The following is a 72,089-nucleotide window of genomic DNA, read 5'->3' on the forward strand; positions in this document are numbered from 1 at the left end:
AATGTGCCATTTTTAGATACTATATATCAGTGATGGCGACCCTTTTAGAGATCGAGTGCCCAAAACCGCAACCCCAAAACCCCTTATTTATCGCAAAGTGCCAACGTGGCAAGTTAACCTAAATCCTACAGTCCAATAAAGTATATATTTCATGTACTTTATCATGTAGTAGCTATAATAGCCTGCCTACATTCAGTGCACTGCTTGTGCTGTTCATGGTGCGTCCTGCGCTGATGAATGGCAGGAAAGGTCTAAAAGGCATATTGGTACACTCATACTTTTTCCAGGGTGTGGGTGCCCACAGAGAGGGCTCCGAGTGCCGCCTCTGGCACCCGTGCAATAGGTTCGCCACCACTGCTATATATTCAATATAAATATATTATAATGAAAGTTAGAACTTATTTTTCTTTCCTTTTTTGTATTTTTCAGATTCCTTGCTACTGGAAATTCATTCGCTTCGTTGCATTTTAAGTTTCTACTAGGAATCTCTTCAATCTCTGGGATTGTCTGTCATACCTGTAAAGTTACATGGCAGCGTCTCAGAGAAGCGGTGATGCCCACCCCCGAGGCGGAAGATTGGCTACGTATCGCCGAGGGATTTTACCAATCGGCGCAGTTTCCTAACTGCATTGGGGCACTGGACGGTAAGCGTATCCGTGTGAAGAAGCCGCCTCACTCAGGGTCCCAGACTTCAATTACAAGCAATATTTTTCTGTAGTTCTGATGGCCTTTGTTGACAGTAACTACAGGTTTGTAATTGTGGATATCGGGGCCTATGGGAGCACTTCAGACAGCCGCATCTTTAGTGCTTCCAGAATGGGTGAACGGCTTCACACAAACCAGCTTGCCCTGCCAGAGCCCAGTAGACTTCCCGGATCTGCAGGTCCGCCGGCTCCATTTGTGATTGTGGCAGACAAAGGATTTGCATTGTCACCCCACCTGATGCGGCCCTTCCCTAGACACGATCTGGATGACAGGAAGAGCATCTTCAACTATCGATTGACTCGCGCCCGTCGGTATGTGGAGTGCGCTTTTGGAATACTCTCCACTAAGTGGAGAGTATTCATGTCATCTATACAGATGAATCCGGACAATGCCACCCTGGTGATACAGGCTTGTGTACTGCTACACAACTTCACCAGGATCCACGATGCCTCATCAGATGCGGATTTAGGCCTAAATATGACATCTTCAGTCAGTTTAGACCTAAGCCGGCCTGGACGCCCTGGAACAGCTGGACTAGCTGTTCGGGAACTCTATGCCGACTACTTCTGCAGTCCTGAGGGGGCATTGTCGTGGCAGTTGGATGCTATCTGTGGAAGACGCTGATTTCAGCTGGAATCTGGTTTAAATTTTTGAAAAATTGAAATTCCTTAGTTTAGTTAGATCCCCTGTTGTTAGTTTAGATTAGATTAGATAATGAGGACCCTTGACGTGGGCTTGCGGGCTGAGGTATTGTGCCAAATAATTTTTTTTTTTTAATTTTGGTGTAAATACCTTCTAATACCTCATTTCTAATTACGTATATTAAATATTTTTTTTCAAATTTTAGATTTGTTCATGTCCTCACAGCTGAACACGAACATGTACCATTTTTATTAATAAAATGGTATATGTATGCGTTCAGCTTTGAACAAGGACAACAACAGACGTAATCAGGCCCGCAATCCACAGAGAAAATCCTTCTACGCAGAAAAGGTAAGTATATTACATCATAATTTCATCCATGTAGACACTGCGATGTGAGAATCGGAGCATTTCATACTCCAATGCTCTCATTTGCACATCACTTGATCAGGCATGGAAAGGGGTACCTTATTTGGCCAAAACATTGCCACTGATGGGCAGATGCTTCTACCAAGCACTGTGTTTGGTGATGTCAATAGCACTAATATGCGGGCTTCTGCGCTGACCTGGTCAGTTAAAAGGCTAGGGCTGTGCGAGTGCCAGCCCATTAGAGCTAGTGACATCATCAAAAACACTGCTTGCCAGAAGCATCTGCATAACTTTTTCATTTTTTTAATAGTCATTTCCATGCACTAACAAGCAAATAGCAATGGAGAATATTTGACCATTAAAAACCTCTGGTGCTCACGCAGGGTGAGCATGGATGAAAATATGGATCAAAATAGTTTTTTTTGAGCAAATGATTGTAACCTACTCGTTGCAGTATTGCAGCCCTTACGATACAATTTCACAATACACGGGCACCTGTCCCTGTGGTCTTCACTGATGTGGATCCATTAACTGGAATGGATCCTCAATCACAGTGGTGCAGAACGGACGGATCACAGACTCATTCAAGTAGAATGGGTCTGGATCAGTCCCGACTGCTGAACTTCAGTTCACTGTGTTTTGGGGACTACAAATTGCGATACCAAATGCATGGAACAGAAGCATCAACTTTTGTGTGCATGAGACCATTTTTAATACAAATGACCTAAATTTAGACTAGATCATCAATATTAAATTCAAACAAAAAAGATAAAATCTTAAAGGTAAACATTTTTTATTAATAACAAACCAAAAAAAAAAATAAAAAAAATAAAGGTCATATAAATCCCTCATGAAAGGGCCTGGAGGATGGACCATAGGGGGATCAGGACGGTGACTTGAATGAGGATTGACCTGAAGCATGGCATTTTGGGCGTTCATCATATAGTCCATCAGATGATGTGGCTCCTGGGGGCCTGAAAAAAGGTCCATAAGCATTGCAATAGCCGAAACGCAACATGTTTGCCGTTCTTCAGGCACACGGCGGAAGCAAGGAGCCAGCCCTTTTAATGTAGTTTCTTCCTTCCCATCAGACCGATTCCGGTTTAGATACTCCATCACCATCATATCTACTCGTTGGCGGAGATCTACACCGGAATCGGTATTGACTCTTCTAGCTCGTCTGCCAGAAGATCGGCAAACGGGTTCCTCTGCTGCTTCGTTGCTGGGAGGGATTTGTGGAACTTCAACATTTTCTGATGTTTGTTTTGCTGTGCTCAGAAGCTGAGAACATGAGGCTTCTTCTGTGCCTTCTTGTTGTTCTATCACCAGTGGTTGGTCCTCCACCATTGTTGAAGTGTGTGGCCTCTCAGCCACTTCTACCAATGGGGTTTGCGAACCTGAATTGTCACTTAAGTTGTCTACCGTTCTATAATAAAAAAAATATATATTTTTTTTAAATTATAACATTTATTAACATAATACCTTTCACCAGTTAAAACTCTTTAAATGTGGTACCTCACACTGTAGCACATGTACCCTAAATGCCAGATAGAAGAATCACCCTGTGAGAAAAGCAGATGTCTCCTCCTCCCTGTTCCCATGCTAGGTATTTACATACAGGGAGCATAAATATAATGGGGACTACTGCACCGCAACGGAGGATATAATTAACCACTTTCCGTCCGCCCATAGGATATAAACGTCCTATGGGTGGATCTCTATTTCTGAATGGACGTTCCAGAACGTCCGTTCAGAAATTGTAGCTGCAAGCTAATCGTGCAGCTGCTGATCGGGTTGCCCGCTGTCAGTGACAGCAGGGCAACCCAGAGAGAAGGCAGGGACAGTGCCCAGGTGTCCCTGCCTTCTGGATCGCTGCATAAACAGCGCTCACCGAGCTATGCGCTTCCTGTTCCGGCCCTGACCGGAGAGTGCAGGAGCTGTGTGAGGTCTTCTACAGACCTCGATCAGCTCTGCTCTGAGGCTGTACAGCGCAGAATTATGCTGTACAGCCTCTCTGGGGGGTGCATTTCTCCTGTAACTGGAGCTACTATGTCAGCCCCAGTTACAGGAGAAATCAACAGTGAAAAAAAAAAGAAAAAGTGAAGTAAATGTCCCCCAGAGGTCTTGTATGACCTTATGGGGGACGAAAAGTGTAAAATAAAAAATAAATAAAATAAAGGGTTGAAAAAATAAAATAAAGTTTCACATGTAAAAAAAAAAAAAGTCCCCAAGTAAGGAATAAAAAAAAAATAGAAAAAATAGAAAAAATAAAATGACCTAACCCCTCGGGTGAACACCGTAAAAAAAAAAAAAACTGTGTCAAAACAAGCAATTTTTGTCACCTTACATCACAAAAGGTGCAACACCAAGTGATCAAAAACGCGTATGTCCACAAAAGGGTACCAATAAAACCGTCACCTCATCCCGCAAAAAATGAGCCCCTACATAAGAAAATCTCTCAAAAAATAAAAAAAACTATAGCTCTTAGAACATGGAGACACTAAAACATCATTTTTTTGGTTTCAAAAATGCTATTATTGTGTTAAAGTGAAACAAATAAAAAAAGTATACATATTAGGTATTGCCGCATCCGTAAAAACCAGCTCTATAAAAATATCACATGAGCTAACCCCTTAGGTGAACACCGTGAAAAAAAAAAAAAAAACTGTGTCAAAACAAGCAATTTTTGTCACCTTGCATCACAAAAGGTGCAACGCCAAGTGATCAAAAACGCGTATGTCCCACAAAATGGTACCAATAAAACCGTCACCTCATTCCGCAAAAAATGAGCCCCTACATAAGAAAATCTCTCAAAAAATAAAAAAACTATAGCTCTCAGAACATGGACACATTAAAACATAATTTTTTTGTTTCAAAAATGCTATTATTGTGTAAAACTTTAATAAATGAGAAAAAGTATACATATTAGGTATCGCCACGTCCGTAACAATCTGATCTATAAAAATGTCACTTGACTGAACCCCTCAGGTGAACGCTGTAAAAATAAATAAATAGAAACTGTGCTAAAACAACAAATTTTTTGGTCACCTTGCCCCATAAAGTGTTATAATGAATGATCAAAAAAATCATATGTACCCAAAAATAGTACTAATAAAACTGTCACCTTATCCCCTAGTTTCCAAAATGGGGTCACTTCTTGGGAGTTTCTACTGTAAGGGTGCATCAGGGGGCTTCAAATGGGACATGGCATCTAAAAACCATGTGGAGTTCCTTTGCTTCTGCGCCCTGCCGTGTGCCCATACAGCAGTTTATGACCACATGTGGGGTGTTTCTGTAAACCGCAGAATCTGGGTAATAAATATTGAGTTTTGTTTGGCTGTTAACCATCGATGTGTTAAAGAAAAAATTTGATTAAAATGAAAAATCTGCCAAAAAAGTGAAATTTTTAAATTTGATCTCCATTTTCCTTTAATTCTTGTGGAACGCCTAAAGGGTTAACAAAGTTTGTAAAATCGGTTTTGAATACCTTGAGGGGTGTAGTTTCTACAATGGGGTCATTTATGGGGGTATCCACTATGTAGGCCCCACAAAGTGACTTCAGACCTGAACTGGTCCTTAAAAAGTGGGTTTTGTCAATTTTCTTAAAAATTTGAAGAATTGCTTCTAAAGTTCTAAGCCTTCTAACGTCCTAAAAAAATAAAATGACATTTCCAAAATGATGCCAACATAAAGTAGACATATGGGGAATGTTAAGTAATAAATATTTTATGAGGTATCACTTTCTGTTTTAAAAGCAGAGAAATTGAAATTTAGAAAATTGCGAATCTTTCAAATTTTTTGGTAAATTTGGGATTTTTTCATAAATTTATGACTTTCATGAAGTACAATGTGTCACGAGAAAACAATCTCTGAATGACTTGGATAAATAAAGGCGTTCCACATAAAGTGAGATATGTCAGTTTTGCAAAATTAGGCCTGGTCAGGAAGGGGGCAAATGGCCCAGATGGCAAGTGGTTAAGATTCTTTACTACATGACATGTAGGGGACATGTGCTACTGTGTAAGGTACCACATTTTAATGAGTACAAACTGGTAAAAGGTGCACCCAAAAATATATAACTTAAAAACTACTTACGGTCTTAACTCAATTATTTGCTTTAGAAATTGGAGCTGCCTTGTAAACATATATGGTTTCTTGTGTTCGGCTCCATCACCGCTCTTTTGGGAACTATTGAGTTCTCTCCGGAACTGATCCCGGCATGTGTACCACCTTTTTTTTTATTTGTTCAACTGCAAAAAATATATATATATTTATTAATAAAATACTATAAAATTGTGGTAAAAAAAATTTAAATCGACATTTAGCTCATGTACACACAATCAGTGTTTTTCTTGGACATATGGCCGAATCTCAAACCATGTGACTCAGACGCATACGGTCATGTGTAGGAGTGAAAATTATTTAAAAAAAATGAGTATTATGGCTCATGCACATGACCGTATTTCGGCCAGCATATGACACTCCACAATGCATGGAGTGACCACTCTACGGCCATTTCCAGGAGCAATAATAATAATTTTTTACAAAGAGGCCTTTTTAAAATTCATATATATGATAGTTTTAGTTAGAAACAAAAAAAATAGGATATTGACTTTGTTAAAAATGACAATTTCTGAATAGGCCTTTTGGACAAAAACAAAAACATGTAATATATTAGAAAAAAAGTGATTTCACATCTGTCATGTACTAGCATAGACTATGTGCAAATTTACACAGTCTATGCTGTTCCAGGACATATGGCGCACTCATGGAAGAAGTCGTGATGCACACATCCGCGGAGCACGGTCCATGTATACCCAGCCTGACATGCTCTGTAGTACAGGAGCACACGGCGTCATAGCAAGCAATGATGCTATGCACTCCTGCACTCCAGTGCATGGCAGGCTGGGTATACACACACCATGCACCATGAATGTGTGTATTGCCAGGCTGGGTATACACATGTGTGCATGGCAGGCTGGGTATACACACACCATGCACCATGAATGTGTGTATTGCCAGGCTGGGTATACATATGTGTACATGGCAGGCTCCGTATACACACACCATGCACCATGAATGTGTGTATTAACCAATATTAAATACACATAACTTTAAAGTAAAGTATTTACTCACGCATTTAGTTTGCTTTTCTTTTGATGTGGAGGTCCATGCAGTGGACAGCAACTCTAGGCACACTTCATTCCATGTACGATCTTTGATCGCCCGTTCGTGGTATATTTCAGTCCTGGAGTCCCACAGGGCTGGCCTCTCTTGTATGAGGACTATCAATTTTTCTACCTCAAAATTGCACATGATGTCTGCAGATATATGTGCTGGTCGGCTCTGAAGATGAATCCTGTCTTCCTGCCACCTGTCTCCCTGGAGATCAAGGTCACATGGGGCAGGATTATTTTTCTATTTCCTGCAGATCCGCAATTCACGATACACAATTGAGGATGACATGCGGATGACATTTGACATCTTTCCGCATGTCATCCGCATTTTTGCGGACCCATTCAATTCAATGGGGCCACGGTCCGCAATTTGCGGACAAAAGTAGGACATGCGGTACTTATTTGGCGGATCCGCATTGCGGAACGGTACGGAATTGCGGATGCGGACAACATACTGAATGCTGTCCGCATCTTTTGCCCCAGTGAAATGAATGGGTCCGCATATATCCCGTATCTATTCTTCATTTTTGCGGAAAAAAAATGCGGACGTGTAAAAGGAGCCTTATACTTACCTCCAGCGATGCGATGCAGGCCTCTTCCGGCCTGTGTCCAGGGGCGTAGCTATAGGGGGTGCAGAGGTATCAGTCGCTACCGGGCCCAGGAGCCTGAGGGGGCCCAAAGACCCTTGTGCCACATAAGACACTGGCATTATAGGAAGTGCATACTGGTCAATTTACACCTCTGGCTGGAGGGAAGGGGTTAGGTTAAGAATTTGGTATGGGGGGGTGCACTTTCAATGTTTGCCTCAGGCAGCAGGAAGGATATGTGCTCCCCTGCCCCTTGCCAACAAGCACTGAGGGACGGGGGCCCAAGCTGAACTCTTGCACCAGGGCCCATGAGCGTTTAGCTACACCCCTGCCTGTGTCCCTCGCTATACGGCTCAGGCGGCGCGATGACGTCATTGCACCGCCTGCACCAGCCTCTGATAGGCTGCCGGCCTAGTGCTGGCAGCCTATCAGAGGAACAGGAGGGGACACACCTCTCCCTCCCCTGCCGCAGCATAGACATCTGGACGGCGATACAGATGACTATGGAGATGAGCGTTACCACAATGGAAGCGCTCATCTCCTGCTGTGCCCGGCCACCCACACTTGTCACCAGGGCCGCAGCCTTGCGGCACTCAGGCCTGCCGGCCTAACTGGAAGTTTCCCGGTATCCCGGCAGGCCGGTCCGGCCCTGGTCATTGATGTTGCAAGTCCACCCTGAATTATTGCACTTTCTATTGTGTATTTATACAAAAATATATTTGAATACTGACACACATTTGTATGCAGTTCCAGGTTAACAAAGGGGAAACAGTTTAATCTAGAAATGCTGTCGTTTTCCCGCATCTTGGTGCAGTCTGAGGCAGATTACAAATAAAATCATCACTCAAATGCTTAAGAAATGGTGTCATGTCCTTTACTTGAAGTATCATCTACGTATCTCAACCTGAATGCAGGGAAAGTGTTTAAGGAGGAGCACCTTGCAGATAGCCAGTGGAGATAGCACTATTGCAGCATGGCAAAAAGTATTTGCTACATCTAATATGTCTGAATTGCTAGTATTTTTAATTGTTATTTCTTGCACGTTTTTTATTGTATGGTCAAAGATAATTATGAATTTTTCCTTGTCTTCAAAAAAAGCCTTTACCATATGGTTACTATGTAAGAATGTCTGCATTTTCTGTTGTCTAGATAATACCTTTTTTTGTAACAGTATGTTTAACTAATATGGAAATAGAGTTGAAGTCATCAGATGTTCTGGGAAGCAATCTTCTGAAAAACTATGAGTGGTTGGCTTGTATTTTTTGGCCTGCACAGAAATTAACATTCAGACTGGAATGGTCTCAGCAATCTTCCTCCACTTGTAGCCTAATTACATTAGAGCAATCAGCCTAGAATTGATTGCAATATTTTACATTCTTACTTACAGTACATGTCAGTGCCATGTGCACAAAGCTTGTATGGTTGCACAAGGAGCTCCTATGGCTCCATTCCCGAGAGGTGTAAGCACTCCATAAGATTCCATATGGTGCTTCTATACACTATATCATATGTGGGTCTGAAAAATGTGAAGTATGCCATTTTTGTAATAAGTGTGAACAATATTTCTCTGCATATATTTTTCACTGTATTGAAAGACATAGTCATATGAGGTCATTTATTAAAGCCGGCATTTTAGACATCGATCTTAATAACCCTGCGCTTGCGCTTGATGCGCCTAAGTTGTGAAGATTTAAGTTATTTCCTACGTCACGTCCCCTTTTTCCGCGTGAGTCGGCAGCAAATTTCCTTCGCGACCGAATCTGAGACCAAAGTCTGCCAAAAAGTGGCGTATTTCTCATAATAAATGGCCTCCATAGTTTTTTTAATACACGGTAATCACAGAAATAAGCAACTATCTTGTAGCTTGTACTTTTTACAATATAAGTCAATGTGTAACGGGGTTCCGAAGGTGCACTCGGTCTCCCATTAGCCGCAGACCTGCTTCTTAGCTTCGGGAGCGAGGATCTGTGTTTGACCTCGTTCCCAGGGCGGCTAGCTTTGCTAGCTGGGAGGCCCCCTGCTCCTAAGTCTGCCTTGAGCGCTGAGCTGATCACTCGGTGCTCGACTGGTTGGTCTGTCGGTCATGTGACGCTGGCCACGTCACATGACCCTCACTCCCCACTATAAATACAGGCAGCCTGCTGGCCACAGGTTGCCTGTTAATTTAGGTTCCACCTGTGACTTTGTCTTTCCTGGCATACTTACCTCCTGCTGAATTCCTGACGATCCTCTGCCTGCTCCTTGTGTACTTTGCTGGTTTCCTGGTATTTTGACCCCGGCCTCCTCCTGACAATCCTCTGCTGACTCCTTTGGTACTTCACGACTCTCCTGGTGTTTATGACCCCGGCTTCTCCTGACAATTCTCTGCTTGCTCCATTTGTACTTTGTAGCTTTCCTGGTATTGACTCGGTCCGTTCACGTTCTGTTGTTTGTCTGTCTGTCATCCCTGCACTTATTCCAAGCTAGGGATTGCTGTCCAGTTGTCCCCTGTCATTAGGACTCGCGAGGAAAGTAGGCAGGGCCAGGGGTAAGGGTAGAGCGCAGTGGTCACTTCCCTCCCCCCTGTGTGTGTGTGTACGCGACCGTTACAGATTAACAGGCCCAATAACCGCTGTATAATGAATCCTCTGGTGACCCTGACTGACCATGTCTCTAATCTGACGCAGATGGTGCAGGAGTTAGGGGAAAAACTCAGTTCTTTTGAGTTAAGGCAAGGATCTTCCACTCCTCAGGCCTCCAGTCTGCATTTTGAGCCCCAGATTAAGCTCCCAGAACCCTTTTCTGGAGACCAGAAGAAGTTTCTCTCTTTTAAGGAGAATTGCAAACTTTACTTCCGTTTGCGCCCCATGTCCTCTGGCCCCGAGAGTCAACGCGTGGGCATTATCATTTCCCGACTACAGGGTGATCCCCAGGACTGGGCATTCTCTTTACCTGCTGGCGCCAGTTGTTTATCTTCTGTGGAGGGGTTCTTTCAGGCCCTGGGTACCCTCTATGATGAACCAGACAGGGCTCTAGTAGCCGAGACGGCTCTAAAGGCACTGGTTCAGGGCAATCTACCTGCGGAGGATTATTGCACCCAATTCAGAAGGTGGTGTGTCCCCTCAGGATGGAATGAACCAGCCCTGAAGAGTCAGTTCAGGTCAGGTCTGTCTGATAATTTAAAGGATCTTCTGGTCAGTTATCAACTTCCAGAGACCTTAGAGGAGATGATGACCCTTGTTGTCCGCCTTGACCGACGGGTTAGAGAGAGACGACAGGAACAACAGTTCTCTTCCCAGATGGTGGTCCAGCCAGAGGCCTATCCCAGAGACAATGCTGAGGTCTCCACCGAGGAACCCATGCAGGTTGGCATGACCCGAGGGAATCTTCGCCGCAGACGTGGAGAATGCTTTTACTGTGGAGATCCTGACCATTGGATCAACCAGTGTCCTAAGAAGGTCCTCTCTGTCAAGTCTCCTAAGGCAAGGCAACCTAAAGACCAGGTACACCCTGATTTTTCTAAATGTAAGCTTTTGGTACCCATTACGATTTCTCTGGGAGTAAATAAATGGCCGGGTAAGGCCTTTATTGATTCTGGCACAGCGGCCAGCTTTATTGACTCTGAGTATGCTGTAAGATTGGGTATTCCAATGTTTGCTTTACCAACTCCTATCCATGTCATGGCTATTGATGCTACTCCTCTTATTTGTGGTATGGTGAGCTCATGTACCTCGGAGATTTCTCTAACCGTGGGTGTGTGCCACTCAGAGAGATGTTCCCTTTTAGTCCTGGAGAACCTACCGGCTGAGGTGGTACTAGGGTTGCCTTGGCTCCGACTACATAACCCCACTATAGATTGGTCCAATGGGGAGTTGGTGAGATGGGGGCCTAAGTGTGACTCGTGCTTGTCCGTGGTACAGGCTGGGGTCTCAGTAAAGTCTGATACTTTACCCACTGTTGTTAGGGAATATTCTGATGTATTCTCATCACCAACCCCGGAGGTTCTACCCCCCCATAGACCTTATGATTGTACTATAGAGCTAGTAGAGGGGGCCAAGTTTCCTAAGGGGCAAATTTATAATCTTTCTAAGCCCGAACGCAAGGCCATGGAAGATTATATTAAGGAGAGCCTTGGTAAAGGGCATATTAGACCTTCTGTCTCTCCTATGGGGGCGGGGTTTTTCTTCGTTAAGAAAAAAGATGGTGGTCTTAGGCCATGTATCATTTACCGGAGATTAAATAAAATCACTGTCCAGAATACATACTCCCCCCCCATTGATTCCGGATTTATTTAACCAGCTTCTGGGGGCAACCTGGTTTTCCAAAATTGACCTTAAAGGGGCATATAATCTAATCCGAATCAAGGAGGGAGACGAATGGAAGACGGCATTCAATACTCCGGTAGGACACTTTGAATATCAGATGATGCCTTTTGGACTCAGCAATGCCCCAGCTCTGTTCCAAAACTTCATGAATGACATTCTTAGGGAGTTCTTAGGTAAATTTGTTATTGTCTATCTTGACGACATTTTGATATTCTCTCCTGACTTCAAATCCCATATGTCTCATGTTAAACAAGTATTAGAGGTGTTGAGGGAGAATCAGCTATCCGCTAAGCAAGAGAAATGTGTCTTTGGTGTAGCGACCGTTACACAATGGCATCCACTTTAAACTAAATGCCACATATTTGCATATGTCCACAGGTACCATATAATTACTGCATATAGATTTTAAAGGAAATGTGTCATAAGAAAATGACCTATTATTTAAATCATGTTTTTATGCTTAGTATATTTTGAAAGAATTTTTAGTAATGTTATTTTTCATTTTCTATGTCAATATCTATATTTAAACAAAAAACATTAAATCTAGCAGTTTTCCTACCAGTCACTAAGCCAAATAATTTGCACCACTTCTTGGTCTGTACAAATCAGTTTACTGCAGTTATCTGCTTATATATACACAGATATGATATAATTACAGGCAGGATTAAAATGACAGATTAGACAGGATCCATCATTCATAATAGGTGACTGTTAAAGCTTACCTATTCTTTCCTTGTACAATGACTTCTGCACAGGTCACAGAGCATGCCCAGAAAACTCCCCCATAGCAGTCAATGAGGCCTCCTCCAGACCATTGTGTCTATGGCCCATGTGGCTGCCGTAAAAATTTTTTTTTTAATGCTGTGTAAATGCTGTTAAGACCAGCTCAGGCAAGATGGCCGTCCCCATAATCATGTTGAGAAACTGGAATAAAAAAATCTACAATCAGAAAATAAAAACAGATTAGAAAAAAGGATATTTTTCGCTGTCTGGTTTTAACTAGCAGATACAATTTTTGGTGACACACTTCCTTTAAGATTCCCAACCTTACATAACAAAATATACCTGATGGGAAGAGAACTTAACCGCCTCCGGACCGCCTAACGAAGGAGGCGGCAGCTCCAGGCACAGTCACGCATATATACGCGTCATCTCGCGAGACTGTTTCCTGTGAACGCGCGCACCCCTGATCACCCCATATAGACTCCCTGATCACCCCCCTGTCATTGATCACCCCCTTGTAAGGCTCCATTCAGACGTCCGTATGTTTTTTACGGATCCACGGATACATGGATCGGATCCGCAAAACACATACGGACGTCTGAATGGAGCCTTACAGCGGGGTGATCAATGACAGGGGGGTGATCACCCCATATAGACTCCGTGATCACCCCCCCTGTCATTGATCACCCCCTGTCATTGATCACCCCCCTGTAAGGCTCCATTCAGACGTCCGTATATTTTTTACAGATCCACGGATACATGGATCGGATCCGCAAAACACATACGGACGTCTGAATGGAGCCTTACAGGGGGGTGATCAATGACAGGGGGGTGATCACCCCATATAGACTCCCTGATCACCCCCCTGTCATTGATCACCCCCCTGTCATTGATCACCCCCCTGTAAGGCTCCATTCAGACGTCCGTATGTTTTTTACAGATCCACAGATACATGGATCGGATTCGCAAAACACATACGGACATCTGAATGGAGCCTTACAGCGGGGTGATCACCCCATATAGACTCCCTGATCACCCCCCTGTCATTGATCACCCCCCTGTCATTGATCACCCCCCTGTAAGGCACCATTCAGAAATTTTTTTGGCCCAAGTTAGCGGAAATTATTATTATTATTATTTTTTTTTCTTACAAAGTCTCATATTCCACTAACTTGTGTCAAAAAATAAAATCTCACATGAACTCACCATACCCCATTTTTATTCCAGACTTCTTCTCAGGGCAGTATAAATACCCCACATGTGACCCCATTTCGGAAAGAAGACACCCTAAGGTATTCCGTGAGGAGCATATTGAGTCCATGAAAGATTTACATTTTTGTCCCAAGTTAGCGGAAAGGGAGAATTTGTGAGAAAAAAACAAAAAAAAATCAATTTCCGCTAACTTGTGCCAAAAAACTAAAATTTCTATGAACTCGCCATGCCCCTCATTGAATACCTTGGGGTGTCTTCTTTCCAAAATGGGGTCACATGTGGGGTATTTATACTGCCCTGGCATTTTAGGGGCCCTAAAGCGTGAGAAGAAGTCTGGGATCCAAATGTCTAAAAATGCCCTCATAAAAGGAATTTGGGCCCCTTTGCGCATCTAGGCTGCAAAAAAGTGTCACACGTGTGGTATCGCCGTACTCAGGAGAAGTTGGGCAATGTGTTTTGGGGTGGCATTTTACATATACCCATGCTGGGTGAGATAAATATCTTGGTCAATTGCCAACTTCTCCTGAGTACGGCGATACCAGATGTGTGACACTTTTTTGCAGCCTAGGTGGGCAAAGGGGCCCACATTCCAAAGAGCACCTTTAGGATTTCACAGGTCATTTTTTACACATTTTGATTTCAAAATACTTCCCACACATTAGGGCCCCTAAATTACCAGGGCAGTATAACTACCCCACAAGTGACCCCATTTTGGAAAGAAGACACCCCAAGGTATTCCGTGAGGGGCATGGCAAGTTCCTAGAATTTTTTATTTTTTGTCACAAGTTAGCGGAAAATTATGATTTTTTTTTCTTACAAAGTCTCATATTCCACTAACTTGTGACAAAAAATAAAAAATGACCTGTGAAATCCTAAAGGTTCTCTTTGGAATGTGGGCCCCTTTGCCCACCTAGGCTGCAAAAAAGTGTCACACATGTGGTATCGCCGTACTCAGGAGAAGTTGGGCAATGTGTTTTGGGGTGTTATTTTACATATACCCATGCTGGGTGAGAGAAATATCTCGGCAAAAGACAACTTTTCCCATTTTTTTTATACAAAGTTGGCATTTGACCAAGATATTTATCTCACCCAGCATGGGTATATGTAAAATGACACCCCAAACATTTTTTTTTTATCAAAGACATGTAGAACAATAAATTTAAAGAAAATTTTATATATGGATGTTGTTTTTTAAAAAAAAAAAATACAACTGAAAGTGAAAAATGTCATTTTTTTGCAAAAATTTCGTTAAATTTCGATTAATAACAAAAAAAGTAAAATGGCAGCAGCAATGAAATACCACCAAATAAAAGCTCTATTAGTGAGAAGAAAAGGAGGTAAAATTCATTTGGGTGGTAAGTTGCATGACCGAGCAATAAACGGTGAAAGTAGTGTAGTGCAGAAGTGTAAAAAGTGGTCTGGTCATTAAGGGTGTTTAAGCTAGGGGGGCTGAGGTGGTTAAAGGGGCTGTCTCCCCCAAGACATTGGGGGTATATTGCTAGTATATGCCCCCAATGTCTGATAGGTGCGGGTCCCACCTATCCTACATGACACTGGAAGGCATTTGGAGGTTTTGTTCAGTTTGGCCCTACAGACTAGGGATGTCATATTACAGTTCATAAAGCCCAGAGCTTGTGCAGAGTCATAATACAGTTGTGTGCATGAGCCCCTAAACTTTTGATCCTGACAAATTCTCTCTATAGCTAACACGGATCAGGGATTTTTCTAACTTACTTTACGTCGGTTTGTTTTTGTGTATTACAACTGTAGCTATGAATAAATCAAATAAAGTGGCACCATAAAAATACACAGGCTTACAAAATAAATTTGTTCAGCTGTAAAAGTTTGTGTATGATTACAAGCAAATGAATAATGAAAGCTAAGGCAGCTATTAGAAGAAGAGTTCAATACAGTCAGTCATTTTGTTATAATACTTAGTAAAAAGATTATATGAGTTAATAAACTCATGTGCAAGAACCCAAATGATTACAAAAAATGAGAATTTGTTAAACAATATCTGTGTCTAATCAAAGGCTACAGAGGAGAAAATAAATCTCAAAGTATAAAATATATTTTCTAAATTAAATTGTGTGTATAAGAATGGATTTTTAATGTAGTGTAAGGAAAGCATATTCAGAATGTGCTCAAAGTATGCCTCATAATTTTCAGCAGTATGTTTCAGCAGGTCTGAAGCAATACATAAATTAATCCTTTTAGAGGAATATCACGCAATATACATACTCTCTTTTTAAATAATATTTATGGTTCTTGTTAATATGAAAAACTATAGGGGTCATTTATTAAGACCAGGGTTTTAGACACCGGCCTTAATATCCCCTATAGTGGGTGGTGCACCTGCCAGAGTTATGTAGAGGCTTCGGCGGATCCAGCGCTGCTTATAAATGTAAGCTAGCTTCCTAGCTGTCTTACATTTAGACCATTTTATATGCATAAACCAGGCATAGAAAGTGGTAAATGAGACGGATCTGCCAGCCTGACCCCTTCCCCACCCACACCATGCCCACTTTCTTTAGACCTTGCGTAAGCGGAGAAAAACGCAGATGGCAGAGCAGAGGACCTTTGCACCATAAATACGCCTAATATAGGTGTATTGCTAGTTAGTAAATGACCCACTATGTCCATATAAGAATAATGTCAATCAAAAGTGTGATTACTTTTTCACTCCCTAGCCCTGTCAATCAAAGGGCATCACAGTAGCAGAGAGAGCTGAGCCTTCAGGCGTAATGGCAACACCCTCATTGTTCCTAGAGGCTCATTTGCATATATTAAACATGGGACCAACCCATATGCATTAAAGGGGTTATCCAAATTCTAAAAGATCCCCCCCCAATGTCCGGTCCCCTTGTATACATTATACTTACCTGCTCCCTGGCACACCTGCGATGGATAAGTACAAGTACACAGGCAACAGGTTAGTGAGGTTCATAGGTACAAATCTGCTGACAGATGCCATTGAATAGGCAGAGAATATAATGCAGTGTTAGGATCAATACTCATTTTTTTCCTCTGATTAAAGGAGTTCCTTGCCAATTAGCAGATCACAAAGTGTCCAATCAACTGTAATGAATTTGGGCACCTGGCCAAAATCCTTTGCAACTATCTAGATTTCTGTATAAATTTCAAATGAAGTGTGGCCAGTCACAATATTTGATAGATACCATCTACCACAAACAGTTGTACTGTTCATGTTTTTTATTGAGCAAATTTAGTTACGGTAACTTCCACAGAACAGGGAGAAAAAGCAATAGTCTCATCCACCCAACACTTCTTGTAGTGTTAGAAGAGTTTCTTGAAATGGTTTTTAAGATTTGCAGAATGTAAAGGATACATTTTGAACCATTACGTCCTGAAAATGTTAGTTTATCAATATGTCTGGGGTGCCGTCCATGAACAGCAATCTTAAGTTCATATCACAGAATCTGGATGGGAGCTACTGAATTCTGGTTTGGTTATTTCAAAATACAAGTCTTCTTTCATTGTGTGCTTTGGGTTATTGTCATGTTGTATCACCAACTTCAATCTAGCTTGAGATGCTCTTATATTCTCAGACAATCTGGTTTGGTAAACCCTAAAATTCATTGTTTCCTCAAGGATAACAAGTCATCCAGACCCTAAGGCTGGGTTCACACCTGAGCGTTTTACAGCGCGTTCCTACGCACTGTAAAACGCTCAACAGGCAAGAACCAATGTTTCCCTATGGGAATGGTTCTCACCTGAGCGTTTCACAGCGCGTACGATCGCGCTGTAAAACGCCCGACGCCCCAAGAAGTACAGGAGCTTCTTTGGGGCGTCTTGTCGCGCGTTCCCGTACATAGACTTCCTGGGCGTTCACTTGTTCCGGAGCCGCGTCTGTAAACGTGCATAAAATCGCGCATACAGAGCGCTCCATCCCGTACGCTCAGGTCTGAACGCAGCGTAAAGCAGCAAAACAGACCCAAACCATGATGCCCCCTCCACCATGCTTCACAGATGGGATAAGGTTTTGATGTGCAGCATTATTTTTTTTCCCTTGGCTGCACATATACTGATATGTAGGTTATGGAAATATTATTCTTTGGTGGTATGGATCTGTTTTATCCGAAGAAAAACAATTGCTGAAGTTTAAACCATACAGCATAATATCAGTATGAGTGTATTTATTAGGGTACAAGTGCAGACAACATAGAGTATTTTATGTGCAGATAGCATATTTCCTCGGGTTAATACAACTGAAAAAGTATGGAGTCTGCCTACAAAAAGCATTGTCTGCACTTGTATCCTAATAAAAATCCTAACCTGATATCATCTGGTAAATACTTGGTCTGCAGTTTTGCACTGTTTAAGACGCATCCAAACCACCAAAGAATACTTCTATGGCTGCATATGAACTTAGGAGTGATGAGCATGTAGGGGTGTTGTGCTCTGAGTGTAATAGCACACATTACAGTCTGTATCCATTTATCCAAACCTTACTACCGTAGTATACACTTTTGAGATGACATGACCAGATGACAACTGTGCCAAAGGGCAATATCTTGGCTGTCCCCTGGTATTCACCCCTCAACCCCTGCAGGCACTATAACATTTCTTCTGAGGTCTGAAAGTTGCTTATGCTGAGGCATGTTTCACCAGAGCAATCTTTTTTGGGAAGAATAGATTTGTCGGTAATCAGGCTTGGTGTGCCCGACAAAGTACCCGTGAAAGCCATATTTCCAATCTCATCTCCTTAACTGAAACATATTTTTCCATTAAAACTTTTTACATGTATTGGTGCAAATTTTCATTCCTGATGTTTTTCAATGGGATTTAGGGTATTTTCACACTTGCTGTAGAGGATTTCGGCAGGCAGATCCGGCAATCTGGACGCAAACTGATGGCATTTGTCGGACGGATTCGAATCCGTCTGACAAATTCATTTGTCTCTCCGGTGTCTCTCCGGTGTCATCTGGAAAAACGGATCCGGTATTCATTTTCTTTTGCATTTTTAAAGGTCTGCACATGCGCAGACCGGAAAGCCGGATCCGTTTTGCCGGAACACTTAATGCCGGATCCGACACTAATACACTTCAATGTAAATTAATGCCAGATCCGGCATTCCGGCAAGTGATCAGTATTTGTGGCCGGAGATAGAACTGCAGCATGCTGCTGTATTTTTTCAGTCCAAAAAACGTAAGAGGGACTGAATTGATGCATCCTGAATGGAATGCTCTCCTTTCAGAATGCATTAGGATAAAACTGATCAGTTTTTTCCGGTATTGAGCTCCTGTGACGGAACTCAATACCGGAAAACAAAAACGCTAGTATGAAAGTACCCTTATAGATGCAAATTCCACCCTGTATCTGCGTTAAGAATGGACAGTACAGTTTTATTTTTTCTGCAGTGCGGTTTAAAAAACCTGCTAGCAGTAAAAAAAAAATTTATAAATAAATAAAAGAGCATTCAAAATTAACATTCAGATTCCTTATGTATCAATAGGGAAGATCATGCAATTTATAAACAAATCTTACCTCATGACCTATTTTTCTCAACCCAATAGGGGAAAAGGAAGGAGCCATCCAGATGTCTGATTTGCAGACACCACAGAAGAAGGTGTAATATAAAAACAAATAACCACTGTGACATAGCAAGGGGTTTTGTTTGGGAAGGCAGGTATTTTCCTCCCAACATGGGCGGCTGGGCTGATTTCCAGCCAGGTGAGATCAAATACCGGACTGGAGTTTAAGTGCCGGTCCGGGTTTTGGCAGCACCTGGCTGTCCTCTAAATAGGCAGCTGGGCTCAGAATCTGAGTCTCTGTTTTGGGATCTGAAGCATGGTGCCGTGCTGGAAGGCTGAGAGCCGCATGAGGGCTGTATGCTGGGAAACAGGCCCCCTAAAGCCTGCTGTGAACTGCCGGGGATAAAACGGCTAGAAAGGTGACGTGTCTGTTCTATGGACTTTTCATTGTGTGAATTAACACAAAGACTGTAATAAGTTGTTTTTCTTTTGCCTTTTGTGTGAATAAACCCTGACATTTTGATTTACGAACTTGTTTTGCCTCTGTACTGCGTCCGCGCACCCTGCCTACCAGAGCAAATCCTCACACCACCTTTTACAGCGAAGGCCTGTAGTCATGGATGCTCTTCTCACCTCTCTAGTTGCCCAGGCCCACCTCTGTTGTTCTTCTGATTCCCGGCAGGCCTAGATGCTGGGCTTGCTCTGTCCCCCAATGCAGACTGTGGCCTGCTTGCCAGCAAGGCCTCTCCTCCTCTGCCCGTATGGCAGCTTTGTTCTCACTGGCACTCATACCCTTATCATCAACACTGGAGTACTTAAGGCACCTTCCCTTGCCTGAGAAATAGATTCTGTAACTTGATAGTATCCTGGGAAGGTGTGTTTTTCTGTTGTCTGCTAATTGTCTAACTTACTGCCCATTAACTGGATTCTGACACTCTACTGCCTGACCTGACCTGTGCCTGTACCTCTGTATTGACCCTCCACTGCCTGCACTGACCTCGGATTGCATGCACTCTACCTGCCATGACCCAAGCCTGTCCTTGACTACGGTTTTTCCTGACCCCTTATCACTGGAGTCTTTTGCACCCATGATTCAGCTGTCAATCCCTGTACAGGAGTTAAATGGTGAAAACAAGGGGGCTGCCAGGATAATACATTTAGGAGTACCCCAATTTTGATTACTTGTGTCTAGTTTTAATGTTTATTTCAAAAGTTATTTTAGGGAATTGTTTTCTAGGTAACTCCATTTACTTTTTTCATGCAACTGTTTAGCAAAAAAAATACTTTACTCATGCCCAAATTTTTGTTACTTTATATTCCACATTAGATGTTCTATATTTACAGTATATTCCACATGTCATAGAAAAAACGTATGTAACACCTAGCTATGCCCAAGAACATCATCTTGAGTCAGTTTCCTGTTCCCCACATTCTAGCCTTTTTTCTGTTTTATTCTGCATCAAAATGTAAAGTGATGCTGAAAAAACAAGACACTCCTGTTTTTGAGTGACAATATAATCCACTGAATGCTGATGATTATGATAGGCTATTAATCAGTGTTAAGAATGTAAAAATGCACTGATCCCCTTAATTTTCATGCTCTAACACAAGCTACAGATACAATTTAAATGTAAATCATGCATTTTAATGCACATCAGAGTACATCAAAATCAATCTTTACAAAGACAAAGAAAAAACATTTGTGAATATTTAGTTAATCATTGTTGGCTCTGTGAAATCATGTCAGAAATATTTAAGAAGGTGTATTCTTCTAAAAGTAGCATTGTCACAGCAGGCCATAAAACACATCAGAGGAAACATGTCTTCATTATTACAGTGCTAAATAATACCCCCTCTTGGTTGCATCATTAATAAAATCTTCTGAATTTGCATTCCCTAGCTTTACATACTTGGTATTTTTCCTCTTCAGTTATGTGCATGTTTTAATCCCGTTAAAATGTTTGACCTTAGACATGGGTTTCAAGTTGTGCTTGTACAGTCCATTAGCATTTGATAGTTTTCCCCTTAAGGCTTAACAGCTACTTAGCACATTTTCCTTTTGGTGGGTTCTCCATAGGCACTGTATATCATCTTAGCAATCCTGCTTAAGAGGATCTCCTTGTGTGAAAAACTTCTGCTAGCATTAATAGACACTAAGTTAAAATTTTAAGCTCTTCAATTTTTGCCTGAAAATTGTAATGAACTAAGCACATACAAAAAGGTATGAAGATAATCAAAAGTATTTTTAACTAACACAACTTTTCATAAATCAATAGTACATGTAGTTACAAGAAACCTTGTAATATCCTTTGTCAGTGGAAAATGTCTAGTTATCCTGTTATGAACTGTTTACCAGCTCCCCCCTCCCCCCCCATTAATTATTTTTCACGGGGGAAGGAGGGGTGAGCCTTTTTCCATTCAGGACAGATGATCTCTACAGGAGGGTCATATTACACATGTCAATGCAAGCCTATGGCGAGGAAAGGGGGAGGAGAGAGGAGGAGCTGAAGAGACAGGCATAGACAAATAGATACATAACTAAGTAGGACAGGTATAGCTCATAAGTGCTTCTTTCACAAAAATACAGGTCTATACTTCTCTGTAAAATCCTCCATTATCCTGGGGCTTCTTCTGAGTGACTGAAAGATAGTTAGGAAGGAGATTGTCTCTACCCACCATGTCTGAGAAAACTGCAAACTAGATATTTACTATTAGAAAACCCCTAAAAATTGCAGATACAAGTGATATAATGGCAAGAAATGGTGCTGCCATTTATACTCACTGTACTATTAGTAAAAGCAAAGTTTGGTGAAAGCTTAGTAAGGCTTTAAAGTTTATGGTAGCTTGTTATAAGGAATACAAGTGTAATTCAATTATAATATCTGATGTCACTTTTAAGTTGTTTTTTCATGTCAGGTTCTATCATTCAGAACTTAAGGATGTAAGTAGATGAATTAGACAGAATAAACCTAGTAATGTGTGGGTAAAAGATTGATGAACAAAGATATAATAGCATGAATCATTTTATTTTATCTGGAACACGGATAAATTATATAGAGAATGACAATAATATTCGAGGAGGCTTAAAGTGAATCTATCCCATTGAACATGGTATTTGAGCTGCAGAAAGCATTTTATAGAGCAGGGGGAGTTGAGCAGATAGATATATAATTTTGTAGTAATCCAAAGGTTTAGGAGGTGGGGGAGTGAAGAACTGTGAGCGCTGTACTCAACCCTTATCCCTGGCCCTTTCGGGTTGTGCTGCATTGTCCTGACTGCATACAGCTTTAGGACAGCTGCACGCAGTTAGGTGACAGTGCAGCCCAGGATTGAGGAGACCAGCGAGCGGGGACTGCAGGAGAGGACACTGGACATGGAGAGCAGCGGCAGAGCAGTAGAAGTAAGTTTATTTATTTTGAGCCTGATCTGAGGTCTATTAGAGGTCTGAGCATCTGCTATGGGGGTCTGAGCATCTGATATAGGGGTCTGAGAATCTGATATGGAAGCCCAAGTATGTGATATGGGGGTCAGAGCATCAATATCGGGGCCCAAGCATGTGATATGGGGTTCTGAGCATCTGATATGGGGGTCTAAGCATCAATATCTGGCCTAAGCATGTGATATGGAGGTCTGAGGATCTGATATGGGGGTCTGAGGATCTGATATGAGGGTCTGAGGATCTGATATGAGGGTCTGAGGATCTGATATGAGGGTCAGATCTGATATGAGGGTCTGAGGATCTGATATGGGGTCTGAGGATCTGATATGGCAGTTTGATTTGAGTATCTAATTAAAGAGGACCTTTCACTAGAATAAAAAATGTAAACTAAGCATACAGACATGGAGAGCGGCACCCAGGGATCTCCCTGCACTTCCTATTATCCCTGGGCGCCACTCCGTTCTCCCGGTATAGGCTTCGGTAGCTTCATATGTTCAGTTCAACTGGGTGGAGCCTGCCGGCGTATCCTTCTCCCAGGCTGTAGCGCTGGCCAATCGCAGCGCTCAGCTCATAGCCTGAGAGTTTTTTTTTTCTCTTAGGCTATGAGCTGAGCGCTGCGATTGGCCAGCGCTACAGCCTGGGAGAAGGAGACGCCGGCAGGCTCCACCCAGTTGAACTGAACATATGAAGCTACCGGAGCCTATACCGGGAGAACGGAGCGGCGCCCAGGGATAATAGTAAGTGCAGGGAGATCCCTGGGTGCCGCTCTCCATGTCTGTATGCTTAGTTTACATTTTTTATTCTAGTGAAAGGTCCTCTTTAAGGTCTGATATGAGGGTCTGAAGTGAAAGGAATGGGGGTATTTTTTGTATTATCACACATTATAGGCGGGTATGTTTGTACTGGTGCACATTATCAGGGGGCATTTTTCTACTGTCACACATTGTAAAGAGAATTATTACTATGGGGGACTACGGGAAACATGATGGGGAGCACTATTGCTGTGGAGGGCACCTTGGCACAGTATCAGCTTAGCACAATAATTTTTGGGGGGCATAATGGATACATTATCAGTGTCAGAAATACTATTTCTTCTGCACAGTTATTTTTATTTTGTTAGTTAGTTTGTTATTTTTATATTTTAGAGATGAGGGAATCAAAGCTGACGAAGTGGAATTCGTTTATAATTTCAGGAAAAATTTGATTCGCAATGCATGCTAATTTCCTTACGCGTCAAAATAACGAATCACATTTTTCCTAAAATGGCGGCTACACGCGTGAGCATTGAGGACATGGGGCAAGGAACTCTGGCAAGGCGGGATCATCCAGATTGACATGCCTTCATGCAGCCAATCAGCAGCTAGCCAGTCCTGTGATGTCACAGCCCTATAAATATGGTGGCCATCTTAGAGTCAGACATTTTCCAGCGTTCAGAGTGCAGGGACAGATGTGTGAAGGCGCTAGGGACAGCAATTGTAAAAACCTGATTGTGGATAAAAAAAAGACAGAAAAACTATTTATAAGTGCAGGGAAAGGATAGGGTGGAATCATTTCACAGCATCTTAGTGCAGGGAGAGACGTCAGAAGGCGCTAGGGAAATTCATAGGAAAGGGATTTATAAGTGCAGGGAAAGATTATTTGGGGATCCAAATAGTCATTAGACAGCTCTGTCATTTCAGCTATTTGTTATTGGGCTGCAAGTGTTATGTTGAAAAGCCTTTAGTGGCTTATATCTTAGAATCTTTAGTATCTTATATCAGTACTACAAGAAAAATATATACGCATTTCACTTCTGTAGTTATTTCTGTTGAAAGCGTATAGGGGCATATTACAGTAAAAAAATTAATATATATACACACGGCACTGTTGCAGTTATTTTTGTTGAAAGCATATAGGGGCGTATTTCAGTACTACAAGAAAAATATATACTCACTTCACTCTTTAAATTTTTTATGGTCAAAGTGAATAGTAGCCTTTTTCAGTCCAACAAGAAAAATATATTCTTAGTTCACTTCTGCAGTTATTTCTGTTGAAAGTGTATAGTGGTGTATTTCAGTAAAAAAAGAAAAATATATACGCACTGCACTGTTGCAGTTTTTCCTGGTCAAAGTGTATAGGGTCATATTTCAGTACTACAAGAAAAATATATTCTTAGTGCATTTCTGCAGTTAATTCTGGTGAAAGAGTATAGTGGCCTATTTCAGTACAAAAAGAAAAATATATTTGTCGCTTTTAGGGGTGTTTCAATTTCTGTTTAATTTGTTTAGTTCAGCTACAAGTATGTCAGGCAGAGAAGTGCCAGGCCATGCATAGAGGAGTTAGAGCCTACAATAACCCAAAAACCGAACCTCACTCACCAACTTACTGCAACTTGTACAAAAAAAGAGCAAGGATTTAACAAGGTAAAAAAATCTCATTTTATTTATTATAAATCACATGAACATTACAGGTGAGACTCAAAAGGGACAGAACATGGAGACTGGGCCACAAAAGGGCTCTGCAATGTGGAGAATCACAATGGGGGATAATGTGACCATATACAGCAGGTAACAGACAATAAACAGAAGCTGTGAACATTGGAGTAGTTGCGGGTGCAATTGCTGTCCCCTAGTGTTGAACAACTACCTAGCTCTTATTCACAGCGTCCAAGCAAAGGATGCTGTAGGGTATAATTGGACGGTGCAATACTACTCATAAAGATGGCATATAACAATAACTGTAAGTCACTAGTCCCACCCTAATACAGATACCATGTTACCTACCCATGTTGCTGCTGAAAAATGGTGACACAGTTCCCCCACTGCTTCGACCTCAACACGTGTTTCGCCACAAGGCTTCGTCAGGAGGTACACATTGCAGAGCCCTTTTGTGGCCCAGTCTACATGTTCTGTCCCTTTTGAGTCTCACCTGTAATGTTCATGCATAGAGGAGTGGCAGAGGTCTAAATGTTTCTGGCGCAAGCAGAGGTTGCAGCAGAGTAAGGGGGCATGGCAGCAGGAGTTGCAACGAGAGGCCTGAGCTCCCGGTGTCATCAAGCGGTCGTGTCTTGACCAGCAACCCAGCGGTTCTTGATTGGTTAACTCTGTCATCCATGTTATTCCAAGTGACATCAGATACCCCCAGCCAACAGACGGTGGGTTTGTCAGACACAACTCTTAGTTGGCATGGCCCAAGGAGCAGGCCCTGTGCCCTCACCTGTCCTAAATCTGCCTCTGCCCTTTTCTGTTCCCTCAAAGCGAGTAGTACTATATGCTGTGGGCTCAGCTCCACTTTTCAGGAAGGAAGAGCTACCATACTAGAGGACAGTCAGCAGCTACTGCCCAGCCAAGATCTGGAAGAGACATCTGCCGTTTCCTCCGCTAGGCAGGCAAGTAGTAATGGGAAGAGTGGCGCAGGAGCTTGGGTTGCGAGCGGTCAGGCTCCTGACCCAGAGACCGTTGAGGAGGACATCAGTGAAGTGCAGACAATACTCGATGATGATGAAGCCGATCACACTTGGGAGCCAGGTGAAGAAGGGGCTTCATCATCATTAGGAGAAGAGGGTGGCAGCTTGCCTGTCAGGGTGGCAGCAGTGGGAGGCTGGGAGCCAAATGGGCACGGGGTAGACCACCAGACTACCTGCCCGGAAAGGAGTGGTGCACGGGTTCACGGAAGCAGCAGCAGTAGCAGTCAGCCAGTGAGTAATGTTGGGGGGAAAATTAGGTACTCAGCGGTGTAGCAGTATTTTGTGAAGCCACCGGAGGAGGTCAACATGGCCATATGTAGAATTTGTGGGCAGAAGGTGAAGCATGGCCAGGGTGCCAATATTAGCACCGCATCCCTGCATCAACATAGGCAGCGTCACCATAAAGTGGCCTTGGAGAATTGTGACTCCGATGTGGTGGTCCAGCCTGCCGCAGCTACTGCTGCTTTACCCAGTGGCACACACCCAGTTTCAGCTAATCAAGACTCCACCACCCCAGCCTATGGGAGCTGTCTGTCATTCCCATCTTCTGCTGGTCCAGATGCTCCTGCTCCTACTCATTGTCAGTCATTCCATCAGCAATCGATAACTGAAGCAATTGCCAAGAGACAACAGTATGCGTGCATGCATCCAACGGCGCAGAAGCTGAACGTGCTCCTGTCCAAGTTGCTGATGCTTCAGTCCCTCCCTTTCCAAGTGGTGGACTCTGCACCTTTCAGAGAACTGATGGCTTGTGCTGAGCTGAGGGGGACAATCCCAAGCCGTCATTTATTTGCCAAAAAGGCAGTACCAGCCCTGCACAAACATGTAGAACAGAATGTGGGCCAGTCCTTGAGCCTGTCAGTGTCTGCCAAAATGCACAGCAGCGCCGACGTGTGGAGCTGTAACTACGGCCAGGGACAATACATGTCCTTTACGGCCCATTGGATGAATGTGGTTCCTGCACAGCCACACCAGCAACTGGGCCAGGTCATGCCGCTTCTGCCTCCACGTTGTCACACCATTGGTCCTGCGACAATGTCCGCCTCTGCCTCCTCATCCTCCACCATGTCCTCAGCCTCCCCTGCAGGAACAAGTCACAGTGATCATCCATCATACCACATGTACAGGGCATGGTGATATCACGCTGTTCTGCAACTCGTTTCCCTGGGCAAATTGAGTCAGAAAGAGGAGGAACTGCTTTATGTGATTCATCAAGAAATCAAATCCTGGCTTTCTCAGCGACAAATGAAAATCTGAACCATGGTGACCGACAACGGGAAAAACATAGTGTCGGTGCTGCGTCAATGAAGGCTGAGCCATGCTCCCTGCATGGCACACGTGTTCAAGCAGTTCCTGAAGTCTTCCACCCATCTGCAAGACATCCTAAAAATAGCCATGAAACTTTGCATGCATTTCAGCCACTCGTACACTGGAAAGCACACCCTCCTTGAGCTGCAGCGGCAGAACGGCATTCCCCAACTTCGGCTGATATGCAAAGTTTCTACCCATTGCAATTCCACCCTACATATGCAGGGCCGACTATACGAACAGGGAAAGGCCATCAACGATTTCTTGATGATGCAAGCGGATTGGAGTACTCCCCTGTGTAACTTCGATGTGAGCCAGTGGCAGCTCATGCGTGACACCTGTCATTTGCTCAGGCCCTTTGAGTATGCCACATTATTTGTCAGTTGCCAGGACTACAGGCTGAACGACATCATTCCACTGCTTTATGTCCTGGAACAAATGCTGGTAACAATGGCTGGTCAGGGGACAGGAGACGTGGCGCCTAGATCTCACAGCCACATGAGCCCTGTGAGGGATGAACTGGAAGAGGAGGAGGAGGGGGAGAAGGATATTGGAGCACAGGCAATGTGTAGATAAATGGGTGGTTTTTCTACTCAGCTGATAGGACAGGAGGAGCAGGAGCAGCCAGAGGAGCTACAGGGGGATGAGCAAGACGAGACAGAGGACCCGGACACACCGTAGTAGTATGCAGTGGAGATGGAGGCAAGGGAGTCCCTCCAAATCACTTGCAGAAATGGCCCGATGTCACTTGCTTGCGTAGTGACAGCCAAATTGTCAACATTCGGCAGAGGGATGACTTCTGGCTATCCACTTTGTTGGACCCTCGCTACCAGTCCAGAATGGGGGCCTTTTTTACACCCACCAAGAGGGAGGACAAACAGAACTACTACAAGGACATCCTATGTAGTCAGTTGGCCGCTACCTATCTGTTCCATTGTTAATCCTTTTGCAGGTCTGACCGGGGGGGGGGCCCTCTGTGCTCAAGTTCCACTGCCATGGCTGCTGGGGAGGGGTTGGGTGGCAGGACCAGTACCAGTTCCATCAGTCTCTGAGGAGTAGCTTTCTTCACCCGCATAGTGAAGAAACTACTCACAAGGAGCAGCAGCAGCAGGTAGACCTGGAGCAGGACTTGAACCAGCAGGTGGTGACATACTTGTGCAGCGACCAGGTACGCAGGGGCAACACGTGAGGTGACTGTGGGCAGATGGGGGTAGTAGTTCATTTACTCACGGTTAGCAGAGCCTCCCTGGGCCCGTGTGCAGTGATGAGGAAGACAGCCCTAAATCCTCCGGGGCACTCTCTATTGCAGGGAACACCAGCCAGATGTTGGTTAAGGTGCCCTTGATGGTATAGGTGTTTAACCCCTTAGGGACCCATGATGTATCGGTACGGCATGGTTCCCGAGTCCTTAAGGACCCATGACGTACCAGTACGTCATGTGTTGTTCCGATCACCGCCGCCCTCCTGTGTCGGCGATAGCCGCAAACCGCAGGTCAATTCAGACCTGCAGTTTGTGGCTTTTCTAAGTTGCGGCGGCGCTGGTGCCATCGGGTCCCCATGGGGCTGTGGGGGGGACCCGATGGCATGGAAGGCAGCGTGATGTCTAAAGAAGGCATCGCGCTGCCTTTCGGTGACGAGCCTGTGAGATCCAGCCCCCTGAATCTCACAGGCCGGAAGCTGTATGAGTAATACAGACAGTATTACTAATACAGCCAATGCATTCCAATACAGAAGTATTGGAATACATTGTAAAGGATTAGACCCCCAAAAGTTCAAGTCCAAAAGTGGGAAAAAAAATAAAGTGAAAAAAAAGTTGAAAAAATAAAGTTTTCCCCCCAAAAATTTAAAGTTTCAAGTAAAAATAAACAAAAACGTAATTTTCCCCAAATAAAGTTAAAAAAATTGGTAAAAAATAGGGGGGGGGGAGTATACATATTAGGTATCGCCGCGTCCGTATCGACCGGCTCACATGACCTAACCCCTTAGATGAACACCGTAAAAAATAAAAAATAAAAACTGTGCTAAATAAACCATTTTTTGTCACCTTACATCACAAAAAGTGTAAAAGCAAGCGATCAAAAAGTCCTATGCACCCCAAAATAGTGCCAATCAAACAGTCATCTCATCCCGCAAAAAATGAGACCCTACATAAGATAATCGCCCAAAAACTGAAAAAACTATGGCTCTCAGAATATGGAGACACTAAAACATTACTTTTTTTTTGTTTCAAAAATGATATTATTGTGTAAAACTTACATAAATAAATAAAAAGTATACTTATTAGGTATCGCCGCGTCCGTATCGAACGGCTCTATAAAAATATCACATGACCTAACCCCTCAGATGAACATCATAAAAAATTTAAAATAAAAACTGTGCTAAATAAACAATTTTTTGTCACCTTACATCACAAAAAGTGTAATAGCAAGCAATCAAAAAGTCACACGCACCCCAAAATAGTGCCAATAAAACCGTCATCTCATCCCGCAAAAATCATACCCTACCCAAGGTAATCGCCCAAAAACGGAAAAAATTATGTCTCTCAGACTATGGAAACAATAAAACATGATTTTTTTTGTTTCAAAAAAGAAATCATTGTGTAAAACTTACTTAAATTAGAAATCGCTGCATCCGTGACAACTTGCTCTATAAAAATATCACATGATCTAACCTGTCAGATGAATGTTGTAAATAACAAAAAAATAAAAACTGTGCCAAAACAGCTATTTCTTGTTACCTTGCCTCACAAAAAGTGTAATATAGAGCAACCAAAAATCATATGTACCCTAAACTAGTACCAACAAAACTGCCACCCTATCCCGTAGTTTCTAAAATGGGGTCACTTTTTTGGAGTTTTTACTCTAGGGGTGCATCAGGGGGGCTTCAAATGGGACATGGTGTCAAAAAAAACAGTCCAGCAAAATCTGCCTTTCAAAAACCGTATGGCATTCCTTTCCTTCTGCGCTCTGCCGTGTGCCCGTACAGCAGTTTACGACCACATATGGGGAGTTTCTGTAAACTACAGAATCAGGGCCATAAATATTGAGTTTTGTTTTGCTGTTGACCCTTGCTTTGTTACTGGGAAAAATGGATTAAAATGGAAAATTTGCCCAAAAATTTTAATTCTGAAATTTCATCTCCATTTGCCAATAACTCTTGTGGAACACCTAAAGGGTTAACGACGTTTGTAAAATCTGTTTGAATACCTTCAGGGGTGTCGTTTCTTAGATGGGGTCACTTTTATGGAGTTTCTACTCTAGGGGTGCATCAGGGGGGCTTCAAATGGGACATGGTGTCAAAAAAAACCAGTCCAGCAAAACCTGCCTTCCAAAAACCGTATGGGATTCCTTTCCTTCTGCGCCCGGCCGTGCGCCCGTACAGCGGTTTACGACCACATATGGGGTGTTTCTGTAAACTACAGAATCAGGGCTTTAAATATTGAGTTTGGTTTGGCTGCTAACCCTTGCTTTGTAACTGGAAAAAAATTATTAAAATGGAAAATCTGCCAAAAAAGTGAAATTTTGAAATTGTATCTCTATTTTCCATTAATTCTTGTGGAACACCTAAAGGGTTAACAACATTTGTAAAATCAGTTTTGAATACCTTGAGGGGTGTAGTTTCTTAGATGGGGTCACTTTTATGGAGTTTCTACTCTAGGGGTGCATCAAGGGGGCTTCAAATGGGACATGGTGTCAAAAAAAACAGTCCAGCAAAATCCACCTTCCAAAAACCGTATGGCATTCCTTTCTTTCTGCGCCCTGCCGTGTGCCCGTATAACGGTTTACAACCACATATGGGGTGTTTCTGTAAACTACAGAATCAGGGCCACAAATATTGATTTGGTTTGGCTGTTAACCCTTGCTTTGTGCGGTGACCACCTGTGCCACTGCACCAGCAGGCAATGGGACCCAGTAGCCACACGCAGTGACGCGCCAAAGTTAGAGTAGGTCCCCACTTGAAGAGGCAACCTTGTCGTGGTAAGTGGGCCTGTGCTCTTTGATCAAACTGTATAACAATGCCTCCTTTTAGTTCATAGCATAGGGTTATATTTATTATAAATTGTGCTAAGAAGCCATGTTTTATTATACTGTAAAACAGTTGTCATATCAAAAGCATAGCATTGAGGATGTGCGATCTAGATTCACTCTCACATGCTATATACAGTGTAAACCAAAATGAAGCCGAATTTTAACAGAAGGTTGGTCCTTGATTTCCTGTTTAACAAATCTTTCATATAGTAGGAGTGCTTGACCTGTTAGAGCCACTGAAATTTTGAAGAGGGGATTTGGTTGATTCAATTTCTAAAGAAATCATAATTAGAGATGAGTGAAGTTTATAAAAATTTGATTTGGACGCTTTACCAAATTTTAATTAATTTGTCACAAAGCATGTTAAATCAGCTATATCTTCAGGGAGAGTTTATCTGGGTGTACATCACTGTGTATTTCAGCCACATGCATAGCTAGTCCTTTCTGGTAGAGAAACTGGTGCTGTGTGTCAGTATGACAGGCAGGTCTCATACAGTATATGGACGTGCACATCATAGTTCAGGCTATCAACAGTCCTAGTTAACTCCCAGCTAAACCAAAAGAAAAACATGACCGCTGGATGACAGTGGCAGCTCTGACCTGTTGGTGGAGCTGCTGCTGCTACCAACCCCCTTCTGCTGCTACTTCTGCAAGCTCCAGTAACATTTTTGCCACTGCCCACTCCTGTGGATGGCCATGGCAACTATATATTGCACATATTATACTGTAATACTAACTGTATATGTAAAATAAATTATTCAATTTCAATGTGGACACCCCACTAAGAATAAAAGCAGACAGGTTTTTCACCCCAATTTGAGAATCGAGGCCTAATCAAACTGTTTATCTATTAAAGGAGGTAATACTGGGACATGAAGCTAGAAATCTGATTGTTTTTCGTGTGCTCTGGCCGCAGGTACTGTTTCTCCGCACCCAGGGTCACGGCCTTTGCGTGCACCATCAGCATCACGGCCACTTCCCTGTCCCTTACTGCTCCCCTTCATCATTTTAAATGAGATTTATGCTTGGAAGTATGTCACATGTACAGTAGCATAGGATTTGGAAGTGTATGTGCAATTTCCAATTTTGATGAGGAAATGTTATACAGGACAGGTACCACAGGTAATGTCACAGTTTGCAGTGTCTACGGAAAAGTGCACTTGATGTCACTAATATTTTAGGGATGCACACACTTTAAACATGAGATGTGGCTCGGATTATTTCACTGTCTACAGGGGACACCGTCTACAGAAAAAGTGTACTGGATGTCACTGATATATGAGGGAAGAGCAAACTTTAAACAGGAGATGTGGTGCAAATAATTTGACTGTCCGCAGTGGCCTATTACACAGTATTTTGCACAGGATTTGCTAAAAATATATATTGCTGCTGTCACACACAATAGTCCTTAAAAATACTTTAGTCTCTGAAAAGATTTTTGTATAAATATCTGTTACAAATGTTCGCGAACCGCAAGTTCGCGGCAGGCCCCATTCACTTTAATGGCAAGCAAAACTGAAAAACCTTCAGGTCATATTTGCAGCCAACAAATACTTAATAGAAGTGCTCATATCGTCCCACAACATGGACAGTGACATACCAGAGTGGGACCAATGGCAAAAATTCCCCCCAAAAATATGTATTTTAATCAGGGGCCATTTTTTTGTCAAAAATGTGCCCTGCTGAAGAGCCTAGAAAAATTAGATTTTAGACCATGGGAATACAGGCCCCAAACATTAGGCATTCACCGGACAGAAAGCATCAAGTGATTATGTGGCTAGAGGTATATTAGACGGTCATTGCATATCAATTTTTCTGCAGGCCAGTGGAGCACAAGCCCCAAACAATAGGCATTCACCGGACAGAAAACATCAAGTGATTATGTGGCTAGAGGTATATTAGACAGTCATTGGATAACAATTTTACTTCAGGCCAGTGGAGTACAGGCCTCAAAAATGATTCATTCAACGAACAGAAAAGAACAAGTGATTATGCATCTGGAGGTATATTAGACGGTCATTGGATATCAATTTTACTGCAGGCCAGTGGACTATAGGCCCCCAAAATTATTCATTCACTATACAGAAAAAAACAATTGATAATGTGGCTGGAGGTACATTAGGCGGTCACCGTATAACAATTTTACTGTTCATTGGATATAAATTTTAATGCAGACCAGTGGACTACAGGCCCCAAAAATTATTAATTCACCGGACAGAAAACATCAAGTGAATATGTGCCTGGAGGTATATTAGACGGTCATTGGATATCAATTTTACTGCAGGCAAGTGGACTATAGGCCCCAAAAATTATGCATTCACCATACAGAAAAGATCAAGTTATTATGTGGCTGGAAGTATATTAGACAATCAATGGATATTAATTTTACTGCAGTCCAGTGTTCTACAGTCCCCAAAAATGATTAATTCACCGGACAGAAAACATCAAGTGATTATGTGGCTGGAGGAATATTGGATTTCAATTTTACTGCAGGACATTTCAAATATATGTCAAATACATATGTTTAAAAGAACGAAAAATATAAAATTGGATTAAAAACATGGCTAACAAAATCCCCCCTCTTAAATAAACCCCAAATGATAATAGTTTAAATTCGATAAAACCTGGTTGTCATAGGTGTTGAATTCTTCCAAGGCCCCAACAATTAGGCATTCAAGGTAAAGAAAAGTTCAAGTGATTATGTGGCTGGAGGTATATTAGACGTGAATAGGGATGAGCGAACCCGAACTGTATAGCATTTTCATAAAAAAACGGGTTCGGGTTCGGTGTTCGGCGCTTTCTTGGCGCTTTTTGAAAGGCTGCAAAGCAGCCAATCATCAAGCGTCATACTACTTGCCCCAAGAGACCATCACAGCCTTGCCTACTATTGGCATGGCTGTGATTGGCCAGTGCAGCATGTGACCCAGCCTCTATATAAGCTTGGGTCACGTAGCGCTGCACGTCACTCTGCTGATTCAAGCATAGGGAGAGGTTGCAGCTGCGACGTTAGGGCGAGATTAGGCAGATTAACTCCTCCAAAAGACTTCATTCTGTGATCGATCTGCAGCTGTGGATCATTGAAGTGCTAATATCGACTTGCTCACTTTTTTGAGGCTGCCCAGAGCGTTTTTAGATCACTTTTTTCTGGGGTGATCGGCGGCCATTTTGTGACTTGTGGTGCGCCAGCACAAGCTATCACCAAGTGTATTTAACCATCAATAGTGTGGTTATTTTGTGCTATATCCTACATCAGCTGCAGGCTGAGCCTGTGTCACCGAAGTGCATTTAACCATCAACAGTCTGGTTATTTTTTGGCCATATACTACATCAGCTGCAGGCTGAGCCTGTGTCACCGAAGTGCATTTAACCATCAACAGTCTGGTTATTTTTTGGCCATATACTACATCTGGTGCAGGCTGAGCCTGTGTCACCCAAGTGCATTTAACCATCAATAGTGTGGTTATTTTTTGGCCATACACTACATCAGGGGCAAGTTGAGCCTGTCACACAGCGCCTAAAAAATTGACCTGACATTTCTATTCAACCAAATCTGTACTGTTTTAGCTGGTCAAGTTATTTGTAGTGACCGTAAAAGCACACTTTTTGTTCTGGGTTGAAAAACTATTCCCAAATTTGACATTCTCAAAATAACTAGTTTCTGGTATATGAGGCCTACTTGAAATCTATCCCAAAAAGGATATCTTACATTGAAGGTGCTGATAGTGTCATTCAGAAAAACCTAAGACACACGCTACCGTGCAGATAGAAGTCTGATTCTGTGATTAAACCTATACCTGTCACACAGCGCAAAAAAAAAACAGGCCTGACATTTCTATACAACCAAATCTGTACTGTTTTAGCTGGTCAAGTTATTTGTAGTGACCGTAAAAGCACACTTTTTGTTCTAGGTTGAAAAACTATTCCCAAATTTGCCATTCTCAAAATTGTGGTGAACGGGAACAATGAGGAAAACATCTAATAAGGGACGCGGACGTGGACATGGTCGTGGTGGTGTTAGTGGACCCTCTGGTGCTGGGAGAGGACGTGGCCGTTCTGCCACAGCCACACGTCCTAGTGAACCAACTACCTCAGGTCCCATTAGCCAGCAGAATTTACAGCGATATTTTGTGGGGCCCAATGCCGTTCTAAGGATGGTAAGGCCTGAGCAGGTACAGGCATTAGTCAATTGGGTGGCCGACAGTGGATCCAGCACGTTCACATTATCTCCCACCCAGTCTTCTGCAGAAAGCGCACAGATGGCGCATGAAAACCAAGTCCATCGGTCTGTCACATCACCCCCATGCATATCAGGGAAACTGTCTGAGCCTCAAGTTATGCAGCAGTCTCTTATGCTGTTTGAAGACTCTGCTGCCAGGGTTTCCCAAGGGCATCCACCTAGCCCTTCCCCAGGGGTGGAAGAGATAGAATGCACTAACGCACAACCACTTATTTTTCCTGATGATGAGGACATGGGAATACCACCTCAGCACGTCTCTGATGACGAAACACAGGTGCCAACTGCTGCGTCTTTCTGCAGTGTGCAGACTGAACAGGAGGTCAGGGATCAAGACTGGGTGGAAGACGATGCAGGGGACGATGAGGTCCTAGACCCCACATGGAATGAAGGTCGTGCCACTGACTTTCAGAGTTCGGAGGAAGAGGCAGTGGTGAGACCGAGCCAACAGCGTAGCAAAAGAGGGAGCAGTGGGCAAAATCAGAACACCCGCCGCCAAGAGACTCCGCCTGCTACTGACCGCCGTCATCTGGGACCAAGCACCCCAAAGGCAGCTTCAAGGAGTTCCCTGGCATGGCACTTCTTCAAACAATGTGCTGACGACAAGACCCGAGTGGTTTGCACGCTGTGCCATCAGAGCCTGAAGCGAGGCATTAACGTTCTGAACCTTAGCACAACCTGCATGACCAGGCACCTGCATGCAAAGCATGAACTGCAGTGGAGTAAACACCTTAAAAACAAGGAAGTCACTCAGTCTCCCCCTGCTACCTCTTCTGCTGCTGCCGCCTCGGCCTCTTCTGCTGCTGCCGCCACCTCGGCCTCTTCTGCTGCTGCTGCCGCCGCCTCAGCCTCTTCCTCTGCCTCTGGAGGAACGTTGGCACCTGCCGCCCAGCAAACATGGGATGTACCACCAACACCACCACCTGCGTCACCAAGCATCTCAACCATGTCACACGGCAGCGTTCAGCTCTCCATCTCACAAACATTTGTGAGAAAGCGTAAATTCCCACCTAGCCACCCTCGATCCCTGGCCCTGAATGCCAGCATTTCTAAACTACTGGCCTATGAAATGCTGTCATTTAGGCTGGTGGACACACACAGCTTCAAACAGCTCATGTCACTTGCTGTCCCACAGTATGTTGTTCCCAGCCGCCACTACTTCTCCAAGAGAGCCGTGCCTTCCATGCACAAACAAGTGTCCGATAAAATCAAGTGTGCACTGCGCAACGCCATCTGTGGCAAGGTCCACCTAACCACAGATACGTGGACCAGTAAGCACGGCCAGGGACGCTATATCTCCCTAACTGCACACTGGGTAAATGTAGTGGCGGCTGGGCCCCAGGCGGAGAGCTGTTTGGCGCACGTCCTTCCGCCGCCAAGGATCGCAGGGCAACATTCTTTGCCTCCTGTCTCCTCCTCCTCCTATTCAGCTTTCTCCTCCTCTTCTTCCACCTGCTCATCCAGTCAGCCACACACCTTCACCACCAACTTCAGCACAGCCCGGGGTAAATGTCAGCAGGCCATTCTGAAACTCATATGTTTGGGGGACAGGCCCCACACCGCACAGGAGTTGTGGCGGGGTATAGAACAACAGACCGACGAGTGGTTGCTGCCGGTGAGCCTCAAGCCCGGCCTGGTGGTGTGCCATAATGGGCAGCTCTGGGACTAGCCGGTTTGACGCACATCCCTTGCCTGGTGCATGTGCTGAATTTGGTGGTGCAGAAGTTCATTCGCAACTACCCCGACATGTCAGAGCTGCTGCATAAAGTGCGGGCCGTCTGTTCGCGCTTCCGGCGTTCACACCCTGCCGCTGCTCGCCTGTCTGCGCTACAGCGTAACTTCGGCCTTCCCGCTCACCGCCTCATATGCGACGTACCCACCAGGTGGAACTCCACCTTGCATATGCTGGACAGACTGTGCGAGCAGCAGCAGGCCATAGTGGAGTTTCAGCTGCAGCACGCACGGGTCAGTCGCACTGCGGATCAGACACACTTCACCACCAATGACTGGGCCTCCATGCGAGACCTGTGTGCCCTGCTGCGTTGTTTCGAGTACTCCACCAACATGGCCAGTGGCGATGACGCCGTTATCAGCGTTACAATACCACTTCTATGTCTCCTTGAGAAAACACTTAGGGCGATGATGGAAGAGGAGGTGGCCCAGGAGGAAGAGGAGGAAGAGGGGTCATTTTTAGCACTTTCAGGCCAGTCTCTTCGACGTGACTCAGAGGGAGGTTTTTTGCAACACCAGAGGCCAGGTACAAATGTGGCCAGACAGGGCCCACTACTGGAGGACGAGGAGGACGAGGATGAGGTGGAGGAGGATGAGGATGAAGCATGTTCACAGCGAGTGGCACCCAAAGCAGCTCGGGCCCATCACTGGTGCGTGGCTGGGGGGAAACACAGGACGATGACGATACGCCTCCCACAGAGGACAGCTTGTCCTTACCTCTGGGCAGCCTGGCACACATGAGCGACTACATGCTGCAGTGCCTGCGCAACGACAGCAGAGTTGCCCACATTTTAACGTGTGCGGACTACTGGGTTGCCACCCTGCTGGATCCCCGGTACAAAGACAATGTGCCCACCTTACTTCCTACACTGGAGCTTGATAGAAAGATGCGCGAGTACAAGCGCACGTTGGTAGACGCGCTACTGAGAGCATTCCCAAATGTCACAGGGGAACCAGTGGAAGCCCAAGGCGAAGGCAGAGGAGGAGCAAGAGGTCGCCAACGCAGCTGTGTCACGGCCAGCTCCTCTGAGGGCAGGGTTAGCATGGCAGAGATGTGGAAAAGTTTTGTCAACACGCCACAGCTAACTGCACCACCACCTGATACTGAACGTGTTAGCAGGAGGCAACATTTCACTAACATGGTGGAACAGTACCTGTGCACACCCCTCCACGTACTGACTGATGGTTCGGCCCCATTCAACTTCTGGGTCTCCAAATTGTCCACGTGGCCAGAGCTAGCCTTTTATGCCTTGGAGGTGCTGGCCTGCCCGGCGGCCAGCGTTTTGTCTGAACGTGTATTCAGCACGGCAGGGGGCGTCATTACAGACAAACGCAGCCGCCTGTCTACAGCCAATGTGGACAAGCTGACGTTCATAAAAATGAACCAGGCATGATCCCACAGGACCTGTCCATCCCTTGTGCAGATTAGACATTAACTACCTCCCCTTAACAATATATTATTCTACTCCAGGGCACTTCCTCATTCAATACTATTTTTAAATTCATTTTACCATTATATTGCGGGGCAACCCAAAGTTGAATGAACCTCTCCTCTGTCTGGGTGCCGAGGCCTAAATGTGTGACAGTGGCCTGTTCCAGTGGTGGGTGACGTGAAGCCTGATTCTCTGCTATGACATGAAGACTTATTCTGTGCTGACATGAAGCCAGATTCTCTGTTATGCGACCTCTCTCCTCTGCCTGGGTGCCTGGGCCTAAATATGTGACAGTGGCCTGTTCCAGTGGTGGGTGACGTGAAGCCTGATTCTCTGCTATGACATGAAGACAGATTCTGTGCTGACATAAGGCCAGATTCTCTGTTACGGGACCTCTCTCCTCTGCCTGGGTGCCTGTGCCTAAATATGTGACAGTGGCCTGTTCCAGTGGTGGGTGACGTGAAGCCTGATTCTCTGCTATGACATGAAGACAGATTCTGTGCTGACATAAGGCCAGATTCTCTGTTACGGGACCTCTCTCCTCTGCCTGGGTGCCTGGGCCTAAATGTGTGACAGTGGCCTGTTCCAGTGGTGGGTGACGTGCAGCCTGATTCTCTGCTATGACATGAAGACAGATTCTGTGCTGACATAAGGCCAGATTCTCTGTTACGGGACCTCTCTCCTCTGCCTGGGCCTAAATGTGTGACAGTGGCCTGTTCCAGTGGTGGGTGACGTGAAGCCTGATTCTCTGCTATGACATGAAGACAGATTCTGTGCTGACATAAGGCCAGATTCTCTGTTACGGGACCTCTCTCCTCTGCCTGGGTGCCTGGGCCTAAATGTGTGACAGTGGCCTGTTCCAGTGGTGGGTGACGTGAAGCCTGATTCTCTGCTATGACATGAAGACTGATTCTGCGCTGACATAAGGCCAGATTCTCTGTTACGGGACCTCTCTCCTCTGCCTGGGTGCCTGGGCCTAAATGTTTGACAGTGGCCTGTTCCAGTGGTGGATGACGTGAAGCCTGATTCTCTGCTATGACATGAAGACAGATTCTGTGCTGACATAAGGCCAGATTCTCTGTTACGGGACCTCTCTCCTCTGCCTGGGTGCCTGGGCCTAAATGTGTGACAGTGGCCTGTTCCAGTGGTGGGTGACGTGAAGCCTGATTCTATGCTATGACATGAAGACAGATTCTGTGCTGACATAAGGCCAGATTCTCTGTTACGGGTCCTCTCTCCTCTGCCTGGCTGCCTGGACCTAAATGTGTGACAGTGGCCTGTTGCAGTGGTGGGTGACGTGAAGCCTGATTCTCTGCTATGACATGAAGACTGATTCTGCGCTGACATAAGGCCAGATTCTCTGTTACGGGACCTCTCTCCTCTGCCTGGGTGCCTGGGCCTAAATGTGTGACAGTGGCCTTTTCCAGTGGTGGGTGACGTGAAGCCTGATTCTCTGCTATGACATGAAGACAGATTCTGTGCTGACATAAGGCCAGATTCTCTGTTACGGGACCTCTCTCCTCTGCCTGGGCCTAAATGTGTGACAGTGGCCTGTTCCAGTGGTGGGTGACGTGAAGCCTGATTCTCTGCTATGACATGAAGACTGATTCTGCGCTGACATAAGGCCAGATTCCCTGTTACGGGACCTCTCTCCTCTGCCTGGGTGCCTGGGCCTAAATGTGTGACAGTGGCCTGTTCCAGTGGTGGGTGACGTGAAGCCTGATTCTCTGCTATGACATGAAGACTGATTCTGCGCTGACATAAGGCCAGATTTTCTGTTACGGGACCTCTCTCCTCTGCCTGGGTGCCTGGGCCTAAATGTGTGACAGTGGCCTGTTCCAGTGGTGGGTGACGTGAAGCCTGATTCTCTGCTATGACATGAAGACAGATTCTGTGCTGACATAAGGCCAGATTCTCTGTTACGGGACCTCTCTCCTCTGTCTGGGTGCCGGGGCCTAAATATGTGACAGTGGCCTGTTCCAGTGGTGGGTGACATGAAGCCAGATTCTCTGCTATGGCATGAAGAGACTGATTCTCTGCTGACATGAAGCCAGATTCTTTGCTATGGCATGAAGAGACTGATTCTCTGCTGACGTGAAGCCAGATTCTCTGCTATGGGACCTCTGTCCAATTGATATTGGGTCATTTTTAGTTTTTTTATTTTTATTTTAATTAATTTCCCTATCCACATTTGTTTGCAGGGGATTTACCTACATGTTGCTGCCTTTTGCAGCCCTCTAGCTCTTTCCTTGGCTGTTTTACAGCCTTTTTAGTGCCCAAAAGTTCGGGTCCCCATTGACTTCAATGGGGTTCGGGTTCGGGACGAAGTTCGGTTCGGGTTCGGATCCCGAACCCGAACATTTCCGGGAAGTTCGGCCGAACTTCTCGAACCCGAACATCCAGGTGTTCGCTCAACTCTAGACGTGAATGGATATCAATTTTACTGTAGGCCAGTGGACTACAGGCCCCAAAAATGATTCATTCACCGTACAGAAAATAACAATTTATAATGTGGCTGGAGGTACATTAGGCGGTCATCGTATAACAATTTTACTGTTGGCTAGTGATGATCGAGCATGCTCGGCCGAGTACTGGTTCGGCTCAAGCATCGCTATGCTCGGCAGATCAGAGCGCTCTGCCGAGTACCACATGTGCTCGAGCGCCATGCTCGAGTCTCCTTGCCGGACGTTTGGCACCTTCTAAGCAGCCAATAAACATGTTGGTAAGTATTGCCATCACTGTAATGCCATTAGACATGTTAAAATTTACGCAAATTTACGCAAGTGTTCGCGAACCGGGCGAACAGCCATAGACTTCAATAGGCAGGCAAATTTTTAAGCCCACAGGGGCTCTTTCTGGCCACAATAGTGATGGAAAAGTTGTTTCAAGGGGACTAACACCTGGACTGTGGCATGCCGGAGTGGGACCCATGGCAAAACTCCCATGGAAAATTACGTAGTTGACGCAGAGTCGGGTTTTAATCCATAAAGGGCATAAATCACCTAACATTCCTAAATTGTTTGGAATGACGTGCTTTAAAACATCCAGTGTGTGTATACGATCAGGTATGATGTTGTATCGATCAGGTAGTGTAAGGGTTACGCCCGCTTCACAGTGACAGACCAAACTCTGACAGACCAAACTCCCCGTTTAACGCACCGCAAACAACCGCAAAGAGTTGTCTATAGTTGACACACTCATGACATAAATTTTATTCCTCTATGCGTCAATCTTGGTGTAGTGATGACTGTGCTCGTGCGCACGTTCGGGAGATTGCAGGCGATGGTGATTTTTCAAAGCCTATGGTCGTCCTGAGGTAGTTCAGTGACAGTTAAGTGACCCAGAAAACTATGATTCTGCAGTGTGGGCCCATTGTTGGCCTATTAGGCTTTAATGATCACCTTAGATGATCACAAAGAAAATTAATGTTTTTTCTATGAAAAATTATCCAGCCAATCGCTTTTGGTCTGTTCACAATGAAGCAACGACCTTATCATCTGGGGTGTGCCAACATTGCCAACACACTCATAGAGGTGATCGCTTCATTGTGATACGCAAGCCCCTTCACCACAACAAGGTAACGATCACGAAGGGGAATTGACACATGTATGTGCCTTTTTTTTGTTTTGTTTTTGCAGCCACAGTGCAGCACCAGAGGCCAGAAAAATCAGGTATTGTTGCAGCCGCTGCTGTAGCAGTGGCCGGAAAAATTGATGTTTTCCAGGCAGAAAGTGCACTAAAACATTGCGGCTTGAACCCTAGTTGGTGGCGGAGAAGTCACACAAGTCTCCTGGCATGCAGAGATTAAATACAGCAGCGTGTGGACCATTTTATAGCCCAAGGCATTGCCCACTGTCAGCCCCTTTGATGTCCATGCCTCATTCATCTTAATAAAGGTGAGGTAATCTAGACTTTTTTGACTTAGGCGACTTCTCTTCTCAGTGACATTACCTCCTGCTGCGCTGAAGGTCCTTTCTGACAGGACACTTGAAGCGGGGCAGGCGAGAAGTTCTATTGCGAATTGGGATAGCTCAGGCCACAGGTCAAGCCTGCACACCCAGTAGTCAAGGGGTTCATCGCTCCTCAGAGTGTCGATATCTGCAGTTAAGGCGAGGTAGTCTGCTACCTGTCAGTCGAGTCGTTCTCTGAGGGTGGACCCCGAAGGGCTGTGGCAATGCGTAGGACTTAAAAAGCTCTGCATGTCCTCCATTAACAACACATCTGTAAAGCGTCCTGTCCTTGACGGCGTGGTCGTGGTAGGAGGAGGATTACTTTCACCTCTTCCCCTGTTAGATTCCAGTTGTGCTGTGACATCATCCCCATTATTCGCTGTGTAAAGCATACTTTTTAACTTGTTTTCGAACTGCTGTCTCCGTTCCGACTTCCGGTAATTCGGTAACATTTCAGCCACTTTCTGCTTATACCGGGGGTATAGTAGCGTGGCCAGCCAGTACAGGTCGTTCTCCTTCAGCCTTTTTATACGAGGGTCACTCAACATGCATGACAGCATGAAAGACCCCATTTGCACAAGGTTGGATGCCGAGCTACTCATGTCCCGTTCCTCATCCTCACTGATGTCATTGAAGGTCTGTTCTTCCCCCCCAGCCACGTACAACACCACGGGTACCAGCACTCTGGGATTCCTGCTGTGGTTGGTCTTTCTCCTCCTCAAAGCCACATTCCTCCTCTGACTCCTCTTCCTCAGACTCCTTTTCCAGCGTTGCCGCAGGTCCAGCAAGCGATGCTGATAAGGCTGTTTCTGGTGGTGATGGTGACCACAACTCTTCCTTTTCCTCTTCACGCTCATCTACGGCCTGATCCAGCACTCTTCGCAGGGCACGCTCCAGGAAGAAAACAAATGGGATGATGTCGCTGATGGTGCCTTCGGTGCGACTGACTAGGTTTGTCACCTCCTCAAAAGGACGCATGAGCCTACAGGCATTGTGCATGAGTGTCCAGTAACGTGGCAAAAAAATACCCAGCTCCGCAGAGGCTTTCCTAGCACCCCGGTCATACAAATACTCGTTGACGGCTTTTTCTTGTTGGAGCAGGCAGTCGAACATTAGGAGTGTTGAATTCCAACTTGTCGGGCTGTCGCATATCAAGCGCTTCACTGGCATGTTGTTTCGCCGCTGAATATCTGAAAAGTGCGCTATGGCTGTGTAGGAACACCTCAAATGGCCACACACCTTTCTGGCCTGCTTGAGGACGTCCTGTATGCCTGGGTACTTATGCACAAAGCGTTGTACGATCAGATTTAACACATGTGCCATGCACGGCACATGTGTCAACTTGCCCAAATTCAGTGCTTCCGTTGTCACACACCACTTTGCCGATCTCCAGTTAGTGCGGAGTCAGCCACTAATCCACCTGTGCGTTCAGGGTGGACAGGAGTGCTGGTCCGGTGTGACTCTCTGCTTTCAGGCAAGTCAACCCCAAGACGGCGTGACACTGTCGTATCCGGGATGTGGAATAGCCCCTGGGGAGCTGGGGGTGTGCAGTTGATGTGGAGCAAGACGCAGCAGCAGAAGAGGACTCAGCCGAGGAGGTTAGCGAAGAGGATGGAGTAGGAGGAATAGAGGAGGTGGCAGCAGGCCTGCCTGCAAGTCGTGGCGGTGTCACCAACTCCTCTGCAGAGCCACGCATTCCATGCTTGGCAGCCGTCAGCCGGTTTACCCAATGTGCAGTGTACGTGATATACCTGCCCTGACCGTGCTTTGCAGACCAGGTATCAGTGGTCAGATGGACCCTTGCCCCAACACTGTGTGCCAGACATGCCATGACTTCCTTTTCCGCAATAGAGTACAGGTTGGGGATTGCCTTTTGTGAAAATAAATTTCGGCCGGGTACCTTCCACTGCGGTGTCCCAATAGCTACAAATTTTTTGAAGGCCTCAGACTCCACCAGCTTGTATGGTAAAAGCTGGCGGGCTAAGAGTTCCGACAAGCCAGCTGTCAGACGCCGGGCAAGGGGGTGACTCTGTGACATTGGCTTCTTACGCTCAAACATTTCCTTGACAGACACCTGACTGTGGGCAGCTGAGCAGGAACTGCTGAAGGTGAGAGGCGGAGTGGCGGATGTTTGAGAGGGGGCAAGGAGGATAGCAGTGGTTGACTTGGCTGAAGATGCTGGACCAGGAGGAGGATGGTGGCTTTGAGTTTGTGTGCTGCTTGTACTCATCATGTGTTGATCCCATAGGCGCTTGTGATGTGAGATCATGTGCATTCGCAAAGCAGTTGTACCTAGGTGGGTGTTGGACTTCCCACGACTCAGTTTCTTTTGGCACAGGTTGCAAATGGCATCACTGTTATCAGAGGCAGACACACAAAAAAAATGCCACACTGCTGAGCTTTGCAATGACGGCATTCTGGTGGTGGCAACAGCATGCGTTGATTGGCATGCTGTCTGGCTGACCCTGGGTGCCGATACATGCTGTCTGACTGTGCCACTAGCTCCTTGCTACGACCTCCCCTTGCTTCCAACTCGTCTCCTTCTCCTCTCTGTCTCCCCATCGGAACTTTCCCCCTGTTCTCCTTCTCTTCGAGCGGGCACCCACGTGACATCCACGGACACATCGTCATCAACCGCTTCACTTGTATCTGACAGCTCAGCAAAGGAAGCGGCAGCGGGTACAACATCATCATCATCACACCGTACGTCCATGTGTGTAATGCTGCCTGACTGAGACATATCCCTGTTATCTACATCCTCTGGCAATAATGGGTGCGCCTCACTCATTTCTTCCAATTTATGTGTAAATAACTCCTCTGACAGATCAACTGAAGCAGCTGTGGTGCTAGTGTTCGTGGTGGCGGCAGGCGGGCGAGTGGTAACTTGAGAGGTGCCCGAAGCTGAGCTGGAGGAGGATGGTGCGTCAAGGTTCCGAGCGGAAGCTGTATTAGTTTGGGTGTCCTGTGTAAGCCAGTCAACTATGTCCTCAGAACTTTTCGAGTTCAGGGTACGTGGCCTCTGAACACTGGGCATTATTCTAGGGCCAAAAGAAATCACAGCACCACGACCACGACGGCCCCTGCGGGGTGGCCTGCCTCTGCCTGTCATTTTTTTTCCGATTAGTTGCACTATGCGTGCAAGCTACTGTGACACCAGATATGAGTGGTGCAACTGGGCACGGGCAGTAGTGGGCACAGTACACGCTGTAGGCCTGACACACACGCTTGCAGGCAACTGCAATTATATTACAGTGAAAAAATAGTCTTTTACTTTTAAATGCAAGCTACTGTGACACCAGATATGAGTGGTGCAACTGGGCACTGGCAGTAGTGGGCACAGTACACACTGTAGGCCTGACACACACGCTTTCAGGCAACTGTAATTATATTACAGGGAAAAAATTGTTTTTTATTTTTAAATGCAAGCTACTGTGACACCAGATATGAGTGGTGGCACTGGGTACTGGCAGTAGTGGGCACAGTACACGCTGTAGGCCTGACACACACGCTTGCAGGCAACTGCAATTATATTACAGTGAAAAAATAGTTTTTTACTTTTAAATGCAAGCTACTGTGACACCAGATATGAGTGGTGGCACTAGGCACTGGCAGTAGTGGGCACAGTACACACTGTAGGCCTGACACACACGCTTGCAGGCAACTGCAATTATATTACAGTGAAAAAATAGTTTTTTACTTTTAAATGCAAGCTACTGTGACACCAGATATGAGTGGTGCAACTGGGCACTGGCAGTAGTGGGCACAGTACACGCTGTAGGCCTGACACACACGCTTGCAGGCAACTGTAATTATATTACAGTGAAAAAATTGTTTTTTTATTTTTAAATGCAAGCTACTGTGACACCAGATATGAGTGGTGGCACTGGGTACTGGCAGTAGTGGGCACAGTACACGCTGTAGGCCTGACACACACGCTTGCAGGCAACTGCGATTAGATTACAGTGGAAGAATTGTTGTTGTTTTTTAAATGCAAGCTACTGTGACACCAGATATGAGTGGTGGCACTGGGCACTGGCAGTAGTGGGCACAGTACACGCTGTGGGCCTGACACACACGCTGCAGGCAACTGCAATTAGATTACAGAGGAAAAAAAAAAAAAGCAGACTGATGTACTAGCCCTAAAAAGGGCTTTTTGGGGTGCTGTCAGGACGCTGTCCTTACAGCAGATCAGATGAGTCTTTCAGGACTGTAGTGGACACTGAATACACTGGCCTAGCTATCGATTTCCCTATTAAATCAGCAGCAGCTGCACTGTCCCTCCTCTCACTAACACTGCAGCTTCCAAATGAATTTAAGATGGATGCTGTCCTTGCTTTTTGATAGGAGGTGGGAGGGTCTGGGAGGGAGGGTATGCTGCTGATTGGCTGGAATGTGTCTGCTGACTGTGAGGTACAGGGTCAAAGTTTGCTCAATGATGACGTATAGGGGGCGGACCGAACATCGCATATGTTCGCCCGCCGCGGCGAACGCGAACAAGCGATGTTCGCCGGGAACTGTTCGCCGGCGAATAGCTCGGGACATCTCTACTGAGAACATCAAAAGGGTTCAGGTCGTTGCGCAGATTGGCTATTCCCTAAATGCGGACTGGGCACTAGCCAAGGCATTTGACTCTATAGAGTGGACATACTTGCTTGGCTGCCTAAAAAGGTTTTGGGTTCAGCCCACAATTCCTCAGATGGATGGAAATCTTATACAGCAACCCGGTAAGCAGGTTATTGATAAATGGAGAACTGTCTGAAAGATTCTACCTCCACGGGGGAACAAGACATAGCTGTACTGTCACCACTTTTATTTGCTCTGGCAGTGGAGAATTTAGCAATTAAGGTGAGAGGTAATAATGATATAACTGGAGTGCTCATGGGAGACAGAGAGGCATTATTAGGACTATACCCTGACGATATGATTCTATATTTAACATCACCTGAATCATCCCTCAGCAGTGTGGTGGCCTTAATAGACAAATTTGGGGACTACTCGGGTCTTAGAATTAACTGGGAGAAGTCGGTATACATGCCTCTGGGCAGGGCAGATTGGACTGGCCCCTCCCATATTGCATCTCTAAAATTTCAGAAACCAATGTTGCTATTGCATAAAATGTCTCAGATGGTCTGGAAAGGGGCTAAAATAATGTCTCACTTTACTGAGATGGTCGCAGACATAGCTCTATGGGACAACCAATCACTAGTGTTGAGCACGAATATTCAAATAGTGAATTTTTATTGCGAATATCGCCACTTTGAGAATTCGCAAATATTTAGAATATAGTGCTATATATTTGTTATATCGAATAGTCAGCATTTTTTTTCCATCTGAACACATGAATCCTCTCTGCTTCTTGCTTGTTGGCCAATGAGAAGGAAACAATGTCAAGTTCACAACAATACTTAGTGCACCAATCAGAAATCTCTAGTCAGACCTGCTAAAATGTGACGTTGCACGTAGTGCGATAAAATACTCTAATCACTGCCGATTAGCGCAATTGCGAATATATTGGAGCAATTGACTATCTGCATAAAAGGCTATTCTAATGTTCTGCCGTGCCAACCATTTTCTCCAGTTTCAGGAAACTTATACCAGCTTGAAAAATGTAGCCAAAGTGACCCACGCCTGTATTTCGCGTTACGAATTAGCATTACGCGATTTTTACATTGCCAATTTATCGCATTCAATAAAATAATCTCAAATTCGTAAAATTCACGAATGAATGACAAATATTCTACAAAATATTTGTGAAATATTACGAATTCGAATATAGCCCCTGCCGCTCATCACTACCAATCACTCACAAATATGCAAGTGGTTATGGGGGCGAATAGATAGAAACTGGCAGGGGCATTTACCCTTGGAAATATTTATGATCAGGGAATGATAATGACATTTGAGGCATTGTCACAGAAGTATGACATACCCCTTACTGACTTCTTCTCATATCTACAACTTAGAACCGCCATACAAAGTAAGTATCCAAACAATAGCACCAGGATCTCTAACTATCCATTAATTGGAGTTGTCAAAACCCAGGGTCCCAGGGGATTTGTATCGGCTATATACTCACTCTTAGTGTGATAGACAAATGGAAAAGATCAATACCCACACTTACAGAATAATCAATAACCAGTGATGAGCGGCAGGTGCAATATTCGAATTTGCGATATTTCTCAAATATTTGGGAAATAGTCATCATATATTAGCAAATTCGAGAATTTGTGATCTTGTCATTATTTTCTTTGATTGCGAAAATCGGTAATTGAAAAATTCACGATAGAAATTTGCGATACGAAAATTTCCGATCAACACTACTCCTAAAGTCAAAGATATTGCAGCCTTCTCATTGGCCCACAAGCAAGAAGCAGTGAGGGATCATGATGAAACAAAATCTAGAATATTCGCGATTACAAAGATATACATTCTAGATATTCGCGAATTCTCGAAGTGCCAATATTCCCGATAAAAATTTACAATTAGAATATTTGTGATCAACACTATCAATAACGGCTTTATTGGAATCACATTTACAAGTATCACCGGCCTGATCTGGGCCTGACACACAGACGCTATTGCAGCACAGATGTGACAATTCACTGCAGGGACCGTTTATAGGAAAATTATGGATAAATTATGGATAAAATATATTTGTTGTCACTAATATTTTTCCCAATATCTGGGCCTGACACACAGACGCTATTGCAGCACAGATGTGACAATTCACTGCAGGGACTGTTTATGGGAAAATTATGGATAAATTATGGAAAAAATATAATTGTTTTCAATAATATTCTTCCTATCTCTGCCCCTGACACACAGAAGGTATTGCTGAACAGATGTCACAAGTCACTGCAGACACCCTCTATAGAAAAAGAATCGCAAAGTATGGAAAAAAAAATCGAAGACTACTTTGCAAGATTAAATTGCTGCCGTGGTGGCAGCAATTTAATCTTGCAAAGTAGTCTTTGATTTAAAACGTTTGAAAATTGCGATCACAAACTCCCTACACTATCTGTCCGTTCCTAAGCGCAGCTCTCCCTGACTTGCAACGAGCCGAACACACGTCTTTGGGTGCTATATTGCACCCGATCACTTGTTCTGGCCAGCCAATTACTGTAATGCCAGTAGTTAACATGGCTAGTGGCATTACAGTGATGGCAGTACTTACCTGCAGGTTTATTGGCTGTTTAGCAGCCGCAAAACGTGCGGGGAGGAGACTCTGCCGAGTACCGCCATGTGCCGAGCATAGCGATGCTCGAGCCGAACGGTTATTCGGCCGAGCATGCTCGCTCAACACTAATAGATATATTAAAAACATATATCTTTATCTATTATGCGTATGCCCTACAGTTAGTTTATTTATGGAGACATAAATCATTTTATTTCATACATTTTTCATTTTTGTTATTTATTTTCTAAAATTGGTGCAAAATTCTAATTCTGGAGCAAATCATTGATGTTTTCTTTGACAGATTCATAACTCAATAGTTCCCAAAACTTTAATGTTCTATAACATTTCATTAGTACACCTCAGTGTATTTATTTTGATGCATTATTAATACAGATATGTGCCTGGGAGATGTACAGTTTGTAATTATTTTTCCTTTCAAAACATAATAGCTTCACACTGGGCTTGTTGCTTCTATGATATTTCATCTCCGAATACTCCTTCAAACATTCCAGGGATGTGACAGAAATTTATATTTGAACAGAAAAGCTGTCAAGAAGGATCTCCATTGCTATCTATCACATTTCCAGTCCTGACCATACTCACATGCTAATAGTGAAGTTGCCTATCCAGGGTACTAAACAAAGATTGAAATTATGTCTTCTGTTTTCTTACATCAAAGCCACACAGTTCTGCCCAGTTCGATAGGCGCTATATTACACTCTATTATTTTCCTATTAGTTTTCAGCCATGCAGAATTTTGCCATGGTGTCAGCACGGCTTCGACATGCAAGTACGAGTCCTGCATCAAAAATAGAATCTGTCACTTTTAATAATTTTCTAGAAGATTTTACAAATGTAAATCCTTTTTCATCCTGTCAACCTTTTATGTCTGTAATGAGTTTGCTCGCTATCGGTGCAGAATCTTAATTCAACTTTCAGAAATATTAACATATATTATATCTGCAAGCATCTATACTAATAGCCTAATTATAGTGCAATTTATACCTTGCTCGCTAATGCCACTGACATGAATACTCCATTTAAACTCTGTAAGGCCAAACGCTGAATAGCCGTTAGAAATCTTATAACTTATGATCTCTGTCATAGGAAAGTTTTCTATCATATTATATTACCTTGCTGTTCTTTATGAGATTCCAGAACAAGTGTACTAACAAGTAACATTACTTTGAAAGGCAATTTGCATACAGATTACAATTTAACATGTCAAGACTAAAGTAGCTTTCTGCCATGGACAAGTGCCAAAGCAGTTTGACTAGTGCTTTACACTAAACATTAACATTTTATTTGCAAAAGTTTAGTCTTAATTTAGATGCATTGACTTTTTGCCACTGTTGCTGACATTTAAGTCTAATTAAATCTGTAGAATTCCGATTCACAACCTTTTATCTCTCTTGACAGTTTTTAATTTGAAGTCCGACATTAACATCTAATAAAATTTCAAATTGTCTCGTACTCAAATTAAAGTTAGTATTTGTTTCTGGTATTTAATATATTTTTTTTTAAATGCTAAGGAATTTCAAACTCGAGTTCTAGGTTTAACTCATCTTCTACTGACTTGAACAAATGCAGTAAACTTATAAGATATTTTTCATACAATAACATTTGTTAACGCCTTCCCCACACCATGATGTAACTGTGCATCTTGATAGAGACTAACTTTGTTCACCCCACAAACTGCCATGGCCTTCTTTTCTTCCTGTCATGTGTCTGACTATAAGGCAACTGGCTTCAGCAGGATACCACCTGGTGAACCCTATCCGTTGGTCAGCAGTCGAAGATGGAAGATGTGTTCAGGGGCATGCACTGATAATATAGGGCCCCACAATAAAACTTAGTAAGACCTCCCCAGTAAGATTTCTGATGAATGTACAATTTTAATAAATGGAGGATTTTTTTATATAATGAACAATTATACTCTGATTCACACCCTTTACCTGAATTCTATGTCAGAAAAGGTGGAACAGGTGCTTTATTAATATGGCATTCTTTCTGAATCCCATATTTTTCAATGTATTCATACCAGACAATTGGCATAAATACACTGTTAAATCTTACCCTAAGTGCTCTATGTCTTCTGCTCCCCTTCAACTCTGAGATACAGAATAAAAATAAAAAAATCTTGAAATCACATTGTATGATTTTTAAAGAATGTATTTGTCTTGCACTGCTGAACATAACTATTTGAACACCTGAGAAACAGCAAGAATTCTGGCTCTCAAAGACCTGTTAATGTCCCTTTAAAAAGTCCACCTCTACTCCACTCATTAATCTAACTTAGTAGCATCTGTCTGAGCTCTTTAAAAACACCTATCCACCCCACAGTCAGTCAGACGCCAACTACTACCATGAACAAGACCAAAGAGCTGTCAAAAGACACCAGGGACAAAATTTTGGACCTCCATAAGGCTGGAAAGGGCTACGGTGAAATTGCCAAGCAGCTTGGTGAAAATATATCAACTGTTGGAGCAATTGTTAGAAAATGGAAGAGGCTAAAGACGACTGTCAGTCTCCCTTTGACTGGGTCTCCATGCAAGATCTCGCCTCATGGGGAATCACTCATGATAAGAAAGGTGATGAATCAGCCCAGAACTACAAGGGAGGAGCTGGTCAATAAGACAGATCTCTATGTGCATGACTTCTACATGCAACTGCAGCTTGATGAGTGGACAATGATCAGGAGTAGAGTTGAGCAAATTTCTAAAAAATTTGATTCGGGCAGTTCGCCGAATTTTCTAAAAAGATTTGATTCAATCCAAATTTATTTGTGATGAATCGTGTAAAAAAACTGCTATTTCCTGGCTGCTGAGAGCCTGCATACTAGTGTATAACACTGAGCATTGCATATACATGCATATGGAGTCCACTGTGCTAGTGAAACTGTACTGTGAATCAGTATGACACGCAGATGATAGGCGTTACTGTTAGAAACACTTCACACTTTACTTATTTGGTCAGTTACAGAGCCAAAACTGACAAAATAACTCAAGTTTGAACTCAGCCTAAAAAGTCAATGTTAGCATCAAGAAGAAGCACACTCCTTTTACACCGCTGTTAGCTAATTCCACATAGATTTCTACAGAACCTATTCTGTTACTAGTGTTGAGTGAATATTCGAATCGCAAATTTTAATCGCGAATATCACCACTTTGAGAATTCGTAAATATTTAGAATATAGTGCTATATATTCGTATTCGCGAATAGTGTTGATTATTCTAATCACAAATTTATCGCAAATTTATTACATTGCCGATTTTTTGCAATCAAATAAACAACGACTGGAATTTGCTAATTAATGGCGAATATTTGGCCAAAAATTCACGAAATATTGCAAATTTGAATATTGCCTATGCCGCTCATCACTATCTGTTACACGCTGAAACAAGTAGTGCCCCCATGACCAAGTGGTGAGGTAACAACAGCATATGGAGTCAAAACAGTGGCCCAGTCATAGGGTGGTGAGGTTGGGAATCGCATGAGGTTTTGCATGAGGAGTCAACACAGTCACAGAGTGGTGAGGTTGGGAATCGCATGAGAAATCGCATGAGTCATCAACACAATGGCCCAGTCACAGAGTACTGAGGGTGGGAATAACATGAGGAATCGCATGAGTTGTCAATACAGTGACCCAGTCACAGAGTGGTGAGGGTGGGAATCACATGAGGAATCACATTAGTCGACAACACAGTTGCCCAGTCACAGAGTGGGCCATGCTGATCATCCTCCAGTGTTGTAGAGAAAGAGCACCGCACACCGTTATTGCCAGTGCCAGAAAGGACTTGTAAGTAGTAGCCAAATCCAGCGCCATTGAATACAAGCAGTCTCGCTAAGATAAAAGACCGCTGAGGATTGCCTTGATAGGCTGAAATGTCCGGTCGCTAAATCTAATGTATGTGACTAATTCTCTTCTGAAATGTAACTGGATTATAAATCCCATGTGATGTAACACTAATAAATGCTATAAACTGCAGACAAAAGAAGCCGTGTGCCGCAATTCTCTATTATTTGATTGTCCTCCAGTGACTTGATAAAAAATTCCCACAAAGCCTAGTATGGCAACACAGTGTCCTAGTCACAGAGTGATGAGGGTGGGAATCGTACGAGAAATCACATGAGGAATTGCATAAGGAATCACATGAGGACTCACATTAGTCGTCAACACAGTGGCCCAGTCACAGAGTGGGCCATCCTGATTGTCCTCTGGAAGCTTAATAGAAAATTCCCACACCACTGAGTATGGCAACACAGTGGCCCAGTCACAGAGTGGTGAGGGTGGGAATCACATGAGAAATCGCATGAGGAATTGCATGTGTCCTCAACACAGTGGCCCAGTTATAGAGTGGTAAGGATAATAATTGCATGAGGAAACGCATGAGGAATCGCATGAATAATTGCATGAGTTGTAAACACATTGGCCTAGTTACAGAGTGCTGAGGTGGCAGCAGCATGAGGAGACCACAGCGTGGTGTAGGGACAGAATTGGGAGGTGGGGGTCAAAAGCCAGTGCCAGCACAAGATGTTGGGTGGCAGTAGGATCACATGGCAGCAGGTGTGTGGCATCAGGTATGTGGCAGCATCAGAATAGTAGCAGAAGCACGTAGCCAGAAGAAACAGGTCTCTTTTGACAAAGTTTGGGTGTGGCACCATGGATTATCTAGTCTTATGCATCAGGCACTGGTGTGTGGAAATCCTGGCTGATCCACGTCTGATTCATCTTCACAAAGATTAGTTTCTCCACATTTTGGGTGGAAAGGTAAGTTCTCCTTGGGGTAACTATGGCCCCCGCTGCACTAAACACCCACTCTGATGCCACACTACTGGCTTGGGAGGAAAGCTTGTCCATGGCAAACTCGCCCAGTTGCGGCCACAAATCGAGTTTGGCTGCCCAGTAGTCCAGGGAATATTCGATGTGGGGTGGCAGGGTGTAGTCCAAGTATGCAACCACTTGCTGGTTCATGTTCTGTTCCATGTCTAGCTGCTGCTGCTGGTGAGTAGTTTCTTCACTAGGCGGGTGAAGAAAACTGCTCTTTAGAGACTCTAGACTTAAGTTGCTGCTGATGAAGCTGGTACTGCTCCTTCCCCCTCTCCCAGCAGCCATGGCAGTGGAACATGACCATGGCCCATCCTTGTCAGACCTTCGTGAGGATGGGCGATAGCGCACATAGGCAGTGGCCAACTGACTACATAGGCAGTGGCCAACTGACTAGATAGGATGTCTTGAGGTTAGTTCAGTTTGTCCTCCCTCTCAGTGGGTGGGAAAAAAAAGACACCATTTTGGACTGGTAGCAAGGGTCTTACATGGTGGAGAGCCAGTAGTCATCCCTCACAATTCGGCTGTCACTACGCAAGCAACTGAGCATGCATTGTGCCATTTGCGAAAGTGACTCGGAGGGACTCCCTGCCTCCATCTCCACTGCATACTGCCACGGCGTGTCTGGGTCATCGGCCTCGTCTTCATCATCGCCCTGTAGCTCCTCCGGCTGCTCCTCCTCTCCTGTCACCTGTGCAGAAAAACCACCTATTTCTCTACACATTGCTTGTGCGCGAATGTCCTTCTCCTCCAGTTCAGCCCCCACAGGGCTTATGTGGCCGTAAGATGTAGGCGCCACGTCTCCTGCCTCCTGGCCAGACAGATTTAGCAGCATCAGTTTCAGGATATGAACAGTGGAATGATGTTGTTCATCCTATAGTCCTGGCAACTAACAAATAAAGTGGCCCCCTCAAAGGGCCCTAGCCAATGGCAGGTGTCACGCATGAGCTGCCACTGGCTAACATTGAAGTTAAACAGGTGAGTACTTCTGTCTGCCTGTATCATCAAGAAATCATTTATGCCTTTCTCTGTTCATATAGTCAGCTCAACTTTTGGAGGCTGGAGTTCCAATGGGTGGAAATGTCAAATCAGCTGATGTTGGGGAACACCATTCTGCCTTTGCAGCTCAAAGAGGGTGTGCTTTTCAGTCTAAGATTGTCTGAAGTGCATGTACAGTTTCCTAGTCATTTTCAGGATGTCTTGCAGATGGGTGGAAGACTTCAGAAACCTCTTTACAATCAGATTAAACATGTGTACCATGCAGAGCGCATGGCTTAGTCCTCCTTGATGCAGCGTCAACAACATTTTCTTCTCGTTGTCAGTGACCATGGTTCTGATTTTGAGTTGGTGAGTAAAAAGCCAGAATTTGATTTCTAGATGGAAGATGCAAAGCAGTTCCTCCCCTGTGTGACTCCGTTTGCCCAGGCAAACAAGCTGCAGAACAGCATGACACTACCGTGCCCTGCTAAGGGAACGGTGGAGGATCTGGAGGCAGAGGTGGACATTGTCGCATGACGCACAGCTTGAGAACGTGGAGGCGGCAGTGACGTCACCTGGTTAAGATGCTGATGTGGCTGGGCAGAACCACATTTACACAGTGGACATATCTTGTCCTTGACCAAAGCTACAGCTCCATACGTCGGTGCTGCCGTGCACTTTGGCAGACACTGACAGGTTCAAGGACTGGCCCACCTTCTGCTCTACATGTGTGTTCAGGTATATTACTGCCTTTTTGGCAAAGAAATTACTGCTTGGGACTCTCCACCTCGGCTGAAAAGGTGCAGAGTCCATAACGTGTACTGCTGTCTTTTTACAATCACTTCGGTGATTGATTGCTGATTAAATCACTGACGGGAGTAGTAGGAGGAGGTGCAGGAGCATTAGGTCCAGTAGATGATGGGAAGGAAATACAACTCCCTTTGGCTGAGGTGGTGGAGCCTTGACTGCAGGAAAAGGGGTGCAGGCCACTGGGTGATGCAGCGGTTGCTGCATCAGGCTGGACCACTACATTGAAGCCAACATTGGCACCCTGTCCACTAGTGGCATACATATGGTAGTAAGGACCCCATAGCAATGATCAAACCAGGCCCCCCACACAGGACAGAAGGGAATCTGCCTAAAACCTTTTTAATTACCCTTGGGCAATTTTTCCACTGCTTCATTTGCTAAAAGTTTAGGGTAGAGTCCTGACCAAGTTTTTACCTCCAGTAGAAGAGGAAATAATCCCAATTAAGACTGGGCCCCCTCTTGTCAAGGATCCTATAGAAGTCGCATAGTCTGCTGCTATGGTAGTTACGCCCTTGCTGGCTACGTTTCACAGATCTGCCCACAGATTCGGAAAATGGCCATGTTCACCTCCTCCGGCGGCTTGATGAAAAATTGCCACACCGACGAGTATTGCATTTCCCCCCCAACATGCTGACGGTCTGCTAACGCTGCCTCCATGAAACCCTGCACTGCTCCTTTCCATGCAGGTAGGCTCCTGTGAACCAGGCAGTCCACCCCTGACACATTTGCCTCCTGACCTCGCACTGCTGCCACACTGCTGACTCACAGTCACTCTACCACCCTGCTGGCTTAGCCGCTGCCTCACCGCAAGCTGCCACCTTCTTCTCCTGATGATGATAAGCCCCTTCTTCACCCAGCTAAAGCGATCAGCTACATCATCCACTACTATCTGCAAGTCAATGGTATCCCCTTCAATGGTCTCAGGGCCAGGAGCTTGACCGTTTGCAACACCAGCTCCCATGCAACTCTCATTATCACTACTTTCCCGCCTACCGGAGAAAGTGGCGGATCTTTCCTCCAGATCTTGGCTGGGCAGTAGCTGCTGACTGTCCTCTTGAAGCTCGTCCTCGCTGAAAAGTGGAGCCAAGCCTATGGCATATAATACTTCTCAAGCTGAGGGAACTGAAAATCAGAGGAAGGTGGGGGCACAGGGCCTGCTCCCGGGCAATGCCAACTAAGCATTGTGTCAGAGGAACCCACTAACTCTTGGCTGGGGGTGTCTGATGTCACTTGTGACAAAGTCAAAGACGGAGTCAACCATTCAAGCACCACTGGGTTGCTGGTCAAGACACGAAAACTAGATGTCGCTGTGACTCCTGCTGCAACCCCCCCTTCTTCTGCTACTACTTCTGCCTGCGCCAGAAACATTTTGCCTACGGTTCGTTCCCTTTGAAAGGCCTGTCACTTTTTTAATTAAATAAATTAAAAATAGCTGTATAACAATGTAGGTTAACCGCAGAACAGCTTATAGACGTACTTAGATGTAATATATATAAACACCAAAACAGGCTGTATCCCAAAAATATTTTGCCACATAACGGCCAATAGACATACTTAAATTTTATATAAATAAACCCCAAAACAGGCTGTGTCCCAAAAAAATGGCTAACAGACAATTTGTCGGTCTCTATAGAAGAAACTCAGCATTCACCGGGCAATTTGCGCAAAACAGGCTGTATCCCAAAAAATCTTCACCACAGAACAGCCAATAGACATAGATTTTATATGAATAAACCCCAAAACAGGCTGTATCCCCAAAAAATTTTGTTACTAATAGACGATTTGTCAGTCCCTAAGGAAGAAACTCATCAGTCACCGGGCAATTTGCTCAAAACAGGCTGTATCACAAAAAAATTCACCACAAAACGGCTAATAGACGTAGTTAGATTTTATATAAATAAACCCCAAAAGAGGCTGTATCACCAAAAAAATTCACCACAGAACGACTAATAGACGATTTGTCAGTCCCTACGGAAGAAACTCAGCATTTCCTGGGCAGTTTGTGCAAAACAGGCTGTATCCCAAAAAAAAATCCCCACAGAATGGCGAATGGACATACTGATTTATTTCCTATAAATACACCCCAAAAATGGCTGTATCACAATATAAGTTCACCGCAGCACAGCTTATAAGACATACTTGTTTTTACTATAAATAAACCCCCCAAATGGCTGTGTCACAATGTAAATTCACAGCAGAATGGCTAATCAGACGTACATATATTTCCTATAAATTAACCCCAAAAATGGCTGTATGACAATGTAAGTTCACTGCAGAACGGCTGATAAAACATACTTGTTTTTACTATAAATAAACCCCAAAAGTGGCTGTATAACAATGTAAGTTCACCGTAAAATGGCTAATAAGACATATTTATATTTCCTATAAATAAACCCCAAAAATGGCTGTATAACAATGTAAGTTCATCGCAGAACAGCTAATAAGACGTAATTGCTTTTACTATAAATAAACCCCAAAAATGGCTGTGTCACAATGTAAGTTCACCGCAGAACGGCTAATAAGACATACTTGTTTTTACTATAAATAAACATCAAAAATGGCTGTGTCACAATGTTTTTTTTATTATAACTGAACCCCAAAAATGAAAATGGCTGTATAACAATGTAAGTTCATGGCAAAACGGCTAATAAGACGTATGTTCCCTATTAATACACCCCAAAACTGGTTGTATCACACAGCACTTACATCCCAATAACAAGCAAGGTTTGCTGGAATTACTGAGCTATCATATAGTGCAATTTGTATCCCCAATTAGTGCAACAAGGTGTAATATAATTACTCCTATTACCCATGCTTTACACTCCTCTATTGCACCCTGCTCTCTCCCTACAGTGTGGATAATGGCTCCCTATCCTTTGCCTACACTTTGCATGATCTTTCTCTGAACTTGTAAATAGTTTTTTCTTTTGCAGAATAAAGTCATCCTAACATTGTCCCTAGTGCCTGTCACGTCTATCACTGCACTAACTACACTGGAAAATGGCAGCAAGCAAGATGGCTGAGGCTATTTATAGGGCTGTGCCATCATAGGGGTTGGCTGGCTACTCATTGGCTGCATGTATGGCATTGTGGGTGATCCCTCGTTCCGAGAGTTCTTAGCGCCATGTTCTAACATATGCAGCAGCCAGTTTAGGAAAAAATTTGATTCGTTACCACGAAGCGTGAGGAAATTCGACTTTTGTCCAAAACAAATTTTTCCTAAAATTCTGATTGAATTCCACTTCGTCAACTTCGATTTGCTCATCTCTAATCAGGAGCGATCAGTTGTTTTTACAGATCATTGCCCTGTATATCATCCTATATAAATTGACCTTAACTTTCTTTGCATTCATTCACAAAAGGTATTTTATTTTCAATGAAATCTCTACTGTAAATTGATAGCAGTGCTTATCCCTTAGAATTCAATGTATTACTAATTTGCATGTCATTGGCATGTATATCAATGGCATTTGTGGGAAAATTAGTAGTGTTGAACGAGCATGCTCGGCCGAACACTAGTTTGGCTCGAGCATCTCGATGCCCTGCACATGGCGGTACACGGCCGAGTACCGCATGTGCTCGAGCGCAATGCTCGAGTCTCCTCCCCGCACGTTTCTTGGCTGCTACTCAGCCAATAAACATGCAGGGAGTGCTGGCACGCAATGTAATGCCGTAGCCATGTTGGCTACTGGCATTACAGTGATTGGCTGGCCGGAACGCTTCATCGGGTGCTATAAATCTCCCCATGACAGGGGCAGACTGACTATTCTGGCCCTCGGTCATGTACCGAGGGCCCGAGGCCATTAGGGGGCCCCACCGCTCTTCCTGCAGGGCTTACTGGAGTATACTTAGCAGCATTACTCATAATACTCACTCTGTCACTCACTACCTTCTTCTTCAAAGACAACTAGCGCTGCCGCTGCGCTAGCGCAGCAGCAGGCAGCCCGCCTGGCTGGACCGCAGCGGCAGCGTAATTACGTCACTCACTTCGTCAAGGGGATGCGCCTGCTCTGAGCCTCCGTCTGCTTAGTGGGAGGAGCAGTCGCGTGATGCAGTGAGTGACGTACATTACCCTGCCTTCCGGCCGACCTTCCTGCTGCCCTGCTATGCTGAGATAGTGACTGTTAACTTACTTGTGTCTACAGTACATACAGTCTGTGTGAGTTGACTAGTGGCTGGTTGTTGGCACTTGGTGCAACAAAAAACCTAAATTAGGGGGTCCTAATGTAAAATTATAAATATTCATGCATCTTTTTTTTTTTGTGAGCCGAGCCGAACCGATTACCTATTGAACATATAAAAAAGTGCAACTGCAGACTGCATTGGATTAGTGGAAGGGAGTAGGGGGGGATATAAGGCCTCTCAGACACTGTGTGCAGGAGCAGTAGGCTTCATGGTGGCTATTTTCACAGAAGCATTGCTTCTAGAATAGACTACTAGTTCTGTGCAAGTCAAAGTGTGTGCATATAACTTACAAAGGAGCATATGATTCCACTTTTTTTTTTTCCCCTTAAAGGAGCAAACACTCTGTACAAAACAGAGCCATAATACAAGTGTGTGCATGTGCATGCCATGAGCATAAGGCTTACGTTGAACACTGTCTCAATGGGAAAAGTAACTGCATGCAAACAGCAGGAGAGGTGTTCAGGGGTCCACAGTACCTTGTATGAGTCTGGAGTCGAGTCCTGACATTCTATGTGCTGCTGTGACGCCCCCTTCCATTCACGGATTGTCTGTGATCTTCATGTTGTTTCCATCCCCCTCCATATGCCCCCATAACAGTGTGTCATTCAAAGATCCCTCATAACAGTGTGTGTCATCCGATCCCCCATAACAGTGTGTCATCCACAGATCCCACATAACAGTGTGTCATCCACAGATCCCCCATAACAGTGTGTCATCCACAGATCCCCCATAACAGCATTATCCACAGATCCCCGATAACAGTGAGTGTCATCCGATCCCCCATAACAGTGTGTCATCCACAGATCCCCATAACATTACATCATCCACAGATCCCCTATAAGGCCTCTTTCACACTACCGTATGGCTATTTCAGTGTTTTGCGGTCTGTTTTTCACAGATCCGTTGTTTCGTTTTTTTTGTTTCCGTTGTGTTTCCATTTCCGTTCCGTTTTTCCGTTCTGTTTTTCCATATGGCATATACAGTATACAGTAATTACATAGAAAAAATTGGTCTGGGCATAACATTTTCAATAGATGGTTCAGCAAAAACGGAACGGATACGGAAGACATACGGATGCATTTCCGTATGTGTTCCGTTTTTTTGCAGACCTTTTGACTTGAATGGAACCACAGAACGTGATTTGCGAGCCATAATAGGACATGCTCTATCTTTCAACGGAACGGAAAAATGGAAATACGGAAACGGAATGCATACGGAGTACATTCCGTTTTTTTGCGGAACCATTGAAATTAATGGTTCCGTAGACGGTAGCGTAAAAGAGGCCTAAGGCTCCATTCACAAGTCTGCAACATGTTTTGCCCCATAGAAATTAATAGGTCCGCAATTCCATTCCGCAAAATGCGGAACAAAATTGCGGACGTGTGAATGGAGCCTGGACTCCTGCGTCCAGTGCATTATATACTCCTGCATCCAGTGCATTATATACTCCTGCTTACAGTGCGTTACAGACTCCTGTGTCCAGTGCATTATATATTCCTGCATCCAGTGCGTTACAGACTCCTGCGTCCAGTGCATTATATACTCCTGCGTCCAGTGCATTATATACTCCTGCTTCCAGTGGATTACAGACTCCTGCGCCCAGTGCATTATATACTCCTGCATCCAGTGCGTTACAGACTCCTGCATCTAGTGCGTTACAGACTCCTGCGTCCAGTGTATTATATACTCCTGCATCCAGTGCGTTACAGACTCCTGCGTCCAGTGCATTATATACTCCTGCATCCAGTGCGTTACAGACTCCTGCATCTAGTGCGTTACAGACTCCTGCGTCCAGTGCATTATATACTCCTGCATCCAGTGCATTACAGACTCCTGCATCCAGTGCATTATATACTCCTGCATCCAGTGCGTTACAGACTCCTGCGTCCAGTGCGTTACAGACTCCTGCGTCCAGTGCATTACAGACTCCTGCGTCCAGTGCGTTACAGACTCCTGCGTCTAGTGCGTTACAGACTCCTGCGTCCAGTGCGTTATATACTTCTGCATCAATTGCGTTACAGACTCCTGCGTCCTGTGCATTATATACTCCTGCATCCAGTGCATTATATACTCCTGCATCCAGTGCGTTACAGACTCCTGCGTCCAGTGCATTATATACTCCTGCATCCAGTGCGTTACAGACTCCTGCGTCCAGTGCATTATATACTCCTGCATCCAGTGCATTACAGACTCCTGCGTCCTGTGAGTTACAAAGTCCTGAGTCCAGTGCGTTACAGACTCCTGCATCCAGTGCATTACATACTCCTGCATCCTGAGCATTATATACTCCTGCATCCAGTGCATTACATACTCCTGCATGCTGTGCATTACATACTCCTGCATCCAGTGCGTTACAGACTCCTGCGTCCAGTGCGTTACAGACTCCTGCGTCCTGTGCATTATATACTCCTGCATCCAGTGCATTATATACTCCTGCATCCTGTGCATTATATACTCCAGCATCCAGTGCGTTACAGACTCCTGCATCCTGTGCATTATATACTTCTGCATCCAGTGCGTTACAGACTCCTGCGTCCAGTGCATTATATACTCCTGCGTCCAGTGCATTATATACTCCTGCATCCAGTGCATTATATACTCCTGCTTACAGTGCGTTACAGACTCCTGTGTCCAGTGCATTATATATTCCTGCATCCAGTGCGTTACAGACTCCTGCGTCCAGTGCATTATATACTCCTGTATCCAGTGCATTATATACTCCTGCATCCTGTGCATTATATACTCCAGCATCCAGTGCGTTACAGACTCCTGCATCCTGTGCATTATATACTCCTGCATCCTGTGCATTATATACTCCTGCATCCAGTGCATTACAGACTTCTGCGTCCTGTGCATTATATACTCCTGCATCCAGTGCGTTACAGACTCCTGCGTACAGTGCATTATATTCTCCTGCATCCATTGCATTACAGACTCCTGCGTCCTGTGCATTATATACTCCTGCATCCAGTGCGTTACAGACTCCTGCATCCAGTGCGTTACAGACTCTTGCATCCAGTGCGTTACAGACTCCTGCGTTCAGTGCATTATATACTCCTGCATCCAGTGCGTTACAGACTTCTGCGTCCAGTGCATTATATACTCCTGCATCCAGTGCGTTACAGACTCCTGCGTCCAGTGCATTATATACTCCTGCATCCAGTGCGTTACAGACTCCTGCGTCCAGTGCATTATATACTCCTGCGTCAAGTGCGTTACAGACTCCTGCGTCCTGTGCATTATATACTCCTGCATCCTGTGCGTTACATACTCCTGCGTCCTGTGCATTATATACTCCTGCATCCAGTGCATTATATACTCCTGCATCCAGTGCGTTACAGACTCCTGCATCCAGTGCATTATATACTCCTGCGTCCAGTGCATTATATACTCCTGCATCCAGTCCATTATATACTCCTGCATCCAGTGCGTTACAGACTCCTGCGTCCTGTGAGTTACAAAGTCCTGAGTCCAGTGCATTACATACTCCTGCGTCCAGTCCATTATATACTCCTGCATCCAGTGCGTTACAGACTCCTGCGTCCTGTGAGTTACAAAGTCCTGAGTCCAGTGCATTATATACTCCTGCATCCAGTGCGTTACAGACTCCTGCATCCAGTGCATTACATACTCCTGCATCCTGTGCATTATATACTCCTGCATCCTGTGCATTACATACTCCTGCATCCAGTGCGTTACAGACTCCTGCGTCCTGTGCATTATATACTCCTGCATCCAGTGCATTATATACTCCTGCATCCTGTGCATTATATACTCCAGCATCCAGTGCAGTACAGACTCCTGCGTCCTGTGCATTATATACTCCTGCGTCCTGTGCATTATATACTCCTGCATCCATTGCGTTACAGACTCCTGCGTCCTATGCATTATATACTCCTGCATCCAGTGCGTTACAGACTTCTGCGTCCTGTGGATTATATACTCCTTCATCCAGTGCGTTACAGACTCCTGCGTACAGTGCATTATATACTCCTGCATCCATTGCGTTACAGACTCCTGCGTCCTGTGCATTATATACTCCTGCATCCAGTGCGTTACAGACTTCTGCGTCCAGTGCATTATATACTCCTGCATCCAGTGCGTTACAGACTCCTGCATCCAGTGCGTTACAGACTCCTGCGTCCAGTGCATTATATACTCCTGCATCCAGTGCGTTACAGACTCCTGCGTCCAGTGCATTATATACTCCTGCATCCAGTGCGTTACAGACTCCTGCGTCCAGTGCATTATATATTCCTGCATCAAGTGCGTTACAGACTCCTGCGTCCTGTGCATTATATACTCCTGCATCCTGTGCGTTACATACTCCTGCGTCCAGTGCATTATATACTCCTGCATCCAGTGCGTTACATACTCCTGCGTCCTGTGCATTACCGTATATACTCGAGTATAAGCCGACCCGAGTATAAGCCGAGCCCCTAATTTTACCCCAAAAAAATGGGAAAAATTATTGACTCGAGTATAAGACTAGGGTGGGAAATGCAGCTATAATGCAGAGTGTATGTGTATATAATGCACACACTCTACATTATATACACACATCTGCAAGAGGGTGACTCAGATTGATGGGAGTCTGACTCTGACTCCCTGTATTTAATGCAGAGTGTGTGCATTATATACACACACACTCTGCATTAAATACAGGGAGCCATCCACAGATCTCCCCCCTAAACAGTGCCATCCACAGATCTCCCCTAAACAGTGCCATCCACAGATCCCCCCTCCCCTAAACAGTGCCATGATGGCACTGTTTAGGGGAGGGGGTATCTGTGGATGGCACTGTAGGGGGATCTGTGGCTGGCACTGCCATCCACAGATCCCCCTACAGTGCCATCCACAGATCCCCCTACAGTGCCATCCACAGATCCCCCCTACAGTGCCATCCACAGATCCCCCTACAGTGCCATCCACAGATCCCCCTACAGTGTCATCCACAGATCCCCCTACAGTGCCATCCACAGATCCCCCTACAGTGCCATCCACAGATCCCCCTACAGTGCCATCCACAGATCCCCCTACAGTGCCATCCACAGATCCCCCTACAGTGCCATCCACAGATCCCCCTACAGTGCCATCCACAGATCCCCCTACAGTGCCATCCACAGATCCCCCTACAGTGCCATCCACAGATCTCCCTACAGTGCCATCCACAGATCCCCCTACAGTGCCATCCACAGATCCCCCTCCCCGACGCTCACAGCAGTATGCTTACTTTGTCTTTGCTCCGGTAATACAGGCAGTGCGGGGAGCGGCTGTGGTGAAACCAACCTCGCCACTGGGCTTTGGAGAGGACTGGCTGCTGGCCTCTTGCCCCAGGATTATGGGCCCTATCATCAGCCCATGCAAAACTTAAGCTCCATGGCAATTGAACTGTATGTGTGTGGTCTGAGCGCCATTCAATAATATGCGCTCAGACCTAAGCTATCTGGGGATATGTTGCATGTCTTTATTTTATGTAGTAAATGTAACCTTGTGTATTTTATTGTATTTTATGTCTTTTTGCAACCATGTGCTCAATGGAGTCTGCCTCTATCCCTGGATATAATTTGATTATTTCCCATTGTCTCCAGGAAAGAGGGCTCTGTAAAACTGGTTTGAGCCAGATAGCCATGTGCCAGCCAGGGCCCAAAAGATATTTTACTAACTTTTGAACCCCTGGTCTGATTCATGCAATTTTTTAATATGTTGTTCCCCTGAATGGATTGATTGCGAATATGTAATTTTTATGTGAATGTGATGTATGGTTTTAGAGTTATGAAAGTTGGGTAGAAAGTATGTTTAACTGTATGTATAATTGAGTCTCCTCTCAGGATAACGGGAGGGAATATGCTGGGTGTGTTTCTATTGTCCCATTGTGTGTTTAAAATGGTGATGTCTGTTCTGTTGTCCTCACATGTGTATTGGCGGTCTCCCTTTGTCCTCAGAGATAATTAGATTGCTCTTCAGGTTGTCTGGACAGAGAGGAGGAAACCATGATGCATTGTGGGGATATGTTGTCCTATGTTACAGTCTTCATTCTGGTCCTCTGGGGGCGTGAACGATTGCTTGCTGTAGTTACATTGTATGTCTTGTAATATACTGATTGGTTGTATTTCAAACCCCTGTGGGCAGTACTATGTTTGTTTTTTGTGAATAAAAGAGGCTGTACTTCAAGTACAGTCAGACCACTGATTGACCCTCAACACGGAGCCTTGTCTCGTTATTGGGGGGATTCACTGTATGCTGTTAGAGGCTGATTGCCAGGATTGTATGCTTTTCCTGTTCGTCTGCTAGCAGCTATTCGTGAGGTTCCAGTTTGGAGTGCTATTTTGTATCCAGTTCGGGAGTTGGTGTCCGGCAAGTAGCTGTGCCTGTCTCTCAGAAAGGGGCTTATCGCCTAAACGGATTTTAACCCCTTGTCTGCTGAAACGGTCCGTTACATTGGTGGCAAGCAGCGGGATCGTTCCTACAGCCAGAAGGACAGCTACAGGAGACACCATTTCTGTGGATTCTACAATTTAAGGACAACGCATGTCCCAGTACAGCGACCCTGACAGCACCAGAATGGAAACAGCAGTGGAGTACGATGAGGGTGTCATGGATGACCGAGATGCAGTCCGCAAAGGCATCTGGTACCAGGTACTGGGTATTGTGGAGTATATGCAGGACAAGAGACTCCCCACGGAAGACCAGCGGTTGCAGAAGCGAGTAGCCCTGCGGATGCCCTTCCTGGGAGAGCAGCCCCGGGAGGAATGGGTGAAGGAATTGGAACTCCTAGCATGGCGGGAGCTGTGGCTGGAAGATGCCTACCAGGCGCTCTGGTGGTATGGGGCACAGTACCTACCCAGGACAGCTGAGCATGACAAGCCGGAGGGAGAGGAGTTTGATGGTCCTGGCTTGTTATGGGAGACTTTTTCAGAGCTGGAGTTTGGGAGCCCTACACAAGCCCGGTTCCATGATCTCTTGGAATGGAGGGAGAGCAGGTATGACTGGGACGACACTCATGAGATTGAGCAGGACCTGGTCCACCTGGTGACCCGGGAGATGGAGCTGGAACAGGGCTACCAGCAGCTGTTCCACGCCAGTGAGAAGGCTCAGCAGGACAGTAAGGTGACAGACCCAGTCTCCATTCCCCAGCGGCAGTGTGAATTGCAGGGAATTGGGAGCCCAGTCTCCATTCCCCAGCGCCAGTGTGAAGTGCAGGGAGAGGAGAGCAGCGTCCTCCCTCCTCAGCGGCAGGCGGAGTTACAGGGGGCAGAGGTAGTTGTTCCTGCCCCCCAGCAGCAGCATGATTTTTTGGGAATTGGGAGCCCAGTCTCCTTTCCCCAGCAGCAGGACACTGTATTGGGAGCGGAGACGGTTGGTCGCCCTCCCCAGCGGCTGGAAGTATGTATGGGAGAGGAGCTCGTTACCCCCTCTCCCCAGCGGCAGCTTAACGCACCAGGGGGAGACAGTAAGCCCCACAACAGTGCAGATGGGACCGTGGTCTCTGCACTTACAGCACAGGGGGTAGAGACAGTCGGTCTCCCCCTCCAACAACCAGGCTCCAACCAGGCTTCTTCCGTGGTAGCGCTGGCACCAGGGCAGAGTACCGCTGATACCTGCCCACAAAGCAACCTCCACTCCAAGCCAGGGAGCAACACAGAGACCGGGAGTACCAGCTTCCAACATAACCTTGGTGGACTCACTGGACAGAGACAGGCTACCAAATGCAACAGGTCCAGTATTGGGTTGAGGGTGGGCTGCCAGACTAACTCAGGTACCGACCGGCGTGAGGTCAGGTACCTGGTTAGTCTTCCCTGGGGGGGGGAGATGTGTGGTGAAACCAACCTCGCCACTGGGCTTTGGAGAGGACTGGCTGCTGGCCTCTTGCCCCAGGATTATGGGCCCTATCATCAGCCCATGCAAAACTTAAGCTCCATGGCAATTGAACTGTATGTGTGTGGTCTGAGCGCCATTCAATAATATGCGCTCAGACCTAAGCTATCTGGGGATATGTTGCATGTCTTTATTTTATGTAGTAAATGTAACCTTGTGTATTTTATTGTATTTTATGTCTTTTTGCAACCATGTGCTCAATGGAGTCTGCCTCTATCCCTGGATATAATTTGATTATTTCCCATTGTCTCCAGGAAAGAGGGCTCTGTAAAACTGGTTTGAGCCAGATAGCCATGTGCCAGCCAGGGCCCAAAAGATATTTTACTAACTTTTGAACCCCTGGTCTGATTCATGCAATTTTTTAATATGTTGTTCCCCTGAATGGATTGATTGCGAATATGTAATTTTTATGTGAATGTGATGTATGGTTTTAGAGTTATGAAAGTTGGGTAGAAAGTATGTTTAACTGTATGTATAATTGAGTCTCCTCTCAGGATAACGGGAGGGAATATGCTGGGTGTGTTTCTATTGTCCCATTGTGTGTTTAAAATGGTGATGTCTGTTCTGTTGTCCTCACATGTGTATTGGCGGTCTCCCTTTGTCCTCAGAGATAATTAGATTGCTCTTCAGGTTGTCTGGACAGAGAGGAGGAAACCATGATGCATTGTGGGGATATGTTGTCCTATGTTACAGTCTTCATTCTGGTCCTCTGGGGGCGTGAACGATTGCTTGCTGTAGTTACATTGTATGTCTTGTAATATACTGATTGGTTGTATTTCAAACCCCTGTGGGCAGTACTATGTTTGTTTTTTGTGAATAAAAGAGGCTGTACTTCAAGTACAGTCAGACCACTGCTTGACCCTCAAAACGGAGCCTTGTCTCGTTATTGGGGGGATTCACTGTATGCTGTTAGAAGACTGATTGCCAGGATTGTATGCTTTTCCTGTTCGTCTGCCAGCAGCTATTCGTGAGGTTCCAGTTCGGAGTGCTGTTTTGTATCCAGTTCGGGAGGTTGGTGTCCTGCAGTAGCTGTGCCTGTCTCTCAGAAAGGGGCTTATCGCCTAAACGGATTTTAACCCCTTGTCTGCTGAAACGGTCCGTTACAGCGGCGCTCACTCACTGACGTCACACGCCTTCTCCCACTAGGCGGCGCAGGCGCGTGACGTCAGTGAGTGAGCGCCGCCCCCCGCACTGCCTGTATTACCGGAGCTAGACTAGACTCGAGTATAAGACGAGGAGGCTTTTTGAGCACAAAAATATGTGCCAAAAAACTCGTCTTATACTCGAGTATATACGGTATATACTCCTGCATCCAGTGCATTACATACTCCTGCGTCCAGTGCATTATATACTCCTGCATCCATTGCGTTACAGACTCCTGCGTCCTGTGCATTATATACTCCTGCATCCAGTGCGTTACAGACTCCTGCATCCAGTTCATTAAATACTCCTGCATCCATTGCGTTACAGACTCCTGCGTCCTGTGCATTATATACTCCTGCATCCAGTGCATTACAGACTTCTGCGTCCAGTGCATTATTTACTCTTGCATCCAGTGCGTTACATACTCCTGCGTCCTGTGCATTATATACTCCTGCATCCAGTGCGTTACATACTCCTGCATCCTGTGCATTATATACTCCTGCATCCAGTGCGTTACATACTCCTTCGTCCAGTGCATTATATACTCCTGCATCCAGTGCGTTACAGACTCCTGCATCCAGTGCGTTACATACTCCTGCGTCCTGTGCATTATGTACTTCTGCATCCAGTGCGTTACATACTCCTGCGTCCTGTGCATTATATACTCCTGCATCCAGTGCGTTACATACTCCTGCGTCCTGTGCATTATATACTCCTGCATCCAGTGCGTTACAGACTCCTGCGTCCTGTGCGTTACAGACTCCTGCGTCCTGTGCGTTACATACTCCTGCGTCCAGTGCATTATATACTCCTGCATCCAGTGCGTTACAGACTCCTGCATCCAGTGCGTTGCATACTCCTGCGTCCTGTGCATTATATACTCCTGCATCCAGTGCGTTACATACTCCTGCGTCCTGTGCATTATATACTCCTGCATCCAGTGCGTTACAGACTCCTGCGTCCTGTGCGTTACAGACTCCTGCGTCCTGTGCGTTACATACTCCTGCGTCCAGTGCATTATATACTCCTGCATCCAGTGCGTTACAGACTCCTGCATCCAGTGCGTTGCATACTCCTGCGTCCTGTGCATTATATACTCCTGCATCCAGTGCGTTACAGACTCCTGCGTCCTGTGCGTTACAGACTCCTGCGTCCAGTGCATTGCAAAGACAGGCACATTCACTCACAGGTTACAAAAGCTGGCCATACACCTATAGATTGTCTGCAGATTTTCTATGGTCAGATGGAAAAAGTGCAACAGATTCCTCCATCTACACTAAACTGTGCGGATGGAGAAATCTCCCACTGGGCCAAGCTTCAGTATACTTCTAGCCGGCCCCACTGGCTGTCAAAATACCTGAGCAATGCCTGCATCCAATCAGATTGTTCAGGTATTTTGAGAGCCAGCGGGGCCGTCTAGCAAGATACTGAAGCATAGATAAGTAGTCAAAGAAAACAAAATGAGGCATCTACTAGCAAAATGGATTCATTCTTTGTTAAAAAAAAGAGATGATGTTCCTCATGAAGATGCTACTCTTGAGATCAGTGATGAACCAATGGAATCTGTGACAGAAGAAGATGTAGATCTTGAAACAGAGTCGAGTTGAAATTGATTTACTGACTGAAGAAGATACACTGGAACCTACTCCTGCCAAAATGCCATCTGGAATGGAAAAATCACCATTAAAAGATTACTTTCTCTTTTCACAAGACTTGCATAAAGCAGGAATTACCATGGAAATGTTTTGGGACTTCCACCCTAACCAGCCAACAGAAAATATACCATTTAATAGTAATGTTGGCTATTAACGAAAAGGCTTACAAGGGCCCAGCGTTCACAGAAAATGGGTCACTTTTCATGAGAAAAAGAAAAGCATAGATTGTTCCATCTGCTTATATTATGGCCAGGAAAAGTATAAGCAGACTCAGTTAATACAGGGTTGTAGCGACTGGAGACACATCACAACAAGATTATCGGAACATGAAAACTCTCAATGCCATAAACCTGCAAGTATATGAGAGGCAAATCCATTAACCACAAATTGTTAGGTAGTCAGATGGCAATCACGCGAACACAATCAAATGTTCGCAAACCGCAAGTTCGCAGCGGTCCCTTCAGCTTATATTTGCAGCCAAGAAATAATTACTAGAAGTGCACAAATAGTCCCACAACATGGACAGTGACATACCAGATGTATTAGTCGAATTTGCGATCTCCATTCATAATTTTTTTCAATGCGAAATATCGTCAATATAATTTTCGCGTATGTGCATGCGTAAATGCACTATACAGTACCCAAATGCACTA

This window comes from Bufo bufo, chromosome 8 (assembly GCF_905171765.1).
Source record: "Bufo bufo chromosome 8, aBufBuf1.1, whole genome shotgun sequence".
Taxonomy (NCBI): Eukaryota; Metazoa; Chordata; class Amphibia; order Anura; family Bufonidae; genus Bufo; species Bufo bufo.